Genomic DNA, 72089 nt, shown 5'->3' on the forward strand with positions numbered 1-72089 from the left:
AGTGGATTCTGCAGGCTTGATACAAGGTTTACAAGCTTCATATCGGGTCAGGACATCCCATGGTGTAACTCGTATTCATGGTTTGTTCAACAATTAAAGTTCTGTGTGATGCGAGTTCATCCCGGAGTGATCCAGGTTAGTTTCTGTTATACATTTGTCCCAGGATGAAAGGGCAAGAGAAATAAGACCTAATTTATAAAAGTGCCTTCAAACTAATTGATATTAAAGTATAGTTGACCTACAATGTTGTGTTAATTTCTACTGTACAGCAACGTGATTCATATATATATACATACATATACACATATTTTTCATATTCTTTTCCATTATGGCTAATTACAGGGTATTAAATACAGTTCCCTGTGCTGTGCAGGAAGACCTTGTCTATCCATCCTATATATACTAATTTGCATCTAATAATCCCAAACTCCCTATCCATCCCTCTCCCCTGTCTTCCCCTTGACAACCACAAGTCTGTTTTCTATATTTGTGAGTGTGTTTTTGTTCTGTAGATAGGTTCATTTGGGTCTCATTTTATAATCCACATATAAGTGATATCATATGGTATGTGTTGTTCTCTGTCTGACTTCACTTTGTATGATAATCTCTAGGTCCATCCATGTAGCTGCAGATGGCATTATTTCATGCTGTTTTATGGCTGAGTAATATTCCATTGTATATATGTACCACATCTTCTATATCCATTCATCTGTTGAGGGACATTCAGGTTGCTTCCGTGTCTTGGCTATTGTGAAGAGTGCTGCTGTGAATGCTGGGGTGCACGTATCTTTTCGAATTATAGTTTTGTCTGGATGTGTGCCCAGGAGTGGGATTGCTGGTTCATATGGTAATTCTATTTTTAGTTTTTGAGGAACCTCCATACTCTTTTCCATAGTGGCTGCATCAATTTACATTCCCACCAGTAGTGTAGGAGGGTTCCCTTTTCTCCACATCCCTTCCAGCATTTATTTCTAGACATTTTAATGATGGCCATTCTGACCACTATAAGGTGATATCTCACTGTAGTTTTGATTTGCATTCTCTAATAATTAGCGATGTGGAACGTCTTTTCGGGTGCCTCTTGGCCATCTGTATGTCTCTGGAGAAACGTTTATTTAGACCTTCTGCCTATTTTTTGATTTTTTTTCTTTTTTGAGCTGTATGTGGTGTTTGTATATTTTAGAATTAAGCCCTTGTTGGTCGCATCATTTGCAGGTATTTTCTCTGAAACAGTGAGCACAGGTTCTGGAACAACTGGATACCCACATGCAGAAGAGGAAAGTTGGACCCCACCCCATATAAAGAATCGATGCAAAATGGACCGAAGGCCTAGATGCAAGTACCAAAATTATAAAACTCGTAGAAGAAAACATGTGAGTAAATCTTCATGACCTTGGATTTGGTCATGATTTCTTAGATCTACCAAAAGCACAAGCAACAAAAGACAAAATAGATGAATGGGACTTCCTCAAGATGAAAAACAGTTGTGTATAAAAGGAGCAAGGAATAAGGTAATCCACCATCCAAAATGGCCTAAGATGTTTGCAAACCATGTATCCGATAAAGGACTGTAGCCCAGCCGCCAAGCCCCCAGTGGTCCAGGGGAGTGTCTGTGCGGCCCCTCCCGTCCTCGGTGATCAGGGGATTTCAGGCCCCACAGCACCCGAGGGGTGGACACGGGTCATCCTCAGCACCCTCAGGGAGTGAGTGTTGGATGGTTTTGAGCCCAGATGCACTCCCATTACTGCCTTCAAAGGCTGAAGGCTTCAGCATGCCTCCAAAAGGACACAGAGTGTTTGCAAGTCTTTGAGAACCAAGAGAACACTCTTCACTTTTCTGAAAGGGCATCTTATTATTTCACAGCATGTCTATTTTCCATCTGGCTGTCAGGGGTGCCCTCCCACCTCCCTGATTTCTCTGAGAGTGGCCATGGGGCTTGGCTGTCCCCAGTCCCCACACCAGGTGACAAGGCCAGTGGGGCAGACTTTGGTGGTCCTTAGCTTCACTGGAGACTAACCCAGACTCTCAGCCTGCGATTGAACGTGGACGCCCCTGCTTCTCCCCATCACTGATTCTCATCTCCTCCTCTGTCTCTCTTCCTCTCGCTTTTCAGTCCAGATTTACCTGACGGCCACCACTCACAGTTCCTGCAGAGCCCAGAGATTTCTCCTGGAAGGAAAGGTTCTGGAAAATCAGAGGAATAAATAAAGGATGCAGCTGATTCCCGCCTTGTGCTGACGCCCAAGAGGGTGAGGAGAGTGAGTGTTTTCTCATTAGAATTTTAAATTCTCCAAGTAATAGATCATTGGGGGGGCATCCAGTGTTCTCCTGCTCATTCTAAGAATGTCATTCCTGGATTTTAATGTTTTAAATAATTTATATTATAAATATGCAGAGGGGGGGATATACATTCAAAAATATTAGAGATATCTCCAAGGGATTTACAACAAACAAGGACACAGAACCCTGAATCCAGACACTGGCTGAGAGGCTCCTACTCTGAGCTGCAGTCCCCTGGAGGGCGGAGTGGCCATGACTCTCCTCCCGCAGGTGAGCCTACACAGGCACATCCCACGTGGGACCACTGTATCACAGAATCTTAGAGTGGCCGATGGCAGGCAGCTGGCTAGAGATGCGGACAAGAGAAAACTGCCCAACAGCCTGGGACAACCCCGGGGTGAGGCCTTAGGAAGGGCCAGTGTCAGAGCCTCAGAGATAACTTGAAGAGAGTTCAGGCTGTTCAGGACATCGTCAGAGATGCACTTAGGGACATATTCAGGGCCTTACTTATGGATAGGATCAGGGCATTATTTAGTGACACCTTAGACTATAAGGGACAGCATCAGGGCCTACGTTAGGGACAGTGTCAGTGTTTCGCTTAGAGATAAGGTGAGAGCCTTAGTTAGACACAGTTCAGTCTGTAACTTTGGGATATATTCAGGGCCTTAGAGCCAGCATCATGGCCATAATTAGAACCAGTGTCAGGGCGTTAGTTAGGGCCAAAACTAGGGTGTTAGTTAGGGAAGGAGTCAGGTCATTAGTTACAGACAGTGTCAGGGTTTTAGGTAGGGACAGCGGCAAGTCCTTAGTTAAGAAGAGTGTCGGGGCCTCACTTAGGGGCAGCGTCAGGATGTTAGTTAGGGAGAGTCAGGACATTAGAATTTCAGATTCTGAGGTAGAGACAGCATCAGGGCCTTAGTTAGGGACAGCGTCAGAGACTTACCTAGGGACATATTCAAGGCCTTAGTTATGGACAGGATCAAGGTGATACAGAGGAACACCTAAGGGTATAGGGACATCTTCAGGGCCTCAATTAGTCATAGCATCAGGGTATTAGGGAAAGAGTCAGGCCATTATTATAGATAGTGTCAGTGTCTTACGTAGAGAGAACATTAGGGCCTTAATTAAGGACAGCGTCAGAGACATACTTAGGGACATATTCAGGGCCTTAGTTATGGACAGGATCAGGGCGTTACTGAGAGATACATGAGGCTATTAGGGACAGCATCAGTGTTTTAGGGAAAAAGTCGGCCGTTATTATAGACAGTGACAGTGCCTCAGGTAGAGACGTCATCACAGCCTTAGTTAGGAAGAGGGTCAGGGCCTTGGTGAGGGACAGGGTCAGGCCAACAGTGAGGGACATCTAAGTCTATTAAGGACATCGTTAGGGCCTTAGATAGGGTCAGCATCTGGGCCGTAGTTAGGACCAGTGTCAGGGCGTTATTTAGGGACAAAATTAGGATGTTAGTTAAGGACAAAGCCAGGAAATTAGTTACAGACAGTGTCAGCTTCTCATGTAGAGACTTCAAGGTCTCAGTGAGAGCATCAGCATCTCAGGTAGGAGCTGCATCAGGCCATTACTTACAGACAGTGTCAAGGCTTTAATTAAGGAGAGTGTCAGGGCCTCAGAGAAAAACTTGAGGGCCTTAGTAAGAGACACTTCAGGCTGTTCGTTAGGGACATCACCAGGGCGTTATTTATGGACAGGGTGAGGGTAGTAGTAAAAGACAGCTCAGGCAATTAGGCACGCCGTCAGGGCCTTGGGTAGGGGCAGCGTCAGGGAGTAGTTGGGGAAAGAATGAGGCCGTTAGGTAAAGACAGACTCAGGGCCTTAGTTAGAGACAGTGTCATGTTCTTTAAGGGACAGGGTCAGGCCAACAGTGAGGGACATCTAAGTCTATTAAGGACATCGTCAGGGCCTTAGATAGGGTCAGCATCTGGGCCGTAGTTAGGACCAGTGTCAGGGCGTTATTTAGGGACAAAATTAGGATGTTAGTTAAGGACAAAGCCAGGAAATTAGTTACAGACAGTGTCAGCTTCTCATGTAGAGACTTCAAGGTCTCAGTGAGAGCATCAGCATCTCAGGTAGGAGCTGCATCAGGCCATTACTTACAGACAGTGTCAAGGCTTTAATTAAGGAGAGTGTCAGGGCCTCAGAGAAAAACTTGAGGGCCTTAGTAAGAGACACTTCAGGCTGTTCGTTAGGGACATCACCAGGGCGTTATTTATGGACAGGGTGAGGGTAGTAGTAAAAGACAGCTCAGGCAATTAGGCACGCCGTCAGGGCCTTGGGTAGGGGCAGCGTCAGGGAGTAGTTGGGGAAAGAGGGAGGCCGTTAGGTAAAGACAGACTCAGGGCCTTAGAGACAGTGTCAGGTTCTTTGTTAGGGACACTGTCATGTCCTCAGTTAAAGATAACTGGAGGGTCTTAGTTATAGTGTCAGGGCCTTAGTTATGGACATCTTTAGGGCCTCAGTTAGAGGTAATTTGAGGGTCTTAGTAAGAGACATTTTGGGTCATCAGTGACATCGTCTGGACCTTCGTGCCATCTTCAGTACATCATTTATGGGCCGCATCAGGGCATTAATGAGGGACAGCTCAAGTTATTAGGGACTGTGTCAGGGTCTTAGTTAGGGAATGTGTCAGGACCTTTGCTAGGGCAAGAGTGAGGCCAGTAGTTAAAGACAGACTCAGGGCCTTAGTCAGAGCCAGCCTCAGTCCTTAATTAGGGAGAGTGTCAGGGCCTCAGTTAAAGATAAGTTCAGGGCCTTTGTTAAGGACAGCCTCCAGGCCTCAGTTAGAGACAGGTTCACAGCCTCAGGACTAAATTCACCATCTTAGTTAGGGACATCATCAGGGATTTAGTTAGCATAAGAGACTCGACATTAGCTAAAGACAAGGTTAGGTTAAGGTCTAGGAATAGCGACAGGAAATGACGTAGGAATAGTGTCAAGACCATAGCTACTTAGAGCATCAGTGCCTAATTTAGAACCAGTGTCAAGGCTTCAGGTAGAGACAGCGTCAGAGCCTGACTTAGGGAGAGCAACGGACTGAGTGAGGCCTAGAGTCAGGGCCTTAGCTGGGGACAGTGTCAGGGCATGACTTAGGAGCAGCATAAGGGTGTCGGTAGGAACAGCCTAAGGGGTTTGTTAAAGACATTATCAGAGCCTCTGTGAGAGACAGCCTCACATCCTCACATAGGGACAGCATCAAGGCTTACTTTGGGACAGTTTCAGGACCTTAAAAAAACATGGGCCAGGATTTAATAAGCTCAGGATACTGTCAGGACTTTAAATGTTGACGGCAGCAGGGCCTTAGTTAGGGACAGTGTCAAGGACTTAGATAGGACTAGCATCTGGGTCTCTGTTATGTACCGTGACAGGGCCTGAGTTAGCAAGTGTGTTAGGGCCATAGTTAGGGACAGTGTCAGAGCCAGATTTAGGATGAGCATCTAGGCCTTAGTTAGGGACAGTGTCACGGCCTTGGGACTTAATTCAGGGCCTGAGGTATTCAAAGCATAAGGGCTTCAGTTAGTATAAGAGACAGAACAGTTGCTAGGGACAGGCTTTGGGTAAAGATTAGGGATCGTGTCAGGAAATGACTTAGGGATACTGTCAAGACTTTAGTCACTGAGAGTATCAGGGCCTTAATTAGAACCAGTGTCAGGGCTTCAGGTGAGGACAGCGTCAGAGCCTGACATAGGGAGAACCACAGGGCCTGAGTGAGGCCTAGAGTCAGGCCCTTAGCTGGGGACACTGTCAGGGCATGATGTAGGAGCTGCATCAGGGTCTTTGTTGGGTCAGCAATAGGGTCTTAGTTAAAGACATGATCAGGGCCTGAGGTGGTCACAGCGTCAAGGCCTCAGATAGGGATAGTTTCAGGGCCTAAGTTAGGCAGAGCCTCAGGCCTTCACTTAGGGACAGAGCCAGGGCTTTCTTAGGGAGAGTGTCAGGACCTTTATTAGAAATGTGTCAGATTCTGAACTCATGATAGTGTCCGGATTTTAGTTATGGCCGGCAGCAAGACCTATATCAGGGACAGAGTCCGGGCCATAGTTAGAAACAGTGTCAGGGTCCTAGTTAGGACTAGTCTGAGCCTTAGTTAGGGAGAGAATTAGGGCTTCTGTGAGGATAAGAAGTAGGAAATTAGCTCAGGACAGAGTCAGGTTCAAGGCCAGAGATAGTGTCAGGAAATGAGCTAGGGGTAGCGTGAAGACCATAGTTATTGAGAGCATCAGGGCCTTGGTTAGGACCAGTGTCAGGGGCTTAATCAGGACCAATGTCAGGGCTTGAGTTAGGAATAGTGTTAGGGCTTTAATGAGGGACAGTTCTGGGCCAGATTTAGAAAGAGCATCTAGGCCTCAGTTAGGGAGAATGTCACGGCCTTGGGACTAAATTCAGGGCCTGAGTTAGGGACATCATAAGGGCTTCAGTTAGTATAAGAGGCAAGACAGTTGCAAGGGCCAGGCTTAGGGTGAACTTTAGGGATCATGTCAGGAAATGATCTAGGGGTATGTCAAGACCTTAGTCACTGAGAGTATCAGGGCCTTGATTAGAACCAGTGTCAGCGCTTCAGGTAGGTACAGTGTCAGAGCCTGGCTTAGGGAGACCTACAGGGCCTGATTGAGGCATAGCGTCAGGCCCTTAGCTGGGGACACTGTTACGGCATGATGTAGGAGCTGCATCAGGGCCTTTGTTGGGTTAGCAATAGGGTCGTAGTTAAAGAAATGATCAGGGCCTGAGGTAGTCACAGTGTCAAGGCCTCAGTTAGGCATACCTTCAGGGCCTGAGTTAGGTACAATCTCAGGCCTTCACTTACGGACAGAGACAGTGCTTTCTTAAGGACAGTGCCAGGGTTTTAGTTAGGACTTGTCAGGGCCTTAGTTAGGGAGAGCATTAGGGCTTCAGTGAGGATAAGAGACAAGAAATTAGCTCGTGACATAGTCAGCTTCCAGGCCAGGGAGAGTGTCAGTAAATGAGCTAGGGATAGCGTGAAGACCTTAGTTATTGAGAGCATCAGGGCCTTAGTTAGGAGCAGTGTCAAGGCTTTAACCAGGACCAGTGTCAGGGCTTCATATAGGGGCAGCTTCAGAGCCTAACTAAGGTACAGCCACAGGGCCTAAGTGAGGCCTATCTTTAGGGCCTGAGTGAGGGATAGTGTCAGGGCATGACGTAGGAGTAGTATAAGGGCCCCTCTAAGATCAGCCTTAGGGTCTTCGTAAAGGACATTCTCAGGGGCTCTGTTAGGGACATCTTCAGGGCTTCACTTAGGGACATCGTCAGGGCTTACTTTGGGACAGTTTCCGGACTTGGTAACACATGGGTCAGGATATTAGCTCAGGATAATGTCAGGACTTTAGATATTGATGGCCGCAGGGCCGTAGAGACAGTGTCAAGGCCTGACTTAGGACGAGCATCAGAGCCTTTGTTAGGTACGGTGTCAGGGACTGAGTTAGGTGCTTTGTCAGGGCCTGAGTTAGGAACCTCGAGGCCTCCGTTAGGGGCAGCGTCACGGCCTCGGGACTAATTTCAGGGCCTTAGTTAGGGACAGCATCAGGGATTTAGTTAGCATAAGAGGCTCGACTTTAGTCAAAGGCAAGCATAGGTTAAGGTCTAGGGATAGTGTCAGGACATGACCTAGGAATAGTGTCAAAACTTCAGTTACTTAGAGCATCAGGGCCTAATTTAAGACCAGTTCCCAGACTTCAGGTAGGGACAGCGTCAGAGCTGGACTTAGGAAGAACGACAGGGATTGAGTGAAGCCTAGTGTTAGGGCCTTATCTAGGGTCAGTGTCAGGGCATGACTTAGGCAAAGCATAAGGGTCGCGGTAGGATCAGACTCAGGGGCCTTGCCAAAGCCATTATCAGAGCCTCTGTTAGGGACAGCCTCACGGTCTCACTTAGGGACAGCGTCAGTGCTTATTTAGGGACAGTTTCAGGACCTTGGTAAAAGATGGGTCAGGAAATGAGCTCAGGATAGTGTCAGGACATTAGATATTGACGGCAGCAGGGCCTTAGTTAGAGACAGTGTCACGGCCTGCGTTAGGACTAGCATCTGGGCCTCTGTTAGTTACCGTGTCAGGGACTGAGTTAGGAATATTGTTAAGGCATTAATTATGGATAGGTCTGGGCTGGATTTAGGACGACCATCTAGGCCTTGTGTACAGTGTCACGGCCTTGGGACCAAATTCAGAGCCTGAGGTATTCACAGTATAAGGGCTTCAGTTAGCATAAGAGGCAGGACAGTTGCTAGGGGCAGGGTTAGCGTAAAGTTTAGGGATCGTGTCAGGAAATGACCTAGGGTAAGTGTCAAGACCTTAGGTACTGAGTGTATCAGGGCCTTATTTAGAACCAAGATTAGGGCTTCAGGTAGGGACAGCGTCAGTGCTTCACTTAGGGAGAGCGACAGGGACAGATTGAGGCCTACCATCATGTCCTTAGCTGGGCACACTGTCAGGGCATGATGTAGGAGCTGCATAAGGGCCTTTGTTGGGTCAGCAATACCGTCTTAGTTAAAGACATGATCAGGGCCTGGGGTAGTCACATTGTCAAGGCCTCAGGTAGGCATAGCTTCACGGCCAGGCTTAGGCATAGCCTCAGGCCTTCACTTAGGGACAGCGACAGGTCTTTCTTAGAGGCAGTGTTAAGACCTTGGTAAGAGATGGGTCAAAATATTAGCTCAGGATAGTGTCTGGATTTTAGTTATTGCCGGCAGCAGTGCCTATATTACGGACTGATTCCGGGCCTTAGTTAGAGACAGTGTTGGGGCCTTAGTTATGACTAGTTAGGGCCTTAGTTAGGGAGAGCATTAGGGCTTCAGTGAGGACAAGAGGCAGGAAATTAGCTCGGGATAGATTCAGCTTCCAGGCCAGGCATAGTTTCAGGAAATGAGCTAGGGATAACATGAAGACATTAGTTATTGAGAGCATCAGGACCTTAGTTAGGACCAGTGTCAGGGCCTTAATCAGGATCAGTGTCATTGCTTGATATAGGGACAGCGTCAGAGCCTAACTAAGGTACAGGAACAGGGCCCAGTGAGGCCTATCTTTAGGACTTGAGTGACGGACACTGTCAGGGCATGACTTAGAGTAATATAAGGCCCTCTGTAGGGTCAGCATTAGGGTCTTCTTTAAAGATATTCTCAGGGCCTCCCATAAGGATAGCCTCAGGATCTCATTTAGGGACACCATCAAGGTTTACTTTGGGACAGTTTCAGGACCTTGATAAGACATGGGTCAGGATATTAGCTCAGGATAATGTCAGGACTTTAGATATTGACGGCAGCAGGGTCTTAGTTAGACACAGTGTCAGGGTCTGCGTTAGGACTAGAATCTGAGCCTCTGTTTGGTACCGTTTTAGGGACTGAGTTAGAAATAGTGTTAGGGAATTAGTTTGGGACCATTCTGGGCCAGATTTAGGACGAGTATCTTGGCCTCAGTTAGAGACAGTATCACGGCCTTTTGACTAAATTCAGGGCCTGAGTTAGGAACAGCATAAGGGCTTTAGTTAGCGTAAGAGTCAGGACTTTAGCTAGGGACAGGGTCAGGTTAACATCTAGGGATCGTGTGAAAACCTTCGTTACTGAGAGTACCAGGGCCTTACTTAGAACCAGTGTCAGGGCTTCTGGTAGGGAAAACATCAGAGCCTGACTTACGGAGAGTGACAGGGCCTGACTGAATGAGGCCTAGTGTCAGGCCCTTAGCTGGGGACACTGTCAGGGCATGACGTAGGAGCATCATCAGTTCCTTTGTTGGATCAGCAATAGGGTCTTAGTCGCTAAGCAACAACCAGGCTTGTAGCCCTTCGGAGTCACTCTGTGTATGCCGTGTGTAGGGCAGCACACTGCACTGTTTTTTGGGACAGCTTGATTTACCCAATCCTCCCACGGGTTCACGAACACCTTTCTAGCATGTCCAACATGCCTTGGAAGTCTGACTCATTGCCCTAGTCTAAGCTGCACTGAGAAAAACACTTGGCTTCGCATTCCATCTAAGAACTCCTACCTGCAGTCACCGTGCCTCCAAGAATAAGTCGGCTTGCATTCCTACTGCAACTAAAGATCAATTCTTTGAGTAACACTGCAGGCTTTTGAAGAGGCACAGGCCCGAATTCCTACCTAGGGCGTTCCTTGGTTGACGTAGTTCACTAGATGCAGAACACCTTGCTTGGAGAATTTGATTCAGGGAAGGAACCAGTGTGTAATCTGTGTCTCTTTTGACTTGTTAGAAAGCACAGGGATGTATGCTGCGTGTGCCCATGGAAACGGGGGCCTGATGGAACTAGCATTGCTTTCCCATTTTGAAAGCTCCCTTCATGTTGCCTTGAAGCTACGTGAAATTCACTGCTATTGACAGAACTCTAGCCACTGTAGGCATGGCTCTGCAAAGAAAGTGAGTTTCCTCTAACTAAACAGGGTTCTTCCATGGCTTGGGTGGGGCTCAGCCTGCCATGCTCTAGAGCTAAATAGAAACTCAACTTGAGTACTTGCCTCGAGGAAAGGCCTGTGTAGACCTGCGGAAGGTGAGGCATGCGGCTGTTTCCATGAGGCTTTCATCGGGGTTCTGCCTTATTTTAAAGAAGTACCCTTTCAGGACTCCTAGGCCCCTTGGCTGTGCATCATTTTCCCTCCAAGATCCCTGAGTGCCTCCAGACCTCGTGGGCCTGCTGACCAAAATCGAGGCCCATAGGTCCCTTGGAGGTCCTCTGTGTTTGACGAGTGATGGGCAACACATTGCTCGTTACGTAAGGAAAGCTACATTGCCAGAGCACTCGAACAGCATCAGGACCACATTTATAGCCAGTCCAAGGTGCCATGGAAGTCTTCATCATGGCTGTCGCCTGAGCTGCCATGAGAAAACACTCTGCTTAGAATTTTTCGAGGACCTCGTACCCGAAGTCACTATACTCAGGTAGGAAGTCAGCATCCTACCGTGCTGTGTCACTAATGGGACATTAAACGAGAGCACTTGCCTCGAGGTAAGGCCCTGAATTGCCAGGCAGTAGTGGAGGCGTGCAGCAGTTTCCATGAGGCCGTAGCTGCTGCTCTGCATTATCTTAACGGCAGGACGCTTTTCAGGACACCTAGGAGCCTCGTGTGGGCACCGTATTCCCTGCAAGAACACTGCGTACCCTCAGGCTCCCCTGGGCCTGCTAAGCAACATCCAGCCCCGTAGCCCTTCTGAGTCACTCTGTGTATGTCGCATGTAGGGCAACACACTGCCCTCTTTTTTGGCACAGCTTGATTTCCTCAGCTGTGGCAGCAGTTGTTTTTTCATGGTGCCTGTTCTTCCCCTCTGCGTCCCCTGCTGGTTCTTTTCAGGTCTGGTGACTGCCGGCCAAACCAACAGCTGTAGCTGTTCAAGGAAACAACGTCCTTCCTGGGGGAGGCTCCCCACCCCACACCCTTGTCTGGCCTGCCCGCCACAGCCCCTTGGTGCTCCTGTTGGCCTAGTTGTTCACCTGAATGTTCCGTGTCATAGCACTTCTCACACCACACTGTTATTTTCTGTCTCTCTGTCCCTTCCACTACATGTCAGTTTCCTCTGGGGCCGCCTGGCTGGCTGACAGGTAGAGGAATGGATCCTGGACCTGTTTTCCTAGAACAGGACGGGCAGGGCAAACCTTTCTCTCTCCATGTGCCCAGAGTCTTGGTGGAGTACGGGGCCTGGGACAAGGGGGCCCTGGGATTCAGGGGACCTTCCAGATGCAAGTTGTTCTGTGAGAGTGGATTCTGCCTGATATCATTAGCTAACCACGTAACATGGCCGTTGCTCTGTGGCAGAAGGCGTTTAGTCCTGTAGAGGAATTGCTTGCAGATAGGACCACCCACCAATGTTTAAATTCCCAAGGGACTTCCTAAATAACTGTCTGATTCACAGTGAAAAAAATATTCTTTAGTCTTTAACTACAAACTGGATAAAAGTTATTATGTACAATTAAAGGTTGAAGAACAGACACAGTGGAATCACCCCAAGAAAAACAGTTCCAGATGGAAATTATAGTTGGTAAATGGAATTGGTGTGGAATATAGATATGAACTCCCTGTATGCCCACAGAAGAGGATTGAGCCTACTTGGGGCACACAGTGAGAGAGTGGGCAGCCAGCTCTGCACTCAGGCAGACCATCAGGATACTTGTCACTATGGCTTGACCTATACAGCCAATCTCATCGTTTCTGCCCTCCCTCCTCCCTCCCCTGATTGCTGTTCCTAGGTTCTCCCCGTGATGTGCCCCCTCTCACCATCTCATCCCATGTGCCCAGAAGTCACCCAATCTCGTCCACTGCCTGTAAATGATTCCCTGTCACGATCTTGTTCTGGAATTTGCTTGGATGTGTGCATACTTTCCTAGCTGTTCTCTGCAGGGTGTTGCTCCCCTGCATTGTCCTCACAGGGGCCCAGGGCACGCTCTAAACCCTGGAGCCTCCCAGCCCTCTATAAGGGCCTCCCAGCCCTCTATCAGCCCTCTATCAGGGCCTGCCTTGAGAATCAGCCTCGCTGGCCAGAGCCCTGGGTCCCTTCCCTTCCTCACCAGCCCTCCTCCTCCTGCGGCTGCCCCTCCCACCCCGCATCCCCCATAGGGATACTCGACTGTGGCTGGCTCTGGCATTTCCACTCTGTGGAGGAGCACATGAATTATTCTGTCTCCCCCATCAGCCAGCAACTTGAAAACAGAAATTCTGCTTTTATGTATTTATTAATTAAGGCCGGGCCATGCAGCATGCAGGATTTTAGTTCCACCACCAAGGATTGAACCTGCTCCCTGCAGTGGAAGCGTTGTGTCTTCACCGCTGGACCACCAGGGAAGTCCCAGAGATTCTGCCTTTAAACTCTGTATCTGCCCAGTTTCTGTGTCCTGTGTTCCTGAGCAGCATGTGTTCATAGAAGGGAGGTAAGATGTGTGGACTCTCTTTTCTGGTTGTTAGCTGAGTATCTAATGTCCACTGTGGGTCATCTAAGGGACAATACCAAGTACTCTGTTCTTGCTGTGACCCGTGCTTCTACTACCACATACTGCACAGGGTAAGTACCTCAAAGTCCTAGCTGAACAGCTAATAGAGAGACAGGTCTCACTGTTGTTTCTCCACCTGCATCTTACAGAAGTGGAAAGTAGGAACTGCAGCCCAGCAAGCCACGGACCCAGGCAATCCTAAAAGTGCAAAGTCACCTGTGTTGATTCCAGCCAGTTTTTAGTACGTAAATCCGTGGCTCTTGTAAGGAGAGATTTCAGAAGATGTGTACCTTCTACAGAATTCACCTTTAGTGAGGGGCGTGTGAAAAGGGATACACAATTTTAATCTTTTTATTTTACTAATAGCGTATCTTAATGATTGAAAAATAGACATTCCCGTAAATAAAAAGAAAACCAGAAAGTACTCATACTTTACACACCTAGTGTTCACGATCTAATGGGCCTGCTTCGCCTTCCCCTCTCTCGTCTATCTGAGACTCCACGATGGACAGGACTCACCTGGTGCAAGTGACGTGGGGTCAAGCTGGACTGTTGTTTTTCTGCTCCGCCTCTGCTTCCTCTCTGCATCCTGGACTCTAAAGAAGATGAAAGAAATGTCTGCTCTGGTTGCGGATTGTTTCATCTCCACCTTAACCTCAGTCTGTGGTTGTGGAGGGCCTCAGAAGTCGGGAAGGTCCCCGCCGCCAACATGGGGAGGGTGGGGCTGGACACAGGCTCCAGCCCAGATCTGAAATGCAGTGTGCTCAGTGCCATGTGTGGGCATGCACGCAAGGCTGTAGCGCTGCCAGCCCCCATATGCTGCCTTTCTGAGGCCAGGCCGTGCCCTTCAGGACTGGCTGCATCCTTCGTCCCATTCGAGTGGGCAGTAGTAGATAATAAAACCTCAGAATATCCCTTGACCGCTGACCACCCAGGCAGGCATCTCTGGTCCTCCGGCTCAGGCCTGCTTGGGCCCTGTCAGGCCCCTGTGGCCAATCACTGAGCTGACCTTGCTGCTGGGCAATTGAACAGCTCCCTGGGCAGCGTAGACGGCCCCTTGGGATGTTTCAGTTCCCTACATCCACGTGATTGAGAAAAGGGCCTCCTCCCTCATAGCCTCCCAGCCTTCTGAGAGGAAATAACCCCCCAGACATTGAGTGTGGCCCTTCCACCCTCAGCATACAGCAGACCGTGGCCCTGCAATCCTTTGGCCTTTGGGTTGTTGCAAACCTTTGTCGTTCATACTCATGAAAAATCAAAGGTATGGGAGCAAGTGGCTTCCCAACTGGTGTTTTCCCTCTGAGGCAGCGTGGTCTCCAGGAGCCATGTGCATCCTGGACCCAATGCCTGTGCCCTCCGGAAAGCCAGCCTACTGTGGCTTCCACGGTATAGAATAATCCTTGAGACACTGCTCCGTTGAGTAACCGTTTCCTTACCACCTACCATTTGGTTTCTGTTCTCTGTAAAGGAGAGAGCAGAGACAGGAAAATGAGCAGATGTGTTCTGTGGAGATGGGTGATTAATATAGACAGAGAGCAAGTGTGACTCTTGGGTTCCGAACTCCCAGGGACACAAATGAAGTCTGTGTGCCTTTTGAGGTACACAGGCAATCAGGGCCAGCCTTAGATGTGATGCCCAAAGCAAGAGTCTTGAGTTTACCACCAACAGCAAAGTTCCTACTTTAGCTAGTGAAGAGCTTCCTGCCGTCAAGGGAGGACAGCCAAAGCCCTGGATGGGTGACCACAGTCACTGACGTTAACTGAACCTCTTCTTTTCTGTTAAAATGGATAGTGAGTGACTGTTGCCTGCAGTTTCTGGAAGCCCTGTGTGCAGTAAGAGAGAGTGTTCTTGTGAATGGGGCCACCCACAGGCATTTACAGGACAAAGGATTGGAGAGAGACCAGACCACACTGCAAGAGAGGGAGCCACCAGAACTGCCAGGTCAAATCCACTCTTAAATCTATTTCTTGCAGTTATTAGTTGATTTATATCGTTTAAAAATAATGATTTTATTTTACTGTAGTAAGTGTGTCCAGTAAATTGGAATCAAAAAGTCATAGCTGATACATCAAAACCAATAATCCCTTAGTTAGGGACTGTGTCAGGGCCGAATTTAGGATGAGGATCTAGACCTTAGTTAGAGAAAGTCATGGCCTTGGGATTAAATTCAGGGCCTGCTGTATTCACAGCACGAGGGCTTCAGTTATCTTAAGAGGCAGGACAGTTGCTAGGGACAGGCTTAGGGTAAAGCTTAGGGATCGTGTCAGGAAATGACCTAGGGGTAGTGTCAAGACCTTAGTCACTGAGAGTATCAGGGCATTATTTATGACCAGTATCAGGGCTTCAGTTAGGGACAGCATCAGTGCGTGACTTAGGGAGAGCAACAGGGTCTGAGTGAGGCCTAGCATCAGGCCCTTAGCTGGGGACACTGTAAGGGCATGGTGTCAGAGCACAATCAAGGCCTTTGTTAGATCAGCAATAGGGTCCTAGTTTCTAAGCAACATCTAAGCCCGTAGCACTTTGGCATCACTCTGTGTATGCCGCATGTAGGTCAACACACTGCACTGTTTTTTGGGACAGCTTGCTTTACCAAATACTCCAACAGGTTCATGAACACCTTTCTAGCATGTCCAACATGCCGTGGAAGTCTGACTCATTGCCCTAATCTGAGCTGCACTGACAAAAACACTTGGCTTCGAATTCCATCTAAGACTTCCTATGTGAAGTCACCCTGCCTCCCAGAGAAAGTCGGCTTGCGTTTCTACTGCAACTAAAGCCCAGTTATCGTGTAACACTGCAGGCTTTTGGAGAGCCACAGGCCCGAATTCCTACCTAGTGCGTTCCTTGGTTGAGGCACTTCCTTAGATGCAGAACACACTGCTTCGAGGAGTTGATTCAGGGAAGGAACCAGTGTGTAATCTGTCTCTTTTGACTTGTTAGAAACCACAGGGATGTATGCTGCCTATGCCCAGGGAAATGGGGGCCTGATGGAACTATCCTTGCTTTCCCATTTTGAATGCTCCATTCATGCTGCCTTGAAGCTACCTGAAATTCACTGCAGGTGACAGGCCTCGAGACACTGTAAGCATGGCTCTGAAAAGAAAATGAATTTTATCTAGCTAAACTCGTTGCTTCCATGGCCGGGGTGGAGCTCATCGTGCTACGCTGTAGAGCTAAAGGGAAACTCAACGTGAGTACTTGACTCGAGGTAAGGCCCTGAGTAGCCAGGCAGAAATGGAGGTATGCATCTCTTTCCATGAAGTCTTATTCGCTGTTCTGCTTCATATTAGAGGAAGTACCCTTTGCAGGATTCCTAGGCCCCTCGGGTGTGCATCATTTCCGTCCAGGATCACTGAGTACCTCCAGACCCCTGTGGGCCTGCTGAGCAACATTGAGGCCCATCGGTCGGTCCCTCGGAGGCCCTCTGTGTATGCCGAGTGATGGGCAACACACTGCACGTTCCCTAAGAAGCACTACATTTCCAAAGCCCTCGAACAGCCTCAGGACCACATTTCTGGTGCCATGGAAGTCTTCGTCATGACCGTCGTCTGAGCTGCCATGGGAAAACATTCTGCTTGCAATACTTGGAAGACCTCGTACCTGAAGTCACTCTGTTCGAGTAGAAATTCAGCTTGCAACCATGCTGTGTCACTAACTGGACAGTCAGCGTGAGCACTTGCCTCAAGGCAAGGTCCTGAATTGCCGAGCAGAAGCGGAGGATGTACCAGATTGCATGAGGCCATAGCCGCTGCTCTGCATTATCTTAAAGGCAGTACGCTTTTCAGGCCACCTAGGAGTCTCATGTGGTCACCCTCTTCTCGGCAGGAACAGTGAGTACCCCCACGCACCCCTGAGCCTGCTAAGCAACTTCCAGGCCCGTTGCCCTTCAGAGCCAGTTGGTGTATGCCGCGTATAGGGCAACAACACACTGCCCTCCTTCATGGGACAGCTTGAAATCCCCAGCGCTCCCACAGGTTCATGAAGACCCTTCTAGGACGTCCAACATGCCTGGTAAGTCTGACTCATTGCCCTAGTCTAAGCTGCACTAAGAGAAACCCTCGGCTTTGCATTCCATCTAGGACCTCCTGCCTGAAGTCACCCTGCCCCCAGGAGAAAGTCAGCCAGCTTTCCGACTGCTGCTAAAGCCCAGTTCTTCATGTAACGCGGCAGGCTTTTGAATACCCTCAGGCCCAAGGCCTAGCTAGGGCATACCTTGGTTGAGGCAGTTTGCTAGATGCAGAACACCCTGCTTCGAAAAGTTGATTCAGGGAAGAAACAACTTGGTAACCTGTGTCTGTTTTGACTTGTTAGAAACCACAGGGATGTATGCTGCATGTGCCCATGGAAGTGGCTGCCTAATGGAACTAGCCTTGCTTTCCCATTCTGAAAGCTCCATGCATGCTGCCTTGAAGCTACCTGAAATTCACGGCTGTTGGCAGGCCTCTAGCCACTGTAGGCCTGGCTCTGGGAAGAAAATGAGTTTTCTCTATCTAAACCAGGTGCTTCCATGGCTGGCGTGGAGCTCAGCCTGCTATGCTCTAGAGCTAAAGGGAAACTGAACGTGAGTACTTGCGTCGAGGACAGGCCCTGAGTATCCGTGCAGAAAGGGAGGCATGCAGCTGTTTCCATGAGGTCTTAGTCGCTGTTCTGCTCTAGTTTAATGGAAGTACCCTTTTTAGGACTCCTAGGCCCCTCGGGTGTGCACCATTTCCTTCCAGGATCACTGAATCCCTCCAGACCCATGTGGGCCTGCTGAGCAACATCAAAGCCAATAGGAATGTCTCTTGGAGGCGCTTTGTGTTTGCCGAATGATGGGCAACACACTGCATGTTTGTTAGGAAAAGTACATTTCCAGAGCCCTCGAACAGCCTCAGGACCTTAATTCTGGCCAGTCCGACGTGCCATGGAAGTCTTTGTCATGGCCGTAGTCGGAGCTGCCATCGGAAAATATTCTGCTTACAATTCTTCTAGGACCTCGTACTTGAAGTCACCCTGGTCGAGGAGAAATTCAACATCCCACCATGCTGTGTCGCTAACAGGACACTCAGCATGATCACTTGCTTCAAGGTAAGGCCGTGCAGAAGATGAGGTATGCAGCTGTTTCCATGAGGCCATCGCCGCTGCTCTGCATTATGTTAATGGCAGTACACTTTTCAGGACACCTAGGAGCTTCTCATGGGCACCCTATTCCCGGCAGGAACAGTGAATACACCCAGGACCCCTGGGCATGCTAAGAAACTGCGAGGCTCGTAACCCTTCAGAGCCACTCTGTTTATGCCGAGTATAGGGCAACACACTGCCCTCCTTCATGGGACAGCCTGAAATCCCCATCAGTCCCAGAGTTTCACGAACACCCTTCTAGGATGTCCAACATGCCTGGTAAGTCTGACTCATTGCCCTCGTCTGATCTGCATAGAGAAAATCCCTCGGCTTCGCATTCCGTCAACGACCTCCTGCCTGAAATCATCCTTCCTCCAGGACAAAGTCGTCATGCATTCCGACTGCCACTAAAGCCCAGTTCTTCATGTAACAGTTCAGGGTTTTGAAGAGACACAGGCCCGAGTAGTATCTAGGGCGTACATTGGTTGAGGCATTTTACTAGATGCAGGACACCCTGCTTCGAGGAGTGTATTCAGGGAAGGAACCCTTGAATGTAACCAGAGTCTCTTTTTACTTGTTAGAAAGCACAGAGATATATGCTGCATTTGCCATTCGAAAAGGGGACCTGATGGAGCTAGACTTGCATCCCCGTTTTAAAATCTCCATGCATGCTGCTTTGAAGCTACCTGGAATTCACTGCTGTTGACAGGCCTCTAGCCACTGTAGGTCTGGCTCTGCAAATAAAATGAGTTTCCTCCATCAAAACCAGGTGCTTCCATGGCCGGGGTGGAGCTCAGCCTGCCATGCTCTAGAGCTAAAAGGAAACTCAACATAAGTACATGCCTCGAGGACAGGCCCTGATTATCCGTGCAGAAAGGGAGGCATGCAGCTGTTTCCATGAGGTCTTAGTCGCTATTCTGTAGTTTAAAGGAAGTACCCTTTTCAGGACTTCTAGGCCCCTCGTGTGCGCATCATTTCCCTCCGGGATCACTGAGTACTTCCAGATCCATGTGGGCCTGCTGAGCAACATCGAGGCCCATCGGTCGGTCCCTCGGAGGCCCTCTGTGTTTGCCGGGTGATGGACAACACACTGCATGTTCGTTAAGGAGAGCTTCATTTCCAGAGTCCTCGAACAGCCTCAGGACCACATTTCTGTCCAGGTTGACGTGCCATGGAAGTCTTCGTCATGGCAGTCGTTCGAGCTGCTATGGGAAAATATTCTGCTTACAATTTTTCTAGGACCTCGTAGTTGAAGTCACTTTCCTCAAGGAGAAATTCAGCATCGTACCATGGTGTGTCGCTAACCGGACACTCTGCGTGAGCACTTGCTTCAAGGTAAGGCCCTGAATGTCCGTGCAGCAGCCGAGGCGTGCTTCACTTTCCTGAGACCGTAGTTGCTGCTCTGCATTATCTTAAAGGCAGTACGCTTTTCAGGACAGCTAGCAGCCTCGCGTGGGCACCCTGTTCCCGGCAGGAACAGTGAGTAACCTCAGTCCCCCCGGGCCTGCTAAGCAACTTCCAGGCTCGTAGCCCTTTGGAGTCACTCTGTGTATGCTGAGTGTAGGGCAACACACTGCACTGTTTTTTGGGACAGCTTGATTTCCCCTGTCTCCCACAGGTTCAGGTAAACCGTTCTAGCACATCCAACATGACATGTAAGTCTGACTCATTGCCCTAGTCTGAGCTGGACTTAGAAAAACACTCCGTTTCCCATTCCATCTAGGACCTCCTACCTGAATTCACCCTGCTTCCAGGATAAGGTCGGCATGCGTTCCAACTGCCACTATAGCCCAGTTCTTCGTGTAATACTGCAGGTGTTTGAAGAACCACAGGCCCAGAGGCCTAGCTAAGGCGTTTCTTGGTTGGGGGAATTCAGTAGATGCAGAACACCCTGCTTTGAGGAGTTGATTCAGGGAAGGCACCACTGGGTAACCAGTGTCCTTTTTGACTTGTTAGAAACCACAAGGATGTATGCTGCGAGTGCTCATGGAAAGGTGCCTGAGGGAACTATACTTTCTATCCCATTTTGAAAGCTCCATGCATGCTGCCTTGAAGCTACCTGAAATTCACTACTGTTGACTGGTCTCTAGCCACTCTAGGCCTGGCTCTGGGAAGAAAATGAGTTTCCTTTAGCTAAACCAAGTGCTTCCATGGCCGGGGTGGAGCTCAGCTTGCCATGTTGTAGAGCTAAATGGAAACTCAAAATGAGTACTTGCCTCGAGGAAAGTCCCTGAGTATCCATGCAGAAAGGGAGGCATGCAGCTGTTTCCATGAGGTCTTAGTGGCTATTCTGCTGCATTTTAAAGGGAGTACCCTTTTCAGGACTCCTAGGCCCCTTGGGTGTGCGTCAATTCCCTCCAGGATGACTGAGTACTTCCAGACCCCTGTGGGCCTTCTGAGTGACATCGAGGACCATAGGTCAGTCCCTCGGAGGCCCTCCGTGTAGGCCGAGTGATGGGTAACAGACCGCACTTTCCTTAAGTAGAGTTGCATTTCCAGAGCCTTCGATCATCCTCAGGACCACATTTCTGGCCTGTCCGATGTGCCATGGAAGTCTTCGTTATGGCCGTCGTCTGAGCTGTCGTGGGCAAACATACCACTTACAATTCTTCGAGGACCTCTTACCTGTAGTCACTCTGATCGAGGAGAAATTCACCATCCTACCATGCTGTGTCGCTAACGGGACACTCAGCATGAGCACTTGTCTCAAGGAAAGGCCCTGAATTCCCACGCAAAAGCAGAGGCCTGCAGCAGTTTCCATGAGGCCGTAGTCACTGCTCTGCATTATCTTAAAGGCAGTACGCTTTTCAGGACACCTAGGAGCCTCGCGTCGGCATCCTATTCACGGCAGGAACACTTAGTATCCCCAGGACCCCCTGGGCCTGCTAAGCAGCATCCAGGCCCATAGCATTTCAGTGTCACTCTGTGTATGTCACGTGTAGGGCAGCACACTGCACTCTTATTTTGCAGAACTGGATTTCCTCAGATGTTGCAGCAGTTGCTTTTTCATGGTGCCGGTTCTTCCCCTTAGCGTCCCCTGCTGGTTATTCTCTTGTCTGGTGACTGCCGGGCAAACCAACACCTGTAGCTGTTCAAGGAAACAATTTCCTTCCTCGAGGAGGCTCCCCATCCCACACCCTGGTCTGGCTGCCCAGCACAGCCCCTTTGCCTCCTGTTGGCTTAGTTGTTCCCCTGAATGTTCCATGTCATAGCACTTGTCACACCACACTGTTATTTTCTGTTTGTCCTTTCCACTAGTTGTAAGTTTCCTCTGGGGTCGCCTGGCTGGCTGATAGGAAGAGGAATCAATCCTGGACCTGTTGTCCTAGAACAGGACGGACAGGGCAAAGCTTTTTCTCTCCATGTGCCCGCATTCTTGGTGGAGTACAGGGCCTGGGACAAGGGGGGCCTGGGACTTGGGGGGCATTCCAGATGCAAGTTGTTCTGTGAAAGCAGATTCTGCCTGATATCTTTAGCTAACCACGTAACGTGGCCGTTGCTCTGTGGCAGAAGGCGTTTAGGCCTGTAGAGGAACTGCTTGCAGATAGGACCACCCACCAATGTTTAAATTCCCAAGGGACTTCCTAAATCACTGGCTAATTCCTAGTGAAAAATCAATCTTTAGTCTTTAACTACAGACTGGTTAAATGTTATTATGTAAACTTAAAGGTTGAAGGACAGACACAGTGGAATCACCCCAAGAAAAACAGTTCCAGATGGAAATTATAGTTGGTAAATGGAACTGGTGTGGAATATAGATCTGAACCACCTGTGTTCCCACAGAAGAGGCTTGAGCCTACTTGGGGCACACAGTGAGAGAGTGGGCAGCCAGCTCTGCACTCAGGCAGACCATCAGGATACTTGTCACTATGGCTTGACCTATACAGCCAATCTCATCGTTTCTGCCCTCCCTCCTCCCTCCCCTGATTGCTGTTCCTAGGCTCTCCCCGTGATGTGCCCCCTGTCAGCCATCCCACCCCACCTGCCCAGCAGTCACGCAATCCCGTCCACCGCCTGCACATGGTCCCCTGGCCTGATCTTGTTCTGGCATCTGCTTGGATGTGTGCATGCTTTCCTAGCTGCTCTCTGCAGGGCCTCGCTCCCCTGCATCATCCTCACAGGGCCCCAAGGCTCGCTCTAAACCCTGGAGCCTCCCAACCCTCTATCAGGGCCACCGTGTTGTTCCCACCAGCAGCTCAGCCCCCCTCCTCAGGAGCCTGTGGTCCTGTCCACACAGTGTGTCCCGGGCCTGCCTTGTGAGGCATCCTTGCTGGCCAGAGCCCTGGGACCCTTCCTTTCCTCACCAGCCCTCCTCCTCCTGTGGCTGCCCCTCCCACCCCGCATCCCCCATAGGGATCCTCGACTGTGGCTGGCTCTGGCACTTCTACTCTGGGGAGGGGCACAGGAATTATTCTCTGCCTCCCCCATCAGCCAGCACCTTGAGAACAGAAATTCTGCTTTTGTGTATTTATTCATTTAGGCCGGGCCATGCAGCATACGGGATTTTAGTTCACCCACCAAGGATTGAACCTGCTCCCTGCAGTGGAAGCGTTGTGTCTTCACCGCTGGACCACCAGGGAAGTCCCAGAGATTCTGCATTTAATCTCTGTATCTGCTCAGTTTCTGTGTCCTGTGTTCCTGAGCAGCATGTGTTCATAGAAGGGAGGTAAGATGTGTGGACTCTCTTTTCTGGTTGTTGGCTGAGTATCTAATGTCCACTGTGGGTCATCTAAGGTCCGAGACCAAGTACTCTGTTGCTCCTGTGACCCGTGCTTCTGCTACCACATACTGTACAGGGTAAGTACCTCAAAGTCCTAGCTGAACAGCTAATAGAGAGACAGGTCTCACCGTTGCTTCTCCTCCTGCATCTTACAGAGGTGGAAAGTAGGAACTGCAGCCCAGCAGGCCACGGACCCAGGCAATCCTAAAAGTGCAAAGTCACCTGTGTTGATTCCAGCCAGCTTTTAGTAAATAAATCTGTGGCTCTTGTAAGGAGAGATTTCAGAAGATGTGTACCTTCTACAGAATTCACATTTAGTGTGGGGTGTGTGAAAATGTATACACAATTTTAATCTATTTATTTTACTAATAGTGTATCTTAATGATAGAAAAATGGACTTTCCTGTAAATAAAAAGAAAACCAGAAAGTACTCATACTTTACACACCTAGTGTTCACGATCTAATAGACCTGCTTCGCCTTCCCCTCTCTCGTCTATCTGAGACTCCACGATGGACAGGCCTCACCTGGTGCAAGTGACGTGGGGTCAAGCTGGACTGTTGTTTTTCTGCTCCGCCTCTGCTTCCTCTCTGCATCCTGGACTCTAAAGAAGATGAAAGAAATGTCTGCTCTGGTTGCGGATTGTTTCATCTCCACCTTAACCTCAGTCTGTGGTTGTGGAGGGCCTCAGAAGTCAGGAAGGTCCCCGCCACCAACATGGGGAGGGTGGGGCTGGACACAGGCTCCAGCCCAGATCTGAAATGCAGTGTGCTCAGTGCCATGTGTGGGCATGCACGCAAGGCTGTAGCGCTGCCAGCCCCCATATGCTGCCTTTCTGAGGCCAGGCCGTGCCCTTCAGGACTGGCTGCATCCTTCGTCCCATTTGAGTGGGCAGTAGCAGATAATAAAACCTCAGAATATTCCTTGACCTCTGACCACCCAGGCAGGCACCTATGGCCCTCCAGCTCAGGCCTGCCTGGGCCCTGTCAAGCCCCTGTGGCCAATCACTGAGCTGACTTGCTGCTGGGCAATTGAACAGCTCCCTGGGCAGCATAGACGGCCCCTTGGGATGTTTCAGTTCCATACATCCCTGTGTTTGAGAAAAGGGCCTCCTCCCTCATAGCCTCCCAGCATTCCGAGAGGAAGTAACCCTCCAGACATTGAGTGTAGCCCTGGCCACCCTCAGCATACAGCATACCGTGGCCCTGCAATCCTTTGGCCTTCGGGTTGTTGCAAACCTTTGTCGTTCATACTCATGAAAAATCAAAGGTATGGGAGCAAGTGGCTTCCCACCTGGTGTTTTCCCACTGAGGCAGCGTGGTCTTCAGGAGCCATGTGCATCCTGGACCCAGTGCCTGTGTTCTCCGGAAAGCCAGCCTACTGTGGCTTTCACGGTATAGAATAATCCTTGAGACACTGCTCCGTTGAGTAACCGTTTCCTTACCACCTACCATTTGGTTTCTGTTCTCTGTAAAGGAGAGAGCAGAGACAGGAAAATGAGCAGATGTGTTCTGTGGAGATGGGTGATTAATATAGTCAGAGGGCAGGTGTGACTCCTGGGCTCCCACTTCCCAGGGACACAAATGAAGTCTGTGTGCCTTTTGAGGTACACAGGCAATCAGGGCCAGCCTCGGGTGTGATGCCCAAAGCAAGAGATTTGAGTTTACCACCAACAGCAAAGTTGCTATTTTAGCTAGTGGAAGAGCTTCCTGCCATCAAGGGAGGACAGCAAAAGCCCTGGATGGGTGACCACAGTCACTGACCTTAAGTGAACCACGTCTTTTCTGTTAAAATGGACAGTGAGTGAATGTTGCCTGCAGTTTATATACACCTTGGATGCAGTGAGAGAGACTGTTCTTGTGAATGGGACCACCCAAAGGCATTTACAGGACAAAGGTTTGGAGAGGGACCACACCACACTGCAAGAGACTGAGACACCGGAACTGCCAGGTCCAAATCCAATCTTAAATCTATCTCTTGCAGTTATTAAATTATTTATATCAGTTAAAAATAATGTTCTTATTTTACTTTAGTAAGTGTGTCCAGTCCATTGGAGTAAAAAAGTCATAGCTGATACATCAGAACCAATAATCCCTTAGTTAGGGGCTGAGTCAGGGCCGGATTTAGGATGAGCATCTAGAACTTAGTTAGGGACAGTGTCACGGCCTTGGGATTAAATTCAGGGCCCGCAGTATTCATAGCATGAGGGCTTCAGTTAGCTTAAGATGCAGGACAGTTGCGAGGGTCAGGGTTAGGGTAAAGTTTAGTGATTGTGTCAGGAAATGACTTAGGGAGAGTGTCAAGACCTTAGTCACTGAGAGTAACAGGGCCTTATTTAGGACCAGTGTCAGGGCTTCAGGTAGGGACAGCATCATAGCATGACTTAGGGAGAACGTCAGGGCCTGAATGAGGCCTAGCATCAGGCCCTTAGATGGGGACACTGTCAGGGCATGATGTAGGATCTGCATCAGGGCCTTTGTTGGGTCAGCAATAGGGTCTTAGTTAAAGACATGATCAGGGCCTGAGCTTGTCATAACGTCAATGACTCAGGCAAAGCTTCAGGGCCTGAGTTTGGCACATCCTCAGGTGTTCACTTAGGGACAGCAGCAGGGCTTTCTTAGAGACAGTGTCAGGAACTTGGTAAGACATGGGTCAGGATATTAACTCAAGATAATGTCAGGACTTTAGGTATTGATGCCCGCAGGATGTTAAGACAGTGTCAGGGCCAGACATAGGATGAGCATCAGAGCATTTGTTAGGTACAGTGTCAGGGATTGAGTTAGGTGTATTGCCAGGGCCTTAGGACGAGCCTCCAGGTCTCAGGGGCAGCATTACGGCCTCGGGACTAATTTCAGGGCCTTAGTTAGAGACAGCGTCCTGGATTTAGTTAGCATAAGAGGCTCGACTTTAGTTAAAGGCAAGGTTAGGTTAAGGTCTAGGGATAGTGTCAGGACATTACCTAGGCATAGTACCAAGACTTTAGTTAGTTAGAGCATCAGGGTCTAATTTAAGACCAGTGTCAATGCTACAGGTAGGGGCAGTGTCAGAGCCCAAATTTGGAAGAGCGACAGAGCTTGTGTGAGGCCTATTATCAGGGCCTTTGCCAGGGATAGTGTCAGGGCCTGACTTAGGAGCAGCATAAGGGCTTCAGTAGGATCAGCCTCAGGGGCTTTGCTAAAGCCATGATCAGGGCCTCTGTTAGGGACAGCCTCAGGGTCTCACTTAGGGACAGCGTCAGGGCTTATTTGGGACAGTTTCAGGACCTTGGTAAGACATGGGTCAGGAAATGAGCTCAAGATAGTGTCAGGACATTAGATATTGATGGCAGCAGGGCCTTAGTTAGACACAGTGTCAGGGCCTGCGTTAGGACTAGCATGAGAGTCTCGTTAGGTACAATGTCAGGGCCTGAGTTAGGAATAGTGTTAGAGCTTTAGTGAGGGACTGTTCTGGGCCGGATTTAGGGCGAGCATCTAGGCCTCAGGTAGTGACAGTGTCATGGCCTAGGACCTAAATTCAGGGTCTGTGTTAGGCACAGAATAAGGGTTCCAATTAACATAAGAGGCAGGACATTTGCTAGAGATAGGTTTATGGAAAAGTTTATGGATCATGTCAGGAAATGACCTAGGGATAGTGTCAAGACTTTAGTCACTGAGATTATCAGGGCCTTATTTAGAACCAGTATCATGGCTGCAGGTAGGGACAGTGTCAGTGCCTGACTTAGGGGGAGCAACAGGACTTTCTTAGGGACAGTGTCAGGACCTTGGTTAGAAATGGGTCAGAATATTAGCTCAGGATAGTGTCCGGATTTTTGTTATTGCTGGTAGCAGGTCCTATATTAGTGAAGGTTCCTGGCTGTAGTTAGGGACAGTGTCAGGGCCTTAGTTAGGACTAGTCAGGGCCTTAGTTAGGGAGAGGATTCGGTCATCAGTGACGATAAGAGGCAGGAAATTATCTCGGGACAGAGTCAGTTCCCAGGCCAGGGACAGTGTCAGGAAATGAGCTACGGATAGCGTGAAGACCTCAGTTACTGAGAGCATCAGGGTCCTAGTTAGGACCAGTGTCAGGGCTTTAATCAGTACCAGTGTCTGGTCTTTAACCAAGACCTGTGTCAGGGCTTCATATAGGGACTGCGTCAGAGCCTAACTGAGGTATTGCAACAGGGCCTATGTGAGTTATATATTTAGGGCCTGAGTGAGGGACAGTGTCAGGGCATGATGTAGGAGTATTATAAGGGCCTCTCTAAGATCAGCCTTAGGGTCTTCGTAAAAGACATTCTCAGGGCCTCTGTTAGGGACATCCTCAGGGCCTCACTTAGGGACAGCGTCAGGGCTTACTTTGGGAGAATTTTAGGACCTTTGTAAGACATGTGTGAGCATATTAGCTCAGGGTAATGTCAGGACTTTTGATATTGATGGCAGCAGGGCCTTAGTTAGACACAGTGTCAGGGCCTGATTTAGGATTAGCACCAGAGCCTTTGTTAGGTACAGTGTCAGGGACTGAGTTAGGAGTATTGTCAGAGCCTTGGTTAGAGAGAGTATCAGGGTCAGAGTTACTTGTAGTGTCAGGGCCTTATTTAGCCTAGAAACTCCAGGACCTTCCCTGTGTTCCAAAGGGCGGATTGGAACATTTGCTAATCAGGGAAGGGAGGGGATGCAGAGATAATGGAGGAACCTTGGAGAAACAATACTGCAGCCTTGGGGCAGGATCCTGGTTTTGCCTCAAGTGATAGAGGTAAGAGTATCTTTGGGGTCTTTACCACCTTAAATCCCCCACAAAATGGAAGATTTTAGTCTTTATTCCAGAGAAGCTCATCAAGAGACCATCTGAGGCCAGATTAAAGGGAGTTAAGGCCCTGTACACACACTAAACCTTAGGAGCAACTGTGTCCTTAAACCATTGCTGTAAAACTCCTCACCAGATCCTTCCGCATTGGGACGCACGGTTTTTGAGGGCACGAGTTTTCTGTGTCCCCCTTTGGCTGTGAAAGCAGTAAAGCTATTCTTTTCTACTTCCTCCAAACCTCTGTCTCTGATATTCGATTGGGCACTGGTGCACAGAGGTCAAGTTTTCGACAACAGATTTAGTACCCAGTGTGGGGCTGACTTGGGGATGGCCCCTGTGGGTCCCTGACTTGATCTAAGGCAGAGATTTTGTCCACTCCAGCGTCTTTCGACAGAGTGTAGGGTTGGAGAATTCCTTTAGAGGGCAGACCACCTGGGACGCTTGCCTGGAAAGGCCGAGCCCCAGTCATCCCAGCAGTTAGAACTGTGGGGCAGGAAGACATGGTGGAAGTGGGACCTCCGTAGCAGCTGCCAAGGCCGTCTTTGCCGTGTGGACGTCCCTCTCTTCCTCCTGCCTGGGCTGCCCCGAATGTCCTACTCCAAGGGATTATTTGGGGGCACGAGGAAAATAGCATTTGGGATGTTTGCAGCACCTCAGCCAGCGTGTGGTAACTCCCCTGGCATGCAGTCTGAGGTCCTTTTAGCCCTGTACATTTGGGGGAACCTTGGTTCCCATTGGGGTGACTTTTCATTCCAGGAAATCTCATTTGGAAGGTGCACCCCTTGGACAGAGGTCACAGGCTAAGTTGAGACTTGGAAACTGATTTGAGTCTTGTGCTGTTTGGTTTTTGGTTTCAGTTTGGTTTCTGGTTCCTTTGGTTTGAGGCTTCCTTTGGTGTTTAGGATTTTGTTTTGTTTTTGTCCGTGTGTGTGTTCTATGGTTCAAGCATATGAAGTGCTTCTTCAGGTCCATCTGATAGCCAATGGGCAAAATCCTGGCAGACTGGTCAACCTATAGTTGTAAACCTAAGACTAAGAAAAGAATGCAATTCTATTGTAATTTTGTCTGGCCAATATATGGATACATTCTTGAAAAATGAGGAATGGTGGACTTTGAATGGGAGCCTAAATGTCTATGCTATCCTTCAGCTACAGTTATTATTTCACAGGAAGAGAAAGAGAAAGGAAATTTCATATATTCAAGCATTTATGAAGCTATGTAATAAAGAAAGCGAGCAGCTAGGTAACAGGCTGATGGTACAAAGAGAGAAGAAAGTCACTTTGTAGTAGAGGTGGTTGTGTCTGAATGCAGAAAAAAATAAGGGGCAACATAACATGGATACAGAAGGTGATGAATATTTGTGCAAAGGGAACACTGAGGAAAGAGTTGTGCATGACCAGGATTTTCTAAGATGGATTTTGTTGGAAGTGGGTTAGGGCAAGCCTGGATTTGGTTTCTCCCTCCAAAGTTGTCTTGGAATGCTGCTTTTGATTGTGAACAGCTTGTGAGCTCTTTTTCCTGTCTGTGATCTGTATTGTTGTTCGAAATCTCTTTACTTTGGTTCGGTGAATAAGTGTTGTTTGGCCAATTCTAACAGTTCTTTTGATCTCCAGCTGACTTTGAGCTGCTTTAGAAGGCCCTTGAGCCATCTCAGAGAGAAATGTTTGATTAGTATGTTAAATTACATGGAATTCCTAAAAAGCTAGTATGTCCTGGTAACATTTTATCAGTCATAATTCTAGTTATTTTTAAATGTTGTATGTAACAGCAATAATGGTTTCTTTTGTCATTTACATTGTGGTCAAATGCTTAACCATGACCTTTTAAGTCTTTATGTGATTTAGAGATAGTTACTGTTGTGCTCTAACACTTTGCAAAAGTGCTCCATCTTCAAGAAGATCTATGTGTAGGACCTTTTGGCAAGCACAGGACTCTGATAAATTTCATATCATAATGCCAAACTGGGTAAGAAATTAAAATTTTTAATGGAGAATCGCATGGCTTCATAAAAAGTTAACAGAACGATTGGTTACTGAGTGAACTGGTGAATATGGTTATGTTTTTGTTTTTTTGTTACTGGCTTTGATCTGTGTTTTCCAGACACAGGGAAGTCCTTCCCCTCAAGCTACTTAGGACTTGGAGCAGTTGGATTAATTACACTTCTGTATGGAAGTGTGTATTTATGAAAGTTACTGTGTTGGCTTCATTTTGCCCTGATGTGTAAGAGGAAAGGAAAATTACCTAGTAAAGTTATAAGAATGTAACTACTCATGATGTACCACTGTTTGCTTTAGGTCTACTGCTAAAAGCGTATGTGCAATGCTTGTGTGGCAATTGGGTATGAATAATAAAATATATGGCCTGTTTAAAGCGTTTTCTCATTAACATTCCTCTTGTAGGGCGCGGCTGGATAGCCATTGCGCATGCGCTAAGTATGCCGCTAGGGCGCATGCACCTAATATGCTAATCAGGTTTTGAAGCAGTGGCCTATCCAAAGTCCGGCTTGCGAGATGCGATAACCATACGGACGAATCGGGGACTTACACGAGTCCTTAAGCCCTTATATAAGCAGACAGGCTCGAGCGTACGGGGTCTTCCTTCCATCCGCCCGAAACCAAGCTGTACTCCAATAAAGTGTGATGCGAGAAGAATCTAGCGTGTGGTGATTCGTCATTCTGCTGGTCAGAAGCGGCTCGCCGCATCCTCTGAACATGTTCACAATACCTGATCAGTATTCCCTCAATGTGGATTAATTAGGCAAATATAAAGGAGGCCTAGCGCTGAGGGACATGATCTACACGTGGGTCAAACAGCTGAATAATTCTGGCACTGAGGGATTGACATTTTGATCCTCAATGTTTCTACTGAAAGACTTGTAATGAAAAGGGAAAAAATCTCTTCACATATTGAGGTGTGAGGAAGTCACTCTGGCTTATACATGGTTTAACTTAAATTTTACTGACCAAAGTGGCCTGTTTTGTGGTCTTTGGGATATGAATTGTACATCTGCTTTGGCATTGAGGAGGGGAATGCATTTGACAGTCAAAAAGGAGTAACTGTGGTGCAGACATACAAGATCAACCTAAGTGTCCATTGTAGATGTGATTTAGATGCATTCCCGTATTTTTTTTTATTTTATTTTTTTAACATCTTTATTGGAGTATAATTGCTTTACAATGGTGTGTTAGTTTCTGATTCTTAACAAAGTGAATCAGTTATACATATACATATGTTCCCATATCTCTTCCCTCTTGCCTCTCCCTCCCTCCCACCCTCCCTATCCCACCCCTCTAGGTGGTCACAAAGCACCGAGCTGCTCTCCCTGTGTATATCTTTTTGAACTCGTGTTTTTGTTTCCTTCAGAAAGATACCCCCAAGTGTAATTCCTGCATCATATGGTAATTCTATTTTTAATTTCTTGAGGATCCTCTGTACTGTTTTCCACAGTGGCTGCACCAATGAGAATTCTGAGGAGAATGCGTGAGGGTTTTCCTCATCCTAGCCAAGGCTTGTTATCTGTTGTCTTTTGGACGATAGCCAAGTTTTTATGTGTGAGGTGACAATCTCATTCTTCTTTTGATGTGCGTTGCCCTGATGATAAGTGATATTGGTCGTAGTTTCATATGTCTCTTGGCCATCCGTACATACTCTTTGGAAAAAATGTTCAGTCCCAAGTTTTAATTGGGCTTTTGGTTTTTGGTGGTTCAGTTGTGTGAGTCCTTCATCTATTTTGGATATGAACCCCTTTTCAGACATATTGTTTGCAACTATTTTCTTACATTCGGTAGGCTGCCTCTTCATTTTGTGGATGGTTTCCTTTGCCATTGAAAAGCTTTAAAGTTGGATGGAGTCCCATTTGTTTATTCTGCTTTTGTTCCCCTTGCTTGGGGAGACAGGTCCAGAAAATATTGCTAAGATGGATGTCAAAGAGCAGACTGCTTATGTTTTCTTTGAGGAGTTTTATGGCTTCAGGTCTTACATTGAAGTATTTGATTCATTTTGAGGTTGCTTGTGTAGGTGGTATAAGAACGGATTCCAGTTTGATTCTTGTGCATGTAGTTGTCCAGTTTTCCCACCACCATTCATTGAAGAGGCTATCTTTTCCCCATTGTATAGTCTCACCTCTGTTGTCATAGATGAATTGACCATATATGCCTATGTTTATTTTGGGGCTCTCATTTCTATTCCATGGATCTCTGTGTATTTCTTTTGTTCCTATACCATACTGTCTTGATTATTCTAGATATATAGTATAGTTTGAAGCAGTGAGTGTGATATGTCCAAGTTTGCGCTTCTTTCTTAAGATCGTATGGACTATTCAGGTACTTTTCTGTTTCCTTACACATGTTAGAATTCTTTGTTCTAGTTCTCATAAAATTCCATTGATGTTTTGATAGGAATGGCATCAAATCTCTAGATTGCTCTGGGGTGTGGAATAATTTTAACAGTACGAATTCTTCCAGTCCATGAATGCATTATATCTGTCCATTTGTTTGTGTCGTCTCCAATTTCTTTCTTCAGTGTCTTCAAGTTTTCTGAGTACAGGTCTTTTACCTCCTGGGTTAGATGTATTCCTAGGTATTTCATTTTTGTTAATATCATTGTAAATGGGTTTTTTTTTCTTAATTTCTCTTTCTGATAGTTTGTTGCCAGTGTATAGAGATGCAGCAGATTTCTATAGATTAATTTTGTATCCTGCAACTTAACTGAATTTTCCAATGAATTCCATTTGTTTTGGCAGTCAATTTAAGGATTTTCTATATAAAACATCATGTCGGGTCTTCCGCGGTGGCACAGAGGTTAAGATTCCACGCTCGCAATGCAGGGGGCCTGGGTTCGATCCCTGGTCACAGAACTAGATCCCACATACATGCCACAACTAAGAGTTCGCATGCCACAACTAAGGAGCCTGCCTGCTGCAACTAAGGAACTCACGTGCCACAACTAAGACCCAACGCAACCAGAATAAATAAATAAATAAATGAAATATAAGGCATCATCTCATCCACAAACAGTGGCAGTTTTACTTTTTCCTCTGCCACTGGATTCCTTTTATTTCTTTTTCTCATCTAGTTACAATGTCTAGGACTTCCTAGACCATGTTGAATGAAAGTGGTGAGAGTGGTCAGGGTTAGAGTTAGGTTTAAGCACAATTCTCCGTCTTCCCCTTCCTCCCTCCCCATATCTCTGAGGCCTCCAGGAAAGACAGGACTAGTCCTGGGTCACACATGACTCAGGGAGTTGAACTGGACCACTATTTCTCGGCCCCCTCTCCTGGGCATAGTTTTGTATACTATCTGTGTACCTTCTTTGACCAGGTGTCCATTTAGAGCTTCCCATATTTTTAATGGGGTTGTGTTGGAGTTCCTTGTATATTTTGAGACATTCTTTATTAGATACCTTTGCTGTTTTCTTTCCCCAGTGTATGTTGTCTTTCGATTTTCTGAATGAGGTTTTTCACACAGTAGAAATCTTTCATTTTATAAAGTCCACAGAATCCCTTGTTTTTCTTTCTGGACTGCTTTTTTGTGTTGTGTGTTCAAACCACAAAGCTTGTGATCTACATGACCAAGCCCAAGCTCATATCAATTTTCTTTTATGTTTTCTCCTATAATTTTGAATAGTTTTGCATTTAAAACTTGTCTCTGAATCATTTTCAGTGAATTTGGTGTAAGTTGTAAAGCTTGTGTCTATTCATATGGTTTCCAATTCACTGTTCCTTAACTACTTTGGAGAAGCTATGGGATATTGTCTTCATTTGTTTGAATTTCCACAATTTAATGGGTTCAGCCAGCAGGGGGCGCTGTCTCCAATGACCCGTGAGGGAGGCGCGTCCTGCACTTCCCGCACCGACCAAAGGGTGGGGCTGATCCCGCCTCTCTGACCCACAGCGCATGCGCGTTCCCTGTGGACAGGGCTCTGAGCGCGGCTGAGGGGAGTTGTCTCTCCTCAGGCACCGCCAGGCTGCAGCTGCTGATGGGCACTAGGTCTCCTCAGGACTCGTTGGGGTCAGCTTCAGGACAACGTGGGGCTGCGTCCACGCTGACGGGACCTGGGTTTCCTGAGGACGCGGGTGACGCTGGAGAAAAGGTGAGGAGACCGTGAGGAAAAGTGTGGAGAAGCTTCCTGGGGGCGACTGACGGCTGAGGGGGCCCATCTTCTTGCGACCCAGGAAGGGCCTGGTGTGCAAAGCTGGGTTTTTGGTCAGACTGGTGCGCGGTGGAGCTGCGTGGGTTACGGGGTGTGCAGTCTCCCCGCACCTTTTACCATGGGTCTGCCCTTCCACTCGGTGTGTCCTTGGCCCCCATGTCGTAACTTAAAGTGCCCCCCCCCCCCACCGGGCAGAGTGGGTTCTGGGCTCTCCGTCCCGTCCCTCTGGTCTGTGTGCCTGTTTTGAGCCAGTTTCGCACTGTTCTGGGGACTGTAGCTTCGTGATGAAGTGTGAAGTCAGGGAGGGAGATGCCTGCGGCCCGTTCCCCTTTCTCAGGGTCGCCTTGGCTCTTCGGGGTCCTTTGTGGCTCCACAGACACTTTAGGAGGATTTGCTCCATTTCTGTGAAATACACCATTAGAACTTCAGGACAGCCTGCCTTCCCTGTGTGCACCGCTTTGTGTAGAACGGACATTTTAGCAACAGTAATTCTTGCATTCCACGAACAAGGGGTTTCTTTCCACCGACTTGTGTCTTCTTCAATGTCTTCATGAGTGTCTTAAAGTTTTCAGGTCTTTCACATCCTCGGTTAAATTTATTCCTTGGTATTTTGTTCTTTTTGATGCAGTTGTAAATAGGGTTTTTTTTTCTCTTTCTGATGGTTCATTATTAGTGTTTAGAAATGCAGTTGAGTCGTGTGTACTGATTTTGCGTCTTTACTGAATTCATTTATTATTTCTAACAGTGTTTTTTGGTGGAATGATGTGGAAAATTGAACTTCCCAAATCCCGCTGTTTCTACCACATCCAAGTCATCCACAACAGGGAGGAAAGGGAAGTCCTTTATATTGGGAAGTCCTAATAAGTCTTTCCACAGTGCCTCTAAATGACATGTGGACTTGGGGTGAACTGCATCTGGGTAAGGCTTGTCCTCTGTATGGAAGTTTGATGTTTCCTCTGTCTTTCTGGCATAGTTTTGACATGGTGTTTAGAAAAGTATTTGACTTTCCAGCAATTTCTAACGTACAGACAGCTTTACATACAGAAAAGCAAGTCTTGATTAAATATATTCCTAAATATTAATGTTGACATTATTTAAAATGGAATTGTTTTCATAAGTTCTTTTTCAGATTATTTATTGCTAGTATATATGTATAAGATAGATTTTTGTGAATTGATATTTTTTTCTATAACTTTGCTGAATTACTGATTAGTCAAATTATTTTTTGTTGTTATAGGAAGTTTTATATATAAGATGGTGTGATCTATGTTTTGTGAATAAACACAGTTTTAATTTTTCCATTCACATATGGATGCTTTTTGTTTCTTCCCTCAAAACTCTGGGTGGAACTTCCAGTACACTATTATCAGCGGTAGAGGCCAGCTTCCTGGCCTTGTTCCTGATTTCAGGAGTAAATCTTTCAGTTTTTAAAATTGCGCATGGTGTTGGCTGTGGCTTTGTATACTACTCTTTTTCATATTGAACAAACTTGCTTTTATTCTTACTTTCTTGATTACTTGTATCATGAAATAGCACTGGATTTTGATTATAGCTTTTCCTGCAATAATTGATAGGATCATGTGCTTTTACTTCACTTCTTTATAGTTCTTCAGTACATTGCTTAGGTTTAATATGTTGAACAACCTGACATTTCCAGTGTAGAGATACTTGCTTATGGCATTATCCATTTAATGTTCTGTTGGCTCCATGTGGTTCTAATTTTGTGGAGGATTCTTGCATTCATATTTGTAAGGTATACTGGTGTACTTTTCTTTCTCATGATGTATTTATGTGACTTGATTAGATGTGGCTTGGTGTTGGTGGTTTGAATGTTCAGCATTCGGGCTGGAACTGGGTTATGGTTGCCCTAAGTGACCCCAACGTCGCAGCCCAGGCCGCTCGCCTCTGACCAACGTGTCCCCCCACCAGCTCCGGCCCAGCCCTCTAGAGACTCCCCCCGTCCTTAGAGTGCAGGGCTGACCACCACTCGGCCTCCCTCCCCCCTCTGCCCGTCCGTCCGTCCTCCCTGAGTCAGGACACCCCATCCTCCATGAGGCTCCTGGATTCCGGCCTGGGGGACCCACACGCCTCCACGAGCTGTGTCAACCATGAGGACTGTCACCTCAAGAGGCCCCGGAAGACAGACTACTCAGGACCTCAGAATGGGACTTTGTGTTGCAGATGGGCAACCACAGAGCTACCCGGGGTGAGCCGAGGTCACTGACCAGTGTGCGGGTTTCCTCATGGGGGGCATTTGGACCCAGACACTTGGAGGAGAAGGCCATGTCATGGCAGAGACAGTGACGGGGCTGGGAGTGGCCTGGGACCGACTGACCCCTGAACCCGCGGAGGAGCGGGACCCCAGCACCTTGACCTCGGGCTCCAGGCCTGAGAGGAAGCATCCCCTGTCCCAACCCCACCCTCCATCTGATGTTCTGTGCCAGGGCCACGGGAATACCACATCCGGCCTGAGGAGCACGGCGCTGTGCTTGCTGACACCCAGGACCGTCACCGGCCTCCCCCTCTCTGGGCATGACCCCCATTCCTCCTCGGTGAGGGACCCAAGGCCCAGGACCCCCATCCCACACTTCCCCATCACGGCAACATTGCCCCCTCCCCCAGCCACCCCTGGGGCATCTCAGGCCCCAGAAAGGAGCCACAACAGCGTGGTGACATGGCAAGTGGTTACAGGCCACCACACCCACACCAAGACCTGAGTGTGGCCTTCTGAGAAGGGACCCACAAGCCCCCCGACCCAGGCGTCCCATTTCACAGGGCAGGTCCTCTTGCCGAGTCTCTGGAGGGGAGTGTTGAGCAGGGGTGCCTGAGGCCTGTGAACATGTGGGCCAGAGAGTTCCTCCCCAGGAGCCCAGGCACAGTGAGCCCAGGGTGTGTGCATCCCTCCCCTCCTGTACCCCACAGAGTGAGGATAAAGCTCCAGTGACTCCCAAGAAGAGACAAGACACCCAGAGGACTAGACCATCCACAGACTGGGGACTGAGTGTCCACCTCATTTCCCCGCAGAGAACAATGTGTTCACCGGGACTGCAGCCAGGCCCATGTGCCCACAGGCACTCAGGTTTTGTGAACCAGCCACACAGGAAACCCCCTTCCAGGGTCCCGTGTGTTACTAGACGCAGTCTTCAGGGCAGGGGCCCGGCCTAAGCGAGGATGCACATGCTCCAGCGCTGGACACACACTGCCCGTCCCCCTGCCCATCCCCCTGGCCCCCTCCTGCGCCCTGTGGCCTCACCCCCTCAGGAACCCTCCTCTCCAGGCTTTGGGCATCCACATTTCCCACCTCCACCCCATCACTCTCCACTTCAATGTACTGGTTTCCCCGCCAGGTGAAGTGGATGGCAAACGTCCCACACTGGTGTTTTCAGCAGTGTAGATGGGGCTTCCTTTCTCTTGCCAGCTGGGGTCTGGCTGGACACCAGGAGCTTCCAGCATCACGGGGCTATGCGCCGCCCTGCAGGGAGCAGCCCTGGTCCCGTCCTATAGCGCTGACTTTGGTCTCTCCGTCTTCCCATCCGGCACAATCTTCACCTTCCCCGCTGCCTCTGATGGCCCCTCCACACTGGCGGTCAGCCCCTTGTGCCCACCGCCATCACCCCCAGCCCCACACCCGTCCTCCAGCCTCAGGGATGACCCAGGACCCTTCCTGGTCTCCCTGCCTGCCCACCCTTGGTCTGTGTCTTCAGTCCACCTGTGCAGACAGGTAAGGATCTTCTCCAGAGGCTCCCAAACGCTTCACTCCTACCTCCTCCCCGGGGCCGACCCGTGTCCTGTTGGGATGTTCCACCCTCAGCAAGCCCCCAAGTACATGGCAAAGGCAGGCATCATGCCTGCTGCGTGCACTGTTGTGCGTCCTGCTGTATACACAGGCATGACCCTGCCCCAGGGTTCAGGAAAGTCAGCGTAAACTCGGGACGTGTGGAGAGGGGCTGCCCACAGGGTGGACGTCAGCTCTCAGCTCACCAGGCAAGGGCAGCCGGGTTTTCACTCCTTGGACCCTTTCTCACCCAGCCAGACCATGACCCAGCTTTGTTTCCACCCCTGTTGTCCCTCCATTGGCCTCGCTCTTGTGAGCAGAGCAGGGCAGTGTGGTTTGTGGTTACAGGCTGAGACATACAGACACTGGCTGACCTGTGTGCACCCATGCTGACCCCACAGAACAGGCACTGCAGCAGGGTCTGTGCGGTGTGGGTTCACCTGCCCACAGAGAGGCCGGGCCTCTGTCCTGGCTCCAGAGGTCACCTTGAGTCTGAAGGGAGTGTCCATGCTCCATGGACCTCACTCCAGACTGATATGTGCTGATGGCGTCATACACAGTGGGAATTCCTGGGTCCCCCCGCGGGGGCTGGAGGAAAAGGTCAGACACATGGTGGTCCCCACATTGACGTCACTGACCCCAATAAACCCTGCATTTCATGACTCATGTGGGCTTCTCTGGGCTACCACACAGCCAAGGAAGCTAGACCCTGCTCATCTCCCTGTCCACGCTGATTTTTAACTTGCATACTTCACCATAATAAACCCTGAGTATAACAGATTCAGGGTATTCTGGGGGCAAGAAAAAAGCTGCGTAGGGGGTCCCCAACTCTGCAGTTGGGGTCAGAAGACGGTGGGGAGGATCTTGGGGCCCTGGAATCTGAAGGGCACCCCTACAAGGGGAGGAGTAGGAGACCCTGGGTGGTAGGTAAGCTGAGTCCAAGGCCCTCCTGTGTAGGAGGCTTCCTAGCCCCAGGGATCCTGAAGAGGCAGGCTCCCTCCTCTCCTCCGCCTGCAGGCCTGGTCCCTGCTCTTGAGAGATTCCCTAGGGTGGGGTCCTGGTGCTGGAGGTGCCCCGATGCTGTGGCCTCCTGAGTCTCCAGTGAGGATAATGCTAGTGGGGGAAGACCTGTTCACAGAAAGGGAGCTTCTGCCAGAACAGAGCCTGGGTCTGCTGCGCCCGACGCCAGGTGCACTGGGGCAGGAATGTGAGAACTAGAATTTGTCTAGAATGCAACTGTGAGCCCCTGAGGGGCGAGGATTTGCTGACCTGGGCAGCCTGACCGTGCCGGCCAGCTCTCCCCAGGTGTGCCTGCGTTGAGGTCAATATAAACACCGCTCCAGGCAGCAAGAGCCCCTGCAGCTGGGCCTGACGCCACATTCTCAGCCCCATCAGCAGTCACGGGGCTGGGCTTCTGGGAGGGAGTGAGGTGCCACGGGTTTGTGGGTGGCCCAGTGTGAATGGGGCTCTGCTGGACTTTCTGCAGGAGTTGCCGGGCTGCCACCTGCTAAAGAAGAGGATGTGTCACCCATACCTTCTACTGGAATTTCTCCCCGGGCAGAGGTGAAGAAGGAAAAACGCAGTGGGGGCTGGGAGAGGAGGGGTACCTCAGGCAGAGAAATGGAAAGCTTCCAGAAGTGCCCCCGTGGACAGGACCATCCGGGCTGGCCAGCAGGCAAAAACTCGGCCTGCATGCTGTGGCTGGTGTGACTCCAAGCCCTTTTCTCTAGGCTTTCAAGTCCTTGCACACATTCAGGTGTTTTACCTGGGTAGGCTGGGAACAGTTCAGCAGCAGCAGGCCTGGGGCTCAGCTCACGTTTCCTCACAGATGCCTCGGCATGGTCCCCCAGCTTTGCAATGAGTACACTCCTGGTGGGGGTGCTACTGGCTGCATGGGAGACAATTCCCCACCTCTGACCAAGTTCAGAATTGTTTACCACTGGAACAAGTGCCCTGATAGGGTGTTCATCTGTATAACAATTGGGTTCTTAATTAGCAACGTGATGGGTGATATCACAAGTCGTGAATCAGGATGAAAATACTTATGCCCAACATGTACAGGCATAAAAACCTGGGGAGGCTGTGTGCAGGCAGCACCCGTAAGGATGGGCTTCCGATTGAACTCTCAACATTCTGGTGCCCAGCCACTGTTTTATTTCTAGAGATAGAAGACTTTACACCTAGAGATAGAAGATTAAACTTCTAGAGATAGAAAACTATGCACCTAGTGATAGAAAAGTATACGCCTAGAGATAGAAGACTTTACACCTAGAAATAGATAAGTATACTCTGAGAGATAGAAAAATTTACACCTAGAGATAGAAGAGTATATTCCTAGAGATATAATTCTTTACACCTATACATAAAATATTATACTTCGAGAGTTAGAAGACTATATAGCTACAGAAAAATGTGTATACTCCTAGAGATACAAGATATTATATGTAGTGATAGATGATTATACTTCTAGAGATAGAAGACTATACACCTAGAGATAGAAGAGTGTACTTTCAGAGTTAGAAGACTTTACACCTAGAGATAGAATTTTACAGTTGTAGAGATAGAAGACTTTACACATAGAGACGGATTATACTCCTAGAGATAGAAGACATTACACCTAGAGATAGAAGATTATACTTCTAGAGATAGAATACTATACACCTAGAGATAGAGGAGTATACTACTGGAGATAGAAGACATTACACCTAGAGATAGAGGAGTATACTACTAGAGATAGAAGACTTTACACCTAGAGATAGACCAGTACACTTCCAGAGATAGAACACTGTAAACATAGAGATAGAAGAGAATATTCCTAGAGGTAGAAGATTTTACACGTATAAATAGAACAATATACTCCTAGAGATAGAAATCTTTACACATACAGATAGAAGATTATACATCTAGAGATAGAAGACTATACACCTGGAGATAGAATAGTGTACACCTACACATAGAAGAATTTACACCTAGAAATAGAAAAGTATACTCCTAGAGATAGAAGACTTTCCACCTAGAGATAGAAGATTATACTTGTAGAGATTGAAGACTATATAACTAGAGGCAGAAGAGCATACTGCTAGAGATAGGAAACTTTACAACTTGTGATAGAAGGTTATACTTGTAGAGATAGAAGACTATGCACCTAGAGATAAAAGAGTATACTCCTAGAGCTAGAAGACTTTACACATAGGAATAGAAAAGTATACTGTTACAGACAGAAAACTTTCCACCTAGGGATAGAACAGTATACTCCTAGATACAGAAGACTTTACACCTAGAGATAGAAGATTATACTTCTAAAGATAGAAGACTATACACCAAGAGATAGCAGATTATACTCCTAGAGACAGAAGATTATACACCTAGAGATAGAATAGTATACTCCTATAGATAGAAGAATTTACACCTAGAAATTGTAAAGTATACGCCTAAAGATAGAAGAGTTTAAATCTAAAGATAGAAGAGTATACCTCTAGAGATAGAAGACTATACACATAGATATAGAAGAGTATACTCCAGAGATAGAAGACTTTACAACTAGAGATAGAATATTATACTTCTAAGGAAAGAAGACTATACACCTAAAGATAGAAGAGCATACTGGTAGTGATAGAAGACTTTAAACCTAAAGATAGAAGACTATACTCCTAGAGATAGAAGACATTCCACCTAGAATTAGAAAAGTATATTCCTATAGATAGAAGACTTTACACCAAGAAATACAAAAGTATACTGCTAGAGATAGAAGATTTTACTCCTAGAGACAGTAGTGTGTACTCCTAGATGTAGAAGTCTTTACACCAAGAGATAGAAGATTATTCTTCTAGAGATAGAAGACTACATAGCTAGAGGCAGAATAGTATACTCCTAGAGATAGAAGACTATATAGCTAGAGACAGAATAGTATACTCCTAGAGATAGAAGAATACACCCCTAGAGATAGAAGTGTGTTCTCCTAGACGTAGAAGTCTTTACAAATAGAGATAGATTATACTTGTAGAGATAGAAGACATTACACCTAGAGATAGAAGAGTATACTCCTAGAGATAGAAGACTTTACACCTAGTGATAGAAGAGTATACTCCTAGAGACAGAGAACTTTACACATAGAGATAGAAAAGTATACTCCTAGAGATAGAAAACTTCAAAACTAGAGAAAGAAGATCATACACCTAGAGATATAAAACTATACAACTAGAGATAGAAGAGTATACTCCTAGAGATAGAGAATATTATACCTAGACATAGAAGATTATACTTCTAGAGACAGAAGACTATACACCTAGAGATAGAAGACTTTAAACCTAGAGATAGAAGATTATACTTGTAGAGATAGAAGACTATGTGCACCTAGAGATAGAAGAGTATACTCTTAGAGTTAGAAGACTACACATAAAAATAGAAATGTATACTCTTAGAGACAGAAGACTTTACACCTAGAGAAGGAAAAGAATACTCCTTGATATAGAAGACTTTACACCTAGTGATAGAAGATCATACTCCTAAAGATAGAACACTATACACCGAGAGATAGAAGAGTATACTCCTAGAGACAGAAGACTTTACAAATAGAGATAGATTATACTTCTAGAAACAGAAGTCTTTACAACTAGAGATACCAGATTATACTTATAGAGATAAAAGACTATAGACCTAGAGATAGAATAGTATGCTCCTATAGATAGAAGAATTTACGCCTAGAAATAGGAAAGCATACTCCTAGAGATAGAATATTTTACAGCTAGAGAAAGAACAGTACACTGCTAGATATAGAAGACTTTACACCTAGAGATAGAAGATTAAACTTCTAGAGATAGAAAACTATACACCTAGAGATAGAAAAGTATAATCCTAGAGATTGAAGACTTTACAACTAGAGATAGAAGATTATCCTTCTAGAGATAAAGGACTATGCACCTAGAGATAGAAAAGTATATGCCTAGTGATAGAAGACTTTACACCTAGAAATAGATAAGTATACTCTGAGAGATAGAAAAATTTACACCTAGAGATAGAAGAGTATATTCCTAGAGATAGAATTCTTTACACCTATACGTAAAATATTACACTTCTAGAGTTAGAAGACTATATAGCTAGAGAAAAATGCGTATACTCCTAGAGATACAAGATATTATATGTAGTGATAGGTGATTATATTTCTAGGGAGAGAAGACTATGCACCTAGAGACAGAAGAGTGTACTCTCAGAGTTAGAATACTTTACACCTAGAGATGGAACAGTAAACTCTTAGAGATAGAAGACTTTACACCTAGAGATAGAAGATTATACTTCTAGAGACAGAAGGCTATACACCTAAAGATAGAAATTTGTACTCCTAGAGATAGAAGACGTTACAACTAGAGACAGAAGATTATACTTTTAGGGATATAAGATTTCACACCGAGATATAGAAGATTATACTTATAGAGATAGAAAAGTTTACAGTTAGCGATAGAAGAGTATACTCCTAGAGATAGAAAATTTCAAACTAGACATAGAAGTTTATACTTCTAGAGATAGAAGACTTTACTCCTAACGATAGAAGAGTATACTCCTAGAGGTAGAAGACTTTACACCGAGAGACATGATTATATTTCTAGAGATAGAAGACTATGCACATGGAGATAGAAGAGTATACTAATAGAGATAGAAGATTGTACACCAAAAATAGAAAAGTGTATTCCTAGAGATAGAAGATATTACACCTAGAGATAGAAGAGTATACTCCTAGACATAGAAGATTTTACATCTAGAGTTAGAAGACTGTACTCCAAGAGATAGAAAACTACAAAAGTAGAGTTAGAAGACTAAACTTCTATATATAGAAGACTGTACACCTAGAGGTAGAAGATTATACTTCTAGAGATAGAAAACTCTACTCCTAGAGATAGAAAAATGTACTGTTAGATATAGAAGACTTTATAACTTGATACAGAATATTTTACTTACAGAGGTAGAAGACTTTACAGTTAGAGATAGAAGAGTATACTCCTAGAAACAGAGGACATTACACCGAGTGATATATGTTTATACCTCTACAGATAGAAGTCTATGCACCTAAGATAGAAGAGTATACTCTTAGAGATAGAAGATTTTACAACAAAAATAGAAGAGTATACTCCTGGAAATAGAAGACATTGCAACTAGAGATACAAAATTATGCTTGAAGAGAGTGAAGACTATATTCCTAGAGAGAGAAGAGTATACTCCTAGAGATAGAGGACATTATACGTAGAGACAGAAGATTATACTTCTAGAGATAGAAGACTATACACTTAAAGACAGAAATCTGTACTCCTAGAGATAGAAGACTTTACAACTAGATATAGAAAATTACAGTTCTATAGACAGAAGACTTTTCAACTAGTGATAGAAGATTATACTTTTAGAGATAGAATACTTCACAGCTAGATATAGAAAATTATACGTATAGAGATAGAAAACATTACAGTTAGCGATAGAAGAGTATACACTTAGAGCTAGAAAATTTCAAAACTAGACATAGATGTTTATACTTCTAGCGATAGAAGACTTTACTCCTAACGATAGAAGAGTATATTCCTAGAGGTAGAAGATTTTACACCGAGAGACATGATTATATTTCTAGAGATAGAAGACTAGAAACCTAGAGATAGAAGAGTATAATAATAGAGATAGAAGGATATCCACCCAAAATAGAAAAGTATACTCCTAGAGATAGAAGACTTGACATCTAAAGATAGAAGAGTATACTCCTAGAGATAGAAGATTTTACTTCTAGAGTTAGAAGACTGTACTCCAAGAGATAGAAAACTACAAAAGTAGGGTTAGAAGACTAAACTTTTATATATAGAAGACAGTACACCTAGCGATAGAAGATTATACTTCTAGACCTAGAATACTATACACCGAAAGACAGAAATTTGTACTCCTAGTGATAGAAGACTTTACAACTAGAGATAGAAAATTACAGTTCTATAGATAGAAGACTTCACAAATAGAGATAGAAGTTTTTACTTGTAGAGATAGAAGACTTTGCACCTAGATATAGAAGACTATACTTCTAGAGATAGAAAACTATAATCCTAGTGATAGAAAAATGTACTCTTAGATATAGAAAACATTATACATTCATATAGAATATTTTACCTACAGAAGTAGAAGACTTTACAGTTAGAGATAGAAGAGTATACTCCTAGAGATAGAAGATTTTACACCAAAAATAGAAGAGAATACTCCTAGAAATAGAAGACATTACAACTAGATATAGAAAATTATGCTTGAAGAGAGTGAATACTATATTCCTAGAGATAGAAGAGTATACTCCTAGAGATAGAAGATTTTACACCAAAAATAGAAGAGTATACTCCTAGAAATAGAAGACATTACAACTAGATATAGAAAATTATGCTTGAAGAGAGTGAATACTATATTCCTAGAGATAGAAGAGTATACTTCTAGAGAAAGAAGACATTATACGTAGAGATAGAAGATTATACTTCTAGAGATATAAGAATATACACCTAAGAGAGAAATTTGTACTCCTAGAAATAGACTTTACAACTAGAAATAGAAAATTAAGGTTTTATAGATAGAAGACTTTACAACTAGAGACAGAGATTATACTTCTATAGATAGAAGATTTCACAGCTAGATATAGAAAATTATACTTATAGAGATAGAAAACTTTACAGTTAGCGATAGAAGAGTATACTCCTAGGGATAGAATATTTCAGAACTAGACAAAGAAGTTTATACTTCTAGAGATAGAATACTTTACTCCTAATGATAGAAGAGTATACTCCTAGAGGTAGAAGACTTTACACCGACAGACTTGATTACATTTCTAGAGATAGAAGACTATGCACCTAGAGATACAAGAGTATACTCATAGAGTTAGAAGGTTTTACAACAAAAATAGAAAAGTATACTCCTAGAGATAGAAGACTTTACATCTAAAGATAGAAGAGTATACTCCTAGAGATAGAAGACATTACAAGTAGAAATAGAATATTATACTTGAAGAGATAAAACACTATACTCCTAGAGATAGAAGAGTATACTCCTAGAGATAGAAGATTTTACATCTAGAGTTAGAAGACTGTACTCCAAGTGATAGAAAGCTACAAAAGTAGAGTTAGAAGACTAAACGTAAATATATAGAACACTGTACAACTAGAGATAGAAGATTATTCTTCTAGAGATTGAAGACTATACACCTAAAAACAGAAATTTGTACTCCTAGCGATAGAAGACTTTACAACTAGAAATAGAAAATTACAGTTCTATAGATAGAAGACTTTACAACTAGAGATAGAACATTATACTTCTAGAGATAGAAGACTTCACACCTAGATATTGAAGATTATAGTTATACAGATAGAAAACTTTACCATTAGCGATAGAAGAGTATACTCCTAGAGATAGAAAATTTCAAAACCAGACACAGAAGTTTATACTTCTAGAGATAGAAGACGTTACTCCTAACGATAGAATAATATACTCCTAGAGGTAGAAGACTTTTCACCGACAGACATGATTATATTTCTAGAGATAGAAAACTGTGCCCTTAGAGATAGAAGAGTATAGTAATAGAGATAGAAGATTTTACACCAAAAATAGAAAAGTATACTCCTAGAGATAAAAGATTTTACATCTGAAGATAGAAGAGTATACGCCTAGAGATAGAAGACATTACAAGTAGAGATAGAACATTATAGTTGAAGAGATAAAAGACTATACACCTAGAGATAGAAGAGTATACTCCTAGAGATAGAAGATTTTACATCTAGAGTTAGAAGACTGTACTCCAAGAGATAGAATACTACAAAAGTAGAGTTAGAAGACTAAACTTCTATATATAGAAGACTGTACACCTAGAGGTAGAAGATTATACTTCTAGAGATAGAAAACTATGCTCCTAGAGATAGAAAAATGTACTCTTAGATATAGAAGACTTTACAACTTGATACAGAATATTTCACTTACAGAGGTAGAAGACTTTACAGTTAGAGATAGAAGAGTATACTCCTAGAGATAGAGGACATTACACCGAGTGATATATGTTTATACCTCTACAGATAGAAGTCTATGCACCTAAGATAGAAGAGTATACTCTTAGAGATAGAAGATTTTGCAACAAACATAGAAGAGCATACTCCTAGAAATAGAAGACATTGCAACTAGAGATACAAAATTATGCTTGAAGAGAGTGAAGACTATATTCCTAGAGATAGAAGACTATACTCCTAGAGATAGAAGACATTATACGTAGAGACAGAAGATTATACTTCTAGAGATAGAAGACTATACACTTAAAGACAGAAATTTGTACTCCTAGAGATAGAAGACTTTACAACTAAATATAGAAAATTACAGTTCTATAGACAGAAGACTTTTCAACTAGTGATAGAAGATTATACTTTTAGAGATAGAATACTTCACAGCTAGATATAGAAAATTATACGTATAGAGATAGAAAACTTTACAGTTAGCGATAGAAGAGTATACTCTTAGAGATAGAAAATTTGAAAACTAGACATAGAAGTTTATACTTCTAGAGATAGAAGACTTTACTCCTAACGATAGAAGAGTATACTCCTAGAGGTAGAAGACTTTACACCGAGAGACATGATTATATTTCTAGAGATAGAAGACTAGGCACTTAGAGATCGAAGAGTATAATAAAAGAGATAGGAGGTTTTACACTCAAAGTAGAAAAGTATACTCCTAGAGATAGAAGAATTTACATTTAAAGATAGAAGAGTATACTCCTAGAGATAGAAGATTTTACATCTAGAGTTAGAACACTGTACACCAAAAGATAGAAAACTAAAAAAGAAGAGTTAGAAGACTAAACTTCTATATATAGAAGACTGTACACCTAGCGATAGAAGATTATACTTCTAGATATAGAAGACTTTACACCGAAAGACAGAAATTTGTACTCCTAGAGATAGAAGACTTTACAACTAGAGATAAAAAATTACAGTTCTATAGATAGAAGACTTTACAAATAGAGACAGAAGATTATACTTCTAGAGATAGAAGACTTCACACCTACATATAGAAGATTATACTTACAGAGATAGAAAACTTTACAGTTAGCGAGAGATATGTATACTCCTAGAGACTGAAGACATTACAAGTAGAGAAAGAACATTATAGTTGAATAGATAAATGACAATACACCTAGAGATAGAAGAGTGTACTCCTAGAGATAGAAGATTTTACATGTAGAGTTAGAAGACAGTACTCCAAGAGATAGAAATCTACAAAAGTAGAGTTAGAAGACAAAGCTTCTATATATAGAAAATGTACACCTAGAGATAGAAGATTATACTTCTAGAAATAGAAAACTATTCTCCAAGAGATAGAAATATGTACTCTTAGATATAGAAGACTTTATAACTTGATACAGAATATTTTACTTACAGAGGTAGAAGACCTTACAGTTAGAGTTAAAAGAGTATACTCCTAGAGATAGAGGACATTACACCGAGTGATATATGTTAGTACCTCTAGAGATAGAAGTCTATGCACCTAGAGATAGAAGAGTATACTCCTAAAGGTAGAAGACTTTACACCCAAAGTAGAAGAGTATACTCCTAGAAATAAAAGACATTACAAAGAGATATAGAAAATTATGCTTGAAGAGAGTGAAGACTATATTCCTAGAGATAGAAGAATATACTCCTAGAAATAGAAAACATTATACGAAGAAATAGAATATTTTACTGCTAGATGTACAAGTCTATACACCTAAAGACAGAAATATGTACTCCTATGGATAGAAGACTTTATAACTAGAGATAGAAAATTACAGTTCTATAGATAAAAAATTTTACAACTAGAGATAGAAGATTATTCTACTAGAGATAGAAGGCTTCACACCTAGGTAAAAAGATTATACTTACAGTGATAGAAAACTTTACAGTTAGCGATAGAAAAGTATACTCCTAGAGATAGAGGACATTACAAGTAGAGATATAACATTATAGTTGAATAGATAAAAGAGAATACACCTAGAGATAGAAGAGTATACTCCTAGAGATAGAAGATTTTACCTCTAGAGTTAGAAGACTGTACTCCAAGGGATACAAAACTACAAAAGTAGAGTTAGAAGCCTAACCTCTATATATAGAAGACTGTACACCTACAGAGAGAAGATTATACTTGTAGAGATATACAACTATACACCTAAAGTCAGAAATTTGTACTCCTAGAGATAGAAGACTTTACAACTAGAGATAGAAAATTACAGTTCTATAGATAAAATATTTTACAACTAGAGATAGATTATTACACTTCTAGAGATAGAATACTTCACACCTAGATATAGAAGATTATACTTATAGAGATAGAAAACTTTACAGTTAGCGATATTATGGTATACTCCTAGAGATAGAAAATTTCAAAACTAGACATAGACGTTTATACTTCTAGAGATAGAAGACTTTATTCCTAACGATAGAAGAGTATACTCCTAGAGGTAGAAGACTTAACACCGAAAGACATGATTATATTTCTAGAGATAGAACACTATGAACCTAGACATACAAGAGTATACTAATAGAGATACAAGATATTACACCAAAAATAGAAAACTATACTCCTCGAGATAGAAGACATTACATCTAAAGATAGAGGAGTATACTCCTAGAGATAGAAGACATTACAAGTAGAGATAGACCATTATGCTTGAAGACATAAAAGACTATACTCCTAAAGATAGAAGATTTTACATCTAGAGTTAGAACACTGTAGTCCAAGAGACAGAAAACTACAAAAGTAGAGTTAGAAGACTAAACTTTTATATATAAAAGAATGTACACCTAGAGATAGAAGATTATACTTCTAGAGATAGAAACCTATACTCCTAGAGATAGAAAAATGTACTCTTAGATATAGAAGACAATATAACGTGATACAGAATATTTTACTTACAGAGGTAGAAGACTTTACAGTTAGAGATAGAAGAGTATACTCCTAGAGATAGAGGACATTACACCGAGTGTTATATGTTTCTAACTCTAGAGATAGAAGTCTATGCACCTAGAGATAGAAGAGTATACTCCTAGAAATAGAAAACATTATACTTATAGATAGAAGATTATAATGCTAGAGGTACAAGACTATACACCTAAAGACAGAAATTTGTACTCCTAGGGATAGAAGGCTTTACAACTAGAGATAGAAAATTACAGTTCTATAGATAGAAGACTTTACAACTAGAGATAGAAGATTATACTTCTAGAGATAGAATACTTCACACCTAGATATAGAAGATTATACTTATAGAGATAAAAAACTTTACAGTTAGCGAAGGAAGAGTATACTCCTAGAGATAGAAAATTTCAAAACTAGACATAGAAGTTTATACGTCTAGAGATAGAAGACTTTATTTCTAACGATAGAAGAGTATACTCCTAGAGGTAGAAGACTTAACACTGAGAGACATGATTATATTTCTAGAGAAAGAACACTATGCACCTAGACATACAAGAGTATACTAATAGAGATACAAGATATTACACCAAAAATAGAAAAGTATACTCCTAGAGGTAGAAGACTTAACACTGAGAGACATGATTATATTTCTAGAGAAAGAACACTATGCACCTAGACATACAAGAGTATACTAATAGAGATACAAGATATTACACCAAAAATAGAAAAGTATACTCCTAGAGGTAGAATACATTACAAGTAGAGATAGACCATTATAGTTGAAGATATAAAAGACTATACACCTAGAGATAGAAGATTTTACATCTAGAGTTAGAACGCTGTAGTCCAGGAGATAGAAAACTACAAAAGTAGAGTTAGAACAATAAACTTCTCTATATGGAAGACTGTACACCTAGACATAGAAGATTATACTTCTAGAGATAGAAACCTATACTCCTAGAGATAGAAAAATGTACTCTTAGATATAGAAGACTTTATAACTTGATACAGAATATTTTACTTACAGAGGTAGAAGACTTTACAGTTAGAGATAGAAGAGTATACTCCTAGAGATAGAGGACATTACACCGAGTGTTATATGTTTCTAACTCTAGAGATAGAAGTCTATGCACCTAGAGATAGAAGAGTATACTCCTAGAAATAGAAAACTTTATACGTAGAGATAGAAGATTATACTGCTAGAGATACAAGACTATACACATAAAGACAGAAATTTCTACTCCTAGAGATAGAAGACTTTACAACTAGAGATAGAAAATTACAGTTCTATAGATAGAAACATTACAACTAGAGATAGAAGATTATACTTCTAGAGATAGAAGACTTCATACCTAGATATAGAAGATTGTACTTACAGAGATAGAAAACTTTACAGTTCATGAGAGAAATGTATACTCCTAGAGATAGAAGACATTACAAGTACAGATAGAACATTATAGTTGAAGAGATAAAAGAATATACACCTAGAGATAGAAGAGTATACTCCCAGAGATAGAAGATTTTACATCTAGTGTTAGAAGACTGTACTCCAAGAGATAGCAAACTACAAAAGTAGAGTTAGAAGACAAAACTTCTATATATAGAAACTGTACACCTAGAGATAGAAGATTATACTTCTAGAAATAGAAAACTATTCTCCAAGAGATAGAAATATGTACTCTTAGATATAAAGGATTTTATACCTTGATACAGAATATTTTACTTACAGAGGTAGTAAACTTTACAGTTAGAGATAAAAGAGTATACTCCTAGAGATAGAGGACATTACACCGAGTGATATATGTTTATACCTCTAGAGATAGAAGTCTATGCACCTAGAGATAGAAAAGTATACTCCTAAAGGTAGAAGATTTTACACCCAATGTAGAAGAGTATACTCCTAGAAATAAAAGACATTACAACTAGGTATAGAAAATTATGCTTGAAGAGAGTGAATACTATATTCCTAAAGATAGAAGAGTATACTCCTAGAAATAAAAGACATTACAACTAGGTATAGAAAATTATGCTTGAAGAGAGTGAATACTATATTCCTAAAGATAGAAGAGTATACTCCTAGAAATAAAAGACATTACAACTAGGTATAGAAAATTATGCTTGAAGAGAGTGAATACTATATTCCTAAAGATAGAAGAGTATACTCCTAGAGATAGAGGACATTACACCGAGTGATATATGTTTATACCTCTAGACATAGAAGTCTATGCACCTAGAGATAGAAAAGTATACTCCTAGAGATAGAAGACATTACAAGTAGAGACAGAACATTATAGTTGAATAGATAAAAGGCAATACACCTAGAGATAGAAGAGTATATTGCTAGAGATAGAAGATTTTACCTCTACAGTTAGAAGACTGTACTCCAAGGGATACAAAACTACAAAAGTAGAGTTAGAAGCCTAAATGTCTATATGTAGAAGAGTGTACACCTACAGAGAGAAGATTATACTTGTAGAGATATAAGACTATACACCTAAATTCAGAAATTTGTACTCCTAGAGATAGAAGACTTTACAACTAGAGATAGAAGATTATACTTCTAGAGATAGAATACTTCACACCTAGATATAGAAAATTATAATTATAGAGATAGAAAACTTTACAGTTAGCGATAGAAGAATATACTCCTAGAGAGAGAATATTTCAGAAATAGACATAGAAGTTTATACTTCTAGAGATAGAAGACTTTTTTCCTAACGATAGAAGAGTATATTCCTAGAGGTAGAATACTTAACACCGAGAGACATGATTATATTGCTGGAGATAGAACACTATGCACCTAGACATACACGATTATACTAGTAAAGATACAAGATATTACACCAAAAATAGAAAAGTATACTCCTAGAGATAGAAGACATTACATCTAAAGATAGAGGAGTATACTCTTAGAGATAGAAGACATTACAAGTAGAGATAGACCATTATAGTTGAAGACATAAAAGACTATACACCTAGAGATAGAAGAGTATACTCCTAGAAATGGAAAACATTATACGTAGAGATAGATTATACTGCTAGAGATACAAGTCTATACACCTAAAGACAGAAATTTCTACTTCTAGAGATAGAAGACTTTACAACTAGAGATAGTAAATTACAGTTCTATAGATAGAAGACATTACAACTAGAGATAGAAGATTATACTTTTAGAGATAGAAGACTGCACACCTAGATATAGAAGATTATACTTACAGAGATGGTACAAAGGGAAAAGAAAGTTCCTTTGTAGTAGAGCTGGTTGTGTCTGAATGCGGAAAACAGTACGGGGCAACATAAGATGGATACAGAAAGTGATGAACATTTGTGCAAAGGGAACACTGAGGAAAGAGTTGTGCATGACCAGGATTTTCTAAGATGGATTTTGTTGGAAGTGGGTTAGGGCAAGCCTGGATTTGCTTTCTCTCTCCAAAGTTTTCTTGGAATGCTGCTTTTGATTGTGAACAGCTTGTGAGTTTCTCTGACTGTCTGTGATCTGTATTGTTGTTCGAAATCTCTTTACTTTGGTTCAGTGAATAAGTATTGTTTGGCCAATTCTAACAGTTCTTTTGATCTCCAGCTAACTTTGAGCTGCTTTCGAAGGCCCTTGAGCCATCTCAGAGAGAAATGTTTGATTAGTATGTTACATTACATGGAATTCCTAAAAAGCTAGTATGTCCTGGTAAAATTTTATCAGTCATAATTCTAGTTATTTTTAAATGTTGTATGTAACGGCAATAATGGTTTCTTTTGTCATTTACACTGTGGTCAAATGTTTAACCGTGACCTTTTAAGTCTTTATGTGATTTAGAGATAGTTACTGTTGTGCTCTAACACTTTGCAAAAGTGCTGCACCTTCAAGAAGATCTATGTGAAGGACCTTTTGGCAAGCAGAGGTCTCTGATAAATTTCATATCATAATGCCACACTGGGTAAGAAATGAAAAATCTTAATTGAGAGTCGGATGGCTTCATAAAAACTTAACAGAAGGATTGGTTACTGAGTGAACTGGTGAATATGGTTATAATGTTTTTGTGTTTTTTTGTTACTGGCTTTGATCTGTGTTTTCCAGACACAGGGAAGTCCTTCCCCTCAAGCTACTTAGGACTTGGAGCAATTGGATAAATGACACCTCTGTATGGAAGTGTGTATTTATGAAAGTTACTGTGTTGGCTTCATTTTGCCCTGATGTTTAAGAGGAAAGGAAAATTACCTAGTGAAGTTATGAGAATGTAACTACTCATGATGTATCACTGTTTGCTTTAGGTCTACTGCTAAAAGCATATGTGCAATGCTTGTGTGACAATTGGGTATGAATAATAAAATGTATGGCCTATATAAAGCATTTTCTCATTAACATTCCTCTGAGCATGTTCACGATACCTGATCAGTATTCCCCCAATGTAGATTAACTAGGCAAATATAAAGGAGGCCTAGCACTGAGGGACACGATCTACATGTGGGCCAAACAGCTGAATCATTCTGGCACTGAGGGATTGACATTTTCATCATCAATGCTTTCTATTGAAAGACTTGTAATCAAAAGAGGAAAAAAACTCTTCACATTTTGAGGTGTGAGGAAGTCACTCTGGCTTATACATGGTTTAACTTAAATTTTACTGACCAAAGTGGCCTGTTTTATGGTCTTTTGGATATGAATTGTACATCTGCTTTGGCATTGAGGAGGGGAATGCATTTGACTGTCAAAAATGAGTAACTGTGGTTCAGACATACAAGATAAACCTAAGTGTCCATTGTGGATTTGATTTAGATGCATTCCCGTATTTTTTGTTTTCTTTTTTTTTCTAAATCTTTATTGGAGTATAATTGCTTTGTAGTGGTGTGTTAGTTTCTGCTTTATAACAAAGTGAATCAGTTATACATATACATATGTTCCCATATCTCTTCCCTCTTGCGTCTCCCTTCCTTCCACCCTCCCTATCCCACCCCTCTAGGTGGTCACAAAGCACCAAGCTGATCTCCCTGTGTATATCTTTTTGAACTCGTGTTAAGGGAAGTCCTTCCCCTCAAGCTACTTAGGACTTGGAGCAATTGGATAAATGACACCTCTGTATGGAAGTGTGTATTTATGAAAGTTACTGTGTTGGCTTCATTTTGCCCTGATGTTTAAGAGGAAAGGAAAATTACCTAGTGAAGTTATGAGAATGTAACTACTCATGATGTATCACTGTTTGCTTTAGGTCTACTGCTAAAAGCATATGTGCAATGCTTGTGTGACAATTGGGTATGAATAATAAAATGTATGGCCTATATAAAGCATTTTCTCATTAACATTCCTCTGAGCATGTTCACGATACCTGATCAGTATTCCCCCAATGTAGATTAACTAGGCAAATATAAAGGAGGCCTAGCACTGAGGGACACGATCTACATGTGGGCCAAACAGCTGAATCATTCTGGCACTGAGGGATTGACATTTTCATCATCAATGCTTTCTATTGAAAGACTTGTAATCAAAAGAGGAAAAAAACTCTTCACATTTTGAGGTGTGAGGAAGTCACTCTGGCTTATACATGGTTTAACTTAAATTTTACTGACCAAAGTGGCCTGTTTTATGGTCTTTTGGATATGAATTGTACATCTGCTTTGGCATTGAGGAGGGGAATGCATTTGACTGTCAAAAATGAGTAACTGTGGTTCAGACATACAAGATAAACCTAAGTGTCCATTGTGGATTTGATTTAGATGCATTCCCGTATTTTTTGTTTTCTTTTTTTTTCTAAATCTTTATTGGAGTATAATTGCTTTGTAGTGGTGTGTTAGTTTCTGCTTTATAACAAAGTGAATCAGTTATACATATACATATGTTCCCATATCTCTTCCCTCTTGCGTCTCCCTTCCTTCCACCCTCCCTATCCCACCCCTCTAGGTGGTCACAAAGCACCAAGCTGATCTCCCTGTGTATATCTTTTTGAACTCGTGTTTTTGTTTCCTTCAGAAAGATACCCCCAAGTGTAATTCTTGCAGCATATGGTAGTTCTATTTTTAATTTCTTGAGGAACCTCTGTACTGTTTTCCACAGTGGCTGCACCAATGAAAATTCCCAAGAGAATGCGTAAGGGTTTTCCTCATCCTCGCCAAGCCTTGTTATTTATTGTCTATTGGACGATAGCCAAGTTTTTAGGTGTGAGGTGATAATCTCATTGTTATTTTGATGTGCATTTCCCTGATGATAAATGATATTGGTCATAGTTTCATATGTCTCTTGGTCATCTGTACGTACTCTTTGGAAAAATGTTCGGTCCCAAGTTTTAATTGGGTTTCTTGGTTTTGGAGGTTCAGTTGTGTGGTTCTTCATCTATTTTGGATATGAACCCCTTTTCAGACATATTGTTTGCAACTATTTTCTCACATTCGGTAGGCTGCCTCTTCATTTTGTGGTTGGTTTCCTTTGCCATTGGAAAGCTTTAAAGTTGGGTGGAGTCCCACTGGTTTATTCTGCTTTTGTTCCCCTTGCATGGGGAGACAGATCCAGAAAATATTGCTAAGACAGATGTCAAAGAGTATACTGCTTATGTTTTCTTCGAGGAGCTCTATGGCTTCAGGTCTTACATTGAAGTATTTGATTCACTTTGAGGTTGCTTGTGTAGGTGGTATAAGAACGGATTCCAGTTTGATTCTTGTGCATGTCGTTGTCCAGTTTTCCCACCACCATTCATTGAAGAGGCTATCTTTTCCCCACTGTATAGTCTCACCTCTGTTGTCATAGATGAATTGACCATATATGCCTATGTTTATTTTGGGGCTCTCATTTCTATTCCATGGATCTATGTTTATTTCTTTTGCTCCTATACCATACTGTCTTGATTATTCTAGATATGTAGTATAGTTTGAAACGGAGTGTGATATGTCCAAGTTTGTGCTTCTTTCTTAAGAGCGTATTGACTAATCAGGTTCTTTTCTGTTTCCTTACACATATTAGACTTCTCTGTTCTAGTTCTCATAAAATTCCACTGGTATTTTGATAAGAATGGCATCCAATCTCTAGATTGCTCTGGGGTGTGGAATCATTTTAACAATATGAATTCTTCCAATCCATGAACACATTATATCTGTCCATTTGTTTGTGTCGTCTCTAATTTCTTTCATCAGTGTCTTCCAGTTTTCTGAGTACAGGTCTTTTACCTCCGGGGTTAGATGTATTCCTAGATATTTCATTTTTGTTAATACCATTGGCAATAGGTTTGTTTTCTTAATTTCTCATTTTGAAAGTTTGTTGCCAGTGGATAGAGATGCAACTGATTTCTATAGGTTAATTTTGTATCCTGCAACTTAACTGAATTTTCCAATGAATTCTATTTGTTTTGGGGGGTCATCTTAAGGATTTTCTATATAAAACATCATGTCGAGACTTCACCAGTGGTCCAGTGGTTAACACTCCACACTTCCAATGCAGGGGGCCTGGGTTCGATCCCTGGTCAGGGAACTAGATCCCACATGCATGCCACAACTAAGAGTTTGCATGCCACAACTAAAGAGCCTGCCTGCCGCAACTAAGGAGCTCACCTGCCACAACTACGACCCAGCACAACCAGAATAAATAAATGAATGAATAAATAAATAAATGAAATTTAAAACATCATCTCATCTACAAACAGTGACAGTTTTACTTTTTCCTCTGTCATTGGATTCCTTTTATTTATTTTTCTCATGTAATTACTATGTCTAGGACTTCCTAGACCATGTTGAATGAAAGTGGTGAGAGTGGTCTGGGTTAGAATTAGGTTTAAGAAGAATTCGCCCTCTTCCCCTTCCTCCCTCCCCATCTCTCTGAGATCTCCAGGAAGGACAGGACTAGTCCTGGGTCACACATGACTCAGGGAGTTGAATGGACCACTGTTTCTCTGCCTCCCAGTCCTGGGCATAGTTTTGTTTACTATCTCTGTACCTTCTTTGACCAGGTGTCTATTTAGAGCATTCCCTATTTTTAATGGGGTTGTGTTGTAGTTCTTTGTATATTTTGAGACAAATTCTTTATTAGATATGTTTGAAGCTTTTTTCCCCCAGTGTGTGTTGTCTTCGATTTTCTGAATGAGGTTTTTCACACAGTAGAAACCTTTAATTTTATAAAGTCCACAGAATCCCTTATTTTTCTTTCTGGACTGCTTTTTTGTGTTGTGTGTTAAAACCACAAAGCTTGTGATGGACATGACCAAGCCCAAGCTCATATCAATTTTCTTTTATGTTTTCTCCTATAATTTTGAATAGTTTTGCATTTAAAACTTGTCTCTGCATCATTTTGAGTGCATTTTGTGTAAGTTGTAAAGCTTGTGTCTACATTCATTTTATTCCATATGGTTTCCAATTCACTGTTCCTTAACTACTTTGGAGAAGCTATGGGATATTGTCTTCAATTGTTTGAATTTCCACAATTAAATGGGTTCTGCAGGTCTGAAAGCAGGGTCACTGTCTCCAGTGACCCACGTGCATGCATGTTCCCCGCGGACCCAGCTCTGAGCGCAGCTGAGGGGAGTTGTGTCTCCTCAGGCACCACCGGGTTGTGGCTGCTGACGGGTGCTCGGTCTCCTCAAGGACTCGCTTGGGTTTCGGCTTCAGGACAACGTGGGGCTGCATCCACGCTGATGGGAGCTGGTTTTCCTGAGGACGCAGGCGACGCCGGAGGAACACGTGAGGAGACAGTGAGGAAAAGTTGGGAGAAGCTTCCTGGGGGCGACTGACGGCTGCAGGGGTCCGTCTTCATGCGACCCAGGAAGGGCTTGGTGTGCAAAGCTGTGTTTTTGGTCAAGCTGGTGTGCGGTGGAGCCGCGTGAGTTATGGGGTGTGCAGTCTTCCCCGCACCGTTTACCGTGGGGCTGCCCTTCCGCTTGGTGTGTCCTTGGCCCCCTTGTCGTAACTTAATGGCTCCCTCCCCCTCCCCCCCCCACCCTGCGGGATGGGTTCTGGGCTCTCCGTCCCGTCCCTCTGGTCTGTGCGCCTGTTTTGAAGCAGTTCCGCACTGTTTTGGGGACTGTAGCTTCGTGATGTGAAGTGTAAAGTCAGGGAGGGAGATGCCTGCAGCCCGTTCTCCTTTCTCAGTGTCGCCTTGGCTCTTCGGGGTCCTTTGTGGCTCCACACACATCTTAGGAGGATTTGCTCCATTTCTGTGAAAAACACCATTGGGACTTCAGGACGGCCTGCCTTCCCTTTGTGCACTGCTTTGGGTAGAACGGACATTTTAGCAACAGTAGTTCTTGCATTCCATGAGCACGGGGAGTCTTTCCACTGACTTGTGTCTTCTTCAATGTCTTCATGAGTGTCTTAAATTTTTCAGGTCTTTCACATCCTCGGTTAAATTTATTCCTTGGTATTTTGTTCTTTATGATGCAGTTGTTAATAGGGTTTTTTTTTCTCTTTCTTTTGGTTCATTATTAGTGTTTAGAAATGCAGTTGAGCTGTGTGTACTGATTTTGTGTCTTTACTGAATTCATTTATTATTTCTAACAGTTTTTTTTGGTGGAATGATGTGGAAAATTGAACTTCCAAAATCCCGCTGTTTCTACCACATCCAAGTCATCCACAACAGGGAAGAAAGGGAAGTCCTTTATATTGGGAAGTCCTAGGACCCTTCCGGGTCTACCCGCCTGCCCACCCTTGGTCGGTGTCCTCAGTCCACCTGTGCAGACAGGTGAGGATCCTCTCCAGAGGCTCCCAAACGCTTCACCCCTACATCCTCCTCGGGTCGGCCCGTGTCCTCTCAGGATGTTCCACCCTCAGGAAGCCCCCAAGTTCATGGCAAGGACAGGCATCAGGCCTGTTGCATGCACTGCTGTGCATCCTGCTCTATACACTGACATGAACTGCCCAGGGTGCAGGAAATGCAGCCTTACCTCGGGACGTGGGGAGAGGGGCTGCCCACAGGGTGGATGTAACTCTCGGCTCGCCAGGCAAGGGCTGCCGTGTTCTCGCTCCTTGGACCCTTTCTCACCTAGCCGGACCATGACCTGTCTTTGTTCCAACCCCTGTTGTCCCTCCATTGGCCTCACTCTTGTGAGCAGAGCAGGACAGTGTGGTCTGTGGTTACAGGCTGATACACACAGACACTGGCTTAACTGCGTGCACCCAGCTGACCCCACGGAACGGGCACTGTGCCAGGGCCTGTGCGGTGTGGGTTTGCCTGCCCACAGAGAGGCTGGGCCTGTGTCCTGGCTCCAGAGGTCACCTTGAGTCTGACAGGAGTGTCCGTGCACCTACAATGTTGTGTTAATTTCTACTGTACAGCAAAGTGATTCATATATACAAACGTACATATATACATATTTTTCATATTCTTTTCCATTATGGTTAATTACAGGGTATTGAATACAGTTCCCTGTGCTGTACAGTAAGACCTTGTTTATCCATCCTATATATAATAATTTGCATCTACTAATCCCAAGCTCTCAATCCATCCCTCTCCCCTGTCTTCCCCTTGACAACCACAAGTCTGTTTTCTATATTTGTGAGTGTGTTTTTGTTCTGTAGATGGGTTCATTTGGGTCTCATTTTATAATCCACATATAAGTGATATCATATGGTATGTGTTGTTCTCTGACTTACTTCACTTTGTATAATAATCTCTAGGTCCATCCATGTAGCTGCAGATGGCATTATTTCATGTTGTTTTATGGCTGAGTAATATTCCATTGTATATATGTACCACATCTTCTATATCCATTCATCTGTTGAGAGACATTCAGGTTGCTTCCATGTCTTGGCTATTGTGAATAGTGCTGCTGTGAATGCTGGGGTGCATGTATCTTTTCGAATTATAGTTTTTTCTGGATGCGTGCCCAGGAGTGGGATTGCTGGTTCATATGTTAATTGTATTTTTAGTTTTTGAGGAACCTCCATACTCTTTTCCATAGTGGCTGCATTAATTTACATTCCCACCAGTAGTCCAGGAGGTTTCCCTTTTCTCCACACCCCTTCCAGCATTTATTTCTAGACATTTTAATGATGGCCATTCTGACCACTATGAGGTAATAACTCACTGTAGTTTTGATTTGCATTCTCTAATAATTAGTGATGTGGAGCATGTTTTCACGTGACTCTTGGCCATCTGTATGTCCTTGGAGAAATGTCTATTTAGACCTTCTAAAATTCTGCCTATTTTTTAATTTGTTTTTGAGTGGTATGAACTGTTTGTATATTTTAGAATTAAGCCCTTTTTGGTGGCATCATTTGCAGGTATTTCCTCCCAAACAGTGAGCACAGGTTCTGGAACAACTGGATACAAGATGCAGAAGAGGAAAGTTGGACCCTTACCGCCCCCCCACCCCATATACAAAATCAACACAAAATGGACCAAAGGCCTAGATGCAAGAACCAAAATTATAAAACTTATAGAAGAAAACATGAGAGTAAATCTTCATGACCTTGGATTTGGTCATGATTTCTTAGATCTACCAGAAGAACAAGCAACAAAAGACAAAATAAATGAATTGGACTTCCTCAGAATGAAAAACAGTTGTGTATAAAAGGAGCAAAGAATAAGATAATCCACCATCCAAAATGGCCCAAGATGTTTGCAAACCATGTATGTGATAAAGGACTGTAGCCCAGCAGCCAAGGCCCCGGTGGTCCAGTGGAATGTCTGTGCGGCCCCTCCCATCCTCGGTGATCAGGGGATTTCAGGCCCCACAGCACCCGAGGGGTGGACACGGGTCATCCTCAGCACCCTCAGGGAGTGAGTGCTGGATGGTTTTGAGCCCAGATGCACTCCCATTACTGCCTTCAAAGGCTGAAGGCTTCAGCATGCCTCCAGAAGGACACAAAGTATTTGCAAGTCTTTGAGAACCAAGAGAACCGTCTTCACTTTTCTGAAAGAGCATCTTATTATTTCACAGCATGACCATTTTCCATCTGGCTCTCAGGGGTGCCCTCCCACCTCCCTGATTTCTCTGAGAGTGGCCATGGGGGTTTGGCTGCCCCCAGTCCCCACACCAGGTGACAAGGCCAGTGGGGCCAGATCCTGGTGGTCCTTAGCTTCGCTGGAGACTAACCCAGACTCTCAGCCTGTGATTGAACTTGGACGCCACTGCTTCTCCTCATCACCGATTCTCATCTCCTCCTCTGTCTCTCTTCCTCTTGCTTTTCAGTACCAGATTTACCTGACGGCCACCACTCACAGCTCCCGAAGAGCCTAGAAATTTCTCCTGGAAGGAAAGGTTCTGGAAAATCAGAGGGATAAATAAAGGATGCAGCTGATTCCCACCTTGTGCTGACGCCCAAGAGGGTGAGGAGAGTGAGTGTGTTCTCATTAGAATTTTAAATCCTCCAAGTAATAGATCATTGTGGGGGGGCATCCAGTGTTCTCCTGCTCATTCTAAGAATGTCATTCCTGGATTTTAATGTGGTAAATAATTTATATTATAAATATGCAGAGCGGGGCATATCCATTCAAAAATGTGAGAGGTAACTCCAAGGGATTTACAACAAATAAGGACACAGAACCCTGTGTCCAGACACTGGCTTGAGAGGCTCCTACCCTGAGCCGCAGTCCCCTGGAGGGCGGAGTGGCCATGACTCTCCTCCGGCAGGTGAGCCTACACAGGCACATCCCACGTGGGCCACTGCATTGCAGAATCTTAGAGTGGCTGATGGCAGGCAGCTGGCTAGAGATGCGGACAAGAGAAAACTGCCCAGCAGCCTGGGACAAACCTGGGGTGAGGCCTTAGGAAGGGCCACAGTCACAGCCTCAGAGATAACTTGAAAAGTGTTCAGGCTGTTAAGGACATCGTCAGAGATGCACTTAGGGACATATTCAGAGCCTTACTTATGGACAGGATCAGGGCATTATTTAGTGACAGCTTAGACTATAAAGGAAAGCATCAGGGCCTAAGTTAGGGACAGTGTCAGTGCTTCACTTAGACATAACGTGAGAGCCTTAGTTAGACACAGTTCAGGCTGTTACTTAGGGATATCTTCAGGGCCTTAGAGCAGCATCATGGCCATAATTAGAACCAGTGTCAGGGCGTTAGTTAGGGCCAAAACTAGGGTGTTAGTTAGGGAAAGAGTCAGGTCATTAGTTACAGACCGTGTCAGGGTTTTAGGTAGGGACAGCAGCAAGTCCTTAATTAAGAAGAGTGTTGGAGCCTCATTTAGGGGCAGCGTCAGGATGTTAGTTAGGGAGAGTCAGGACATTAGAATTTCAGATTCTGAGGTAGAGACAGCATCAGGGCGTTAATTAGGGACAGCATCAGAGACTTAACTAGGGACGTATTCAGGGCCTTAGTTATGGACAGGATCAGGGTGATACAGAGGAACACCTAAGGGTATTAGGGGCATCTTCAGGGCCTCAAATAGCGATAGCATCAGGGTATTAGTTAGGGAAAGGGTCAGGCCATTATTATAGATAGTGTCAGTGCCTTACGTAGAGAGAACATCAGGGCCTTAGTTAAGGACAGTGTCAGAGACATACTTAGGGACATATTCAGGGCCTTAGTTATGGACAGGATGAGGGCATTATTGAGAGATACGTGAGGCTATTAGGGACAGCATCAGGGTGTTAGGGAAAGAGTCGGCCGTTATTATAGACAGTGACAGTGCCTCATGTAGAGACATCATCACAGACTTAGTTAGGAAGAGGGTCATGGCCTTGGTGAGGGACAGGGTTAGGCCAACAGTGAGGGACATCTAAGTCTATTAGGGACATCGCCAGGGCCTTAGATAGGGTCAGCATCAGGGCCGTAGTTAGGACCAGTGTCAGGGTGTTATTTAGGGAAAAAATTAGGATGTTAATTAAGGAAAAAGCCAGGAAATTTGTTACAGACAGTGTCAGTTTCTCAGGTAGAGACTTCAAGGTCTCAGTGAGAGCATCAGCATCTCAGGTAGGAGCTGCATCAGGCCATTAGTTACAGGCAGTGTCAAGGCCTTAATTAAGGAGAGTGTCAGGGCCTCACAGAAAAATTTGAGGGCCTTTGTAAGAGACACTCCAGGCTGTTCGTTAGGGACATCATCAGGGCATTACTTATGGACAGGGTCAGTGTATTAGTGAGTAACAGCTCAGGCAATTAGGCACACCATCAGGGCCTTGGGTAGGGGCAGCGTCAGGGAGTAGTTGGGGAAAGAATGAGGCCGTTAGGTAAAGACAGACTCAGGGCCTTAGTTAGAGACAGTGTCATGTTCTTTGTTAGGGACACTGTCATGGGCTCAGTTAAAGATAACTTGAGGGTCTTAGTTAGAGATAGTGTCAGGGCCTTAGTTATAGACATCTTTAGGGCCTCAGTTAGAGGTAATTTGAGGGCCTTAGTAAGAGACATTTTGGGTCATTAGTGACATCGTCTGGACCTTCATGCTGACTTCAGTACATTATTTATGGGCCGCATCAGGGCATTAATGAGGGACAGCTCAGCTTATTAGGGACCGTATCATGGTCTTAGTTAGGGAATGTGTCAGGACCTTTGTTAGGGAAACAGTGAGGCCACTAGTTAAAGACAGACTCAGGGCCTTAGTTAGAGACAGCCTCAGTCCTTAATTAGGGAGAGTGTAAAGCTACTTAGAGCATGAATGCCTAATTTAGAAACAGTGTCAGGGCTTCATGTAGGGACAGCTTCAGAGCCTGACATTGGGAGAGCGACAGGGCCTGACTGAGGCCTAGAGTCAGGGCCTTAGCTGGGACAGTGTCATAGCATGCCTTAGGAGCAGCGTAAGGGCCTTGGTAGGAACAGCCTAAGGGGTTTGTTAAAGACATTATCAGGGCCTCTGTGAGAGACAGCCTCACAGCCTCACGTAGGGACAACGTCAATGCTTACTTTGGGACAGTGTCAGGACCTTGGTAAGACATGGGCCAGGATATAATAAGCTCAGGAAACTGTCAGGATTTTAAATATTGACGGCAGCAGGGCCTTAGATAAGGACAGGGTCAAGTCCTTAGATAGGGCTACCATCTGGGTCTCTGTTACGAACCATGTCAGGGCCTGACTTAGGATTAGTGTTAGGGCTTTAGTGAGGGACAGTTCTGCACCAGATTTAGGAAGAGCATCTAGGCCTCAGTTAGGGATAGTGTCACGGACTTGGGACTAAATTCAGGGCCAGAGTTAGGCACAGCATAAGGGCTTCAGTTAGCATAAGAGACAGGACACTTGCAAAGGAGAGGCTTAGGGTGAAGTTTAGGGATCGTGTCAGGAAATGACCTAGGGATAGTGTCAAGACCTTAGTCACTGAGAATATCAGGGCCTTAATTAGAACCAGTGTCAGGGCTTCAGGTAGGGACAGCGTCAGAGCCTGACTTAGGGAGAGCTGCAGGGCCTGAGTGAGGCCCAGCGTCAGGCCCTAAGCTGGGGACACGGTCAGGTCATGATGTAGGAGAGGCAACAGGGCCTTTGCTGGGTCAGCAATATGGTCTTAGTTAAAGACATGATCAGGGCCTGAGTTAGGCACAGCCTTAGGCCTTCACTTAGGGAAAGAGACAGGGCTTTCTTAGGGACAGTGTCAGGACCTTGGTTAGAAATGGGTCAGCTTCTTAACTCAGGATAGTGTCCAGATTTTAGTTATTGCCGGCAGCAGGTCCTATATTAGGGACAGATTCCGGGCCTTTGTTAGAGACAGTGTCAGGTCCCTAGCTAGGACAAGTCTGGGCCATAGTTAGGGAGAGCATTAGGGCTTCATTGAGGATGAGAGGCACGAAATTAGCTCGGGACAGAGTCAGCTTCCAGGCCAGCGATAGTGTCAGGAAATCAGCTAGAGTTAGCGTGAACAGCTTAGTTATTGAGAGCATCAGGGCCTTAGTTAGGACCAGTGTCAGGGGCTTAATCAGGATCAGTACTAGGGCTTGTTGTAGGGATAGTATCAGAGCCTAATTAAGGTATGGCAACAGGGCCTGAGGACTATCTTTAGGGCCTGAGTGAGGGACGGTGTCAGGACATGTTGTAGAAATAGTATGAGAGCCTCTGTAAGATCAGCCTTAGGGTCTTGTTAAAAGACATTCTCAGGGCCTCTGTTAGGGACATCCTCAGGACTCACTTAGGGACAGCGTCAGGGCTTACTTTGGGAGGACCTTGGTAAGACATGGGTCAGCATATTAGCCAAGGATAATGTCAGGACTTTAGATATTGATGGCCGCAGGGCCTTAGAGACAGTGTCAGGGCCTGAGTTAGGACGAGCATCAGAGCCTTTGTTAGGTAAAGTGTTAGCGACTGAGTTAGGTGTTGTGTCAGGGCCTGAGTTAAGGCGAGACACCAGGTGTCAGTTAGGTGCAGCGTCACAGCCTCGGTACTAATTTCAGGGCCTTAGTTAGGGACAGCATCAGAGGTTTAGTTAGCATAAGAGGCTCGACATTAGTTAAAGGCAAGGTTAGGTTAAGGTCTAGGGGTAGTGTCAGGACATAACCTAGGGATAGTGCCCAGACTTCAGTTATTTAGAGCGTCAGGGCCTATTTTAGGACCAGTATCAGGACTTCAGGTAGGGACAGCGTCAGAGCCGGACTTGGGAAAGCGACAGGGCTTGAGTGAGGCCTAGTGTCAGGGCCTTAGCGAGGGACAGTATCAGGGCATGACTTAGGAGCAGCGTAAGGTGCTCGGTAGGATAGGCTTCAGGGGCTTTGCTAAAGCCATTATCAGGGCCTCTGTTAGGGACAGCCTCAGGGTCTCACTTAGGGACAACTTCAGGGCTTACTTAGGGACAGTTTCAGGACCTTGGTAAGAGATAGGTCAGGAAATGAGCTCAGGATAGTGTCAGAATATTAGATAGTGACGGCAGCACGGCCTTACTTAGAGACAGTGTCAGCCCCTGTGTTAGGACTAGCATCTGGGTCTCTGTTAAGTACCGTGTCAGGGCCTGAGTTAGGAATAGTGTTAGGGCTTTAGTGAGGGACAGTTCTGGCCCGGATTTAGGACAAGCATGTAGGCCTCAGTTAGTGACAGTGTCATGGCCTTGGGCCGAAATTCAGTGTTTGTGTTAGGCACAGATTAAGGGCTTCAATTAGCATAAGAGGCAGGACATTTGCTAGGGCTAGGTTTAGGGTAAAGTTTATGGATCGCGTCAGGAAATGCCCTAGCGATAGTGTCAAGACGTTAGTCACTGAGAGTATCAGGGCCTTATTTACAACCAGTATCAGGGCTGCAGGTAGGTACAGCGCCAGTGCCTGTCTTTGGGAGAACCACAGGGCTTGAGTGAGGCCTAGCGTCAGGCCCTTAGCTGGGGAAACTGTCAGGGCATGATGTAGGAGTTGCATCAGTGACTTTGTTGGGTCAGCAATAGGGTCTTAGTTAAAGTCATGATCAGGGCCTGAGGTGGTCACAGTGCAAAGGCCTCAGTTAGGCATAGCTTCAGGGCCTGAGTTAGTCACAGCCTCAGGCCTTCACTTAGGGACAGAGACAGGATTTTCTTTGAGACAGTGTCAGGCCCTTGGTTAGAAATGGGTCCGGATATTAGCTCAGGATAGTGTCCGGATTTTAGTTATTGCTGGCAGCAGGGCCTATATTAGGGACAGATTTGGGGCCTTCGTTAGAGACAGTATCAGGGCCCTAGTTAGGACTACTCTGGGTCTTAGTTAGGGAGAGCATTAGGGCTTATGTGAGAATAAGAGGCAGAAAATTAGCTCGGGACAGCGTCATGTTCCAGGCCAGGGATAGTGTCTGGAAATGAGCTAGGGATAGCGTGAAGACCTTAGTTATTGAGAGCCTCAGGGCCTTAGGTAGGACCAGCGTCAGGGCCTTAATCAAGACCAGTGTCAGGACTTGATGTAGGGATAGCTTCAGAGCCTAACTAAGGTACGCGAACAGGGCCTAAGTGAGGCCTATCTTTAGGGCCTGAGTGAGGGACAGTGTCAGGGCTTGACTTCGGAGTAGTATTAAGGGCCTCTGTAGGATCAGCATTAGGGTCTTCGTTAAAGACATTCTCAGGGCCTCTGATAGGGACAGCCTCAGGGTCTCAGGGACAGCGTCAGGGCTAACTTTGGGACAGTTTCAGGACCTTGGTAAGACATGGGTCAGGATATTAGCTCAGGATAGTGTCAGGACATTAGATATTGACGGCAGCAGGGCATTAGTTAGACACAGTGTCAGGGCCTGCGTTAGGACTAGCATCTGGGCCTCTGTTAGCTACCATGTCAGGGCCTGAGTTAGGAATAGTGTTAGGGCTTTAGTGAGGGACAGTTCTGGGCCAGATTTAGGAAGAGCATCTAGGCCTCAGTTCGGGACAGTGTCACGGCCTTGGGACTAAATTCAGGGCCAGAGTTAGGCACAGCATAAGGGCTTCACTTAGCATAAGAGGCAGGACACTTGCAAGGGACATGATTAGGGTGAAGTTTAGGGATCGTGTCAGGTAATGACCTAGGGATAGTGTCAAGACCTTAGTCACTGATAGTATCAGGGCCTTGATTAGAACCAGTGTCAGGGTTTTAGGTTGGGACAGCGTCAGAGCCTGACTTAGGGAGAGCCACAGGGCCTGAGTGAGGCCCAGCGTCAGGCCCTAAGCTGGGGACACTGTCAGGTCATGATGTAGGAGAGGCATCAGGGCCTTTGTTGGGTCAGCAATACGGGTCTTAGTTAAGACATGATCAGGCGGGCTTCCCTGATGGCGCAGTGGTTGGAAGTCCGCCTGCCGATGTAGGGGACGCGGGTTCGTGCCCGGTCCGGGAGGATCCCACATGCCGCGGAGCGGCTGGGCCCGTGGGCCATGGCTGCTGAGCTTCCGCGTCTGGAGCCTGTGCTCTGCAACGGGAGAGGCCACCGCAGTGGGAGGCCCCCGTACCGCAAAGAAAAAAAAAAAAAAAAGAAATGATCAGGGCCTGATTTAGGCACAGCCTTAGGCCTTCACGTAGGGAAAGAGACAGGGCTTTCTTAGGGACAGTGTCAGGAACTTGGTTAGAAATGGGTCAGATTCTTAACTCAGGATAGTGTCCAGATTTTAGTTATTGCCGGCAGCAGGGCCTATATTAGGGATAGATTCCGGGCCTTAATTAGAGACAGTGTCAGGGCCTTAGTTAGGACTAGTCTGGGCCATAGTTTGGGAGAGCATTAGGGCTTCAGTGCGGATAAGAGGCAGGAAATTATCTTCGGATAGAGTCAGCTTCCAGGCCAGCGATAGTGTCCGGAAATGTGCTAGGGATAGCGTGAAGACCTTAGTTATTGAGAGCATCAGGGCCTTAGTTAGGACCAGTGTCAGGGGCTTAATCAGGACCAGTGTCAGGGCTTTATGTACGGACAGTTTCAGAGCCTAACTAAGGTACGGCAACAGGGCATAAATGAGGCCTATCTTTAGGGCGTGAGTTAGGGACAGTGTCAGGGCATGACTTACGAGTAGTATAAGGGCCTCTTTAGGATCAGCATTGGATCTTCGTTAAAGACATTCTCAGGGCTTCTGATAAGGAGAGCCTCAGGGCCTCACTTAGGGACCGCATCAGGGCTTACTTGGGAGAGTTTCAGGACCTTGGTAAGACATGGGTCAGTATTTTAGTTCAGGATAATGTCAGGACTTTAGATATTGATGACAGCAGGGCCTTAGTTAGACGCAGTGTCAGGGCCTGCGTTAGGACTAGCATCAGAACCTGTGTTAGGTACAGTGTCAGGGCGTGAGTTAGGAATAGTGTTAGGGCATTAGTTAGGGACAGTTCTGGGCCAGATTTAGGACGAACTTCTAAACCTCAGGGACAGTGTCACAGTCTTGGGAATAAATTCAGGGCCAGAGTTAGGCACAGCATAAGGGCTTTAGTTTGCATAAGAGGCAGAACTTTAGCTAGGGACAGGGTCAGGTTAACATCTAGGGATAGTGTCAAGACCTTAGTCACTGAGAGTACCAGGGCCTTACTCAGAACCAGTATCAGGGCTTCAGGTAGGGACAGCATCAGAGCCTGACTTAGGGGGAGTGACAGGCTCTGAGTGAGGCGTAGCTTCAGGCCCTTAGCTGGGGACGCTGTCAGGGTATGACGTAAGAGATTCATCAGGGACTTTGTTGCATCAGCAATAGGGTTTTAGTTGCTAAGCATCATCCATTCTTGTAGCCCTTTGGAGTCACTCTGTGTATGCCTCGTGTAGGGCAACACACTGCACTGATTTTTTGGACAGCTTGATTTACCCAATATTCCCACAGGTTCATGAACACGTTTCTTTCATGTCCAGCATGCCGTAGAAGTCTGACTCATTGCCCTAGTCTGAGCTGCACGGAGAAAAACCCTCGGCTTCGCATTCCATCTAAGACCTCCTGACTGAAGTCACCCTGCCTCCAGGAGAAAGTCGACTTGCATTCCTACTGCCACTAAAGCCAAGTTCTTCGTGTAAAACTGCAGGCTTTTGAAAAGCCACAGGACTGGAGGCTTAGCTCGTGTGTACCTTGTTTGGGTAAGTTTGCTAGATGCAGAACACCGTGCTTTGAGGAGTTGATTCAGGGAACGAAACAGTGGGTAACCTGTGTCTCTTTTGACTTGTTAGAAACCACAGGGATATTATGCTGCGTGTGCCCATGGAAATGAGGCCCTGATGGAACTAGCCTTGCTTTCCCATTTTGAAATCTCCATGCATGCTGCCTTGAAGCTACCTGAAATTCACTGCTGTTGACAGGCCTCTAGCCACTGTCTGCCTGGCTGTGGGAAGAAAATGAGTTTCCTCTATCTAAACCACGTGCTTCCATGGCTGGGGTGGAGCTCATCCTGCCATTCTCTAGATATAAAGGGAAATGCAACGTGAGTACTTGCTTCGAGGAAAGGCCCTGAGTATTCGTAGAGAAAGGGAGGTATGCAGCTGTTTCCATGAGGTTTTAGTCACCGTTCTGCTGTATTTTAAAGGAAGTACCCTTTTCAGGACTACTAGACCCCTCGGGTATGCATCATTTCCCTCCAGGATCACTGAGTAACCCCAGACCCCTGTGGGCCTGCTGAGTAACATCAAGCCCCATAGGTCGGTCCCTCGGAGGTCCACTGTGTATGCCGAGTCATGGGCAACACACTGCATGTTCCATAAGGAGAGCTACATTCCAGAGCACTCGAAAAGCCTCAGGACCGTATTTCTGTCCAGTCCGATGTGCCGTGGTAGACTTCATCAAGGCCATCGTCGGAGCTGCCATGGGAAAGCATTCTGCTTACAATTCTTCGAGGACCTCGTACCTGAAATCTCTCTGATCGAGAAGAAATTCACCATCCGACCATGCTGTGTCACTAACAGGACACTCAGCGTGAGCACGTGCCTGTAGTTAAGTCCTTGAATTTCCGTGCAGAATCGGAGGTATGCAGCAGTTTCCCTGAGGCTGTAGCTCTGCTGTGCCTTATCTTAACAGCAGTACGCTTTTCAGGACACCTAGGAGCCTCACGAGGGCACCCTGTTCCCGGCAGGAACAGTGAGTCGCCCCAGGCCCCCTGGGTCTGCTAAGCAACTTCCAGGACCGTAGCCCTTCGCTGCCACTCTGTGTATGCCGAGTATAGGGCACCACACTGCCCTTCATGGGACAGCTTGAAATCCCCAGCATTCTCACAGGTTCACAAACCCGGTTCTAGCTCGTCCCACATGCCCTGGAAGTCTGCCCCATAACCCTAGTCTGAGCTGCACTGAGAGAAACCCTCGGCTTCAAATTCCATCTAGGATCTCCTGCCTGAAGTCACCCTGCCTCCAGGAAAAAGTTGGCTTGCATTCCGACTGCCACTAAAGCCAGGATATGTATGCCGATTAGAGGGCAACACACTGCACTCATCATAGGACAACTTGAAATCCCCAGCACTCCCAGAGTTCCATGAATACCGTTCTAGAAAGTCCAACATGCCAGGGACGTCTGACTCATTGCCCTAATGTGAGCTGCACTGAGAAAAACCCTCGGCTTCGCATTCCATCTAGGACCTCGTGCCTGAAGTCACCCTCCCTCCAGGAGAAAGTCGGCTTGTGTTCTGACCACCACTAAAGCCCAGTTCTTCGTGTAACACTGCAGGCTTTTAAAGAGCCATAGGCCCATTGACTTATCTATGGTGTGCCTTGGTTGAGGCAGTTCGCTAGCTTCAGAACACCCTGCTTCGAGGAGTTGATTCAGGGAAGGAACCACTGGGTATCCTGTGTCTCTTTTGACTTGTTAGAAACCACAGGGATGTGTCTTGCATGTGCCCATGGAAATGGGGTCCTGATGGAACTAGCCTTGCTTTCCCATTTTGAAAGCTCCTTTCATACTGCCTTGAAGCTACTTAAAATTCACTTTTGTTGACAGGCCTCTAGACACTATAGGCCTGGCTCTGGGAAGAAAATGAGTTTCCTCTATCTAAACCAGGTGCTTCCATGGCGGGTGTAGATCTGCACCCGCTCTACATGGCAGGCTCTACATGGCGGGTGTAGAGCCTACCATGCTCTAGAGCTAAACGGAAACTCAACGTGAATACCTGCCTCAAAGAAAGGCCTAGAGTATCCGTACAGAAAGGGAGGCGTGCAGCTGTTTCCATGAGATCTTAGTTGCCGTTCTGCATTATTTTAAAGAAAGTACCCTTTTCAGGACT

At 45.0% G+C, this 72089-nt stretch overlaps 1 long non-coding RNA gene across 1 annotated transcript; it reads left to right on the plus strand.

Moving 5' to 3' along the window:
• The first annotated feature begins 22827 nt into the window (after positions 1-22827).
• Positions 22828-34982, plus strand: LOC112403893 (uncharacterized). Its single transcript, XR_003004003.1, has 3 exons — positions 22828-23295; positions 33782-33918; positions 34724-34982. It is a non-coding gene; the product is annotated as an uncharacterized LOC112403893 (long non-coding RNA).
• The last annotated feature ends 37107 nt before the right edge of the window (positions 34983-72089 follow it).

The sequence above is a fragment of the Neophocaena asiaeorientalis genome, unplaced genomic scaffold, assembly GCF_003031525.2.
Source record: "Neophocaena asiaeorientalis asiaeorientalis breed wild unplaced genomic scaffold, Neophocaena_asiaeorientalis_V1.1 scaffold735, whole genome shotgun sequence".
NCBI classification, from domain to species: Eukaryota; Metazoa; Chordata; class Mammalia; order Artiodactyla; family Phocoenidae; genus Neophocaena; species Neophocaena asiaeorientalis.